General features: G+C 33.1%; 7 protein-coding genes and 1 non-coding gene across 17 annotated transcripts; 6 read left to right on the top strand and 2 right to left on the bottom strand.

Moving 5' to 3' along the window:
• The first annotated feature begins 9729 nt into the window (after nt 1-9729).
• Nucleotides 9730-12488, top strand: LOC18613091 (rho GDP-dissociation inhibitor 1-like). Of its 2 annotated transcripts, XM_088808321.1 has the most exons (6): nt 9730-10058; nt 10764-10827; nt 10950-11171; nt 11599-11723; nt 11933-11985; nt 12306-12488. In XM_088808321.1, the coding sequence occupies exons 1-6, from the start codon at nt 9834-9836 to the stop codon at nt 12358-12360; spliced, it is 744 nt and encodes a 247-aa protein (XP_088664447.1). In that variant the 5' UTR covers nt 9730-9833; the 3' UTR covers nt 12361-12488. The 2 variants fall into 2 exon arrangements, with proteins under 2 accessions (XP_088664447.1, XP_007050212.3); XM_007050150.3 differs by lacking the exon at nt 11933-11985 and having other exon boundaries at nt 9732-10058.
• PSAT1 (phospholipid sterol acyl transferase 1) lies at nt 12380-21368 on the bottom strand. 7 transcript variants are annotated; one of them, XM_088808317.1, is made up of 17 exons: nt 20988-21124; nt 20433-20465; nt 20172-20307; nt 19889-20033; nt 18761-18930; nt 18583-18659; nt 17509-17722; nt 17246-17420; nt 16191-16290; nt 15891-15985; nt 15655-15706; nt 15412-15510; nt 14893-15061; nt 14283-14387; nt 14116-14200; nt 13934-14023; nt 12380-12956 (listed from the first exon to the last, which is right to left on the bottom strand). In XM_088808317.1, exons 3-16 carry the CDS (start codon nt 20272-20274, stop codon nt 13942-13944), a joined length of 1671 nt encoding a protein of 556 aa, XP_088664443.1. In that variant the 5' UTR covers nt 20275-20307; nt 20433-20465; nt 20988-21124; the 3' UTR covers nt 12380-12956; nt 13934-13941. The 7 variants fall into 7 exon arrangements, 6 of the variants coding, with proteins under 6 accessions (XP_088664443.1, XP_088664428.1, XP_088664434.1 ...); XM_088808302.1 differs by lacking the exon at nt 20433-20465 and having other exon boundaries at nt 20988-21368; XM_088808308.1 differs by lacking the exon at nt 20433-20465 and having other exon boundaries at nt 12380-12836; nt 20988-21368.
• Nucleotides 21369-21742: 374 nt separating this feature from the next.
• LOC18613089 (exocyst complex component EXO84B-like) lies at nt 21743-27585 on the top strand. Of its 2 annotated transcripts, XM_007050144.3 has the most exons (8): nt 21743-22054; nt 22135-22232; nt 22331-23378; nt 23951-24442; nt 24980-25165; nt 25955-26079; nt 26679-26860; nt 26987-27585. In XM_007050144.3, exons 1-8 carry the CDS (start codon nt 21959-21961, stop codon nt 27259-27261), a joined length of 2502 nt encoding a protein of 833 aa, XP_007050206.3. In that variant the 5' UTR covers nt 21743-21958; the 3' UTR covers nt 27262-27585. The 2 variants fall into 2 exon arrangements, with proteins under 2 accessions (XP_007050206.3, XP_017971790.2); XM_018116301.2 differs by having other exon boundaries at nt 26679-27585.
• Nucleotides 27586-38529: 10944 nt separating this feature from the next.
• On the top strand, nt 38530-43128 carry BARD1 (breast cancer associated RING 1). Its single transcript, XM_007050140.3, has 12 exons — nt 38530-38713; nt 38815-38868; nt 38962-39032; nt 39344-39705; nt 40058-40375; nt 40532-40632; nt 40825-41011; nt 41132-41274; nt 41525-41615; nt 41970-42135; nt 42282-42400; nt 42632-43128. The coding sequence occupies exons 1-12, from the start codon at nt 38619-38621 to the stop codon at nt 42977-42979; spliced, it is 2055 nt and encodes a 684-aa protein (XP_007050202.3). The 5' UTR covers nt 38530-38618; the 3' UTR covers nt 42980-43128.
• Nucleotides 43129-43387: 259 nt separating this feature from the next.
• On the bottom strand, nt 43388-46924 carry LOC18613087 (protein NRT1/ PTR FAMILY 5.2-like). The gene is made up of 4 exons (XM_018128869.2): nt 46748-46924; nt 46225-46442; nt 44547-45118; nt 43388-44414 (listed from the first exon to the last, which is right to left on the bottom strand). The coding sequence occupies exons 1-4, from the start codon at nt 46878-46880 to the stop codon at nt 43520-43522; spliced, it is 1818 nt and encodes a 605-aa protein (XP_017984358.2). The 5' UTR covers nt 46881-46924; the 3' UTR covers nt 43388-43519.
• Nucleotides 46925-49482: 2558 nt separating this feature from the next.
• Nucleotides 49483-49568, top strand: TRNAM-CAU (transfer RNA methionine (anticodon CAU)). The gene is given in 2 exon segments: nt 49483-49520; nt 49533-49568. It is a non-coding gene; the product is annotated as a tRNA-Met (tRNA).
• A 758-nt stretch (nt 49569-50326) lies between these two features.
• Nucleotides 50327-52376, top strand: LOC18613086 (uncharacterized). The gene is made up of 4 exons (XM_018128861.2): nt 50327-50687; nt 50784-50869; nt 50985-52041; nt 52119-52376. The coding sequence occupies exons 1-4, from the start codon at nt 50604-50606 to the stop codon at nt 52218-52220; spliced, it is 1329 nt and encodes a 442-aa protein (XP_017984350.2). The 5' UTR covers nt 50327-50603; the 3' UTR covers nt 52221-52376.
• Nucleotides 52377-57394: 5018 nt separating this feature from the next.
• LOC18613085 (uncharacterized) lies at nt 57395-61844 on the top strand. Of its 2 annotated transcripts, none has more exons than XM_018114310.2 (3): nt 57395-60929; nt 61055-61444; nt 61565-61844. In XM_018114310.2, the coding sequence occupies exons 1-2, from the start codon at nt 57635-57637 to the stop codon at nt 61423-61425; spliced, it is 3666 nt and encodes a 1221-aa protein (XP_017969799.2). In that variant the 5' UTR covers nt 57395-57634; the 3' UTR covers nt 61426-61444; nt 61565-61844. The 2 variants fall into 2 exon arrangements, with proteins under 2 accessions (XP_017969799.2, XP_017969798.2); XM_018114309.2 differs by having other exon boundaries at nt 57396-60929; nt 61549-61844.
• The last annotated feature ends 8373 nt before the right edge of the window (nt 61845-70217 follow it).

The following is a 70217-nucleotide window of genomic DNA, read 5'->3' as shown; positions in this document are numbered from 1 at the left end:
GTACAAAGAGGGGCAACTGTAGACACCTAAATAAAAAATTTTAATAAAATTAAATAAAATAATTAAAAAAAAAATCCATCCCATCCCCCACCCACTACGCGTGATGGGGGTTCTGGCCACCAACTCCAGGGGGTGCCAGAACCCCCTCGCTGGGTTGTCCAAATTTTTGGACAACCCGGCTCTTTAAAGAACCTGCAAAAAGGAAACAAGGGGAGATCTACCAGCAGTTAGCCACAAAAAAGGAAAAACAAAAGAAAGAAACAAAACAGAAAAAAAACAAAAAATGAGAGGGGGGTGAGATCTGAGAGGAGAGAGAGAGAGGCCGACGAAAGATAAGGATCGGCCGACACCAGGCGAAGAGATTCGTCGGGAGAGAGAGAAGAGAGAGAGAAGTCGACGGGAAGAGAGGGGAAGACGCCGGCGCCGGCAAGGAGAAGGAAGAAAACCTTTTAGAGAGAAGGGAGAGGGTGCGACTAGAGAGAGAAAAAGAAATAAGAAAATGAATAAAAAAGGCTAAAAAAGAGCTTTTATACCCAGGGGAAGGAGGGCAAAACGGCGTCGTTTCAGAGAGGCAAGCAGAAGCTGGAAGGTCCAGGCCAAACGGCGTCGTTTTGAGTGGCTTTGCAGGCATCAAACGGTGCGTTTTGGGTCCTACCTCGTGGGCTTCCAGAAGCAGGCCGGGGTGTTAGACTCGGGCTCCCGCGAGCCACCGAGTTGGGCCAATCGCAGCCCAACAAGGTATAACCCTGTTTTTTGTTTTGCTTGGGTTTCTTAGTGTTGGGTCTAGCCCATTTTAATTAAAATGCATTTTTTTTTTAGGAAAGAAATATTTATATAATATGGACACTTATATTTAATATTAAAAATCAAAAATAAAAAAAAATAATGATAGTAATAAAAAATAATGGTAAAAATGCATAGTCTAAAAGAACATATATATCAAATAAGTAAATAAATAAAAAAATTCATAAAAATAAAAATAAATATATATGTAAATAATAACAATGACAAGTGAATAAAAAATATTTATATTATAAATATATTTAGATAGTTGTAAATATAATATACATACAAAAATACATGATACGAATATAAATATATATATATATATATATATATATATATAAAATGAATGAAAAAATGAAATGATTATTGAAAAAAAATTTTCACTTAAGAAAGGCAAAGAGTTGTTTTTTTTAAGTGAATTTTTTGGGTGCAAAGTTCGAGACGGATTTTTACCGAAGCGTCGGGATAAATCCGAACTCTAAACTCCAATACCCGTTAAGTCAAATAGTTATTGCTAAAAAATAATATAGGTAAGAAAATTTTGTTACATTCGAATTAATTTAAATAAATATTACTAAATAATCCAATCGTTTAAAAATTAATTAATTATTTATTAGATAAGCTTTGTAACCAAGTAAAAAATTGGCCAACAACAAATACGAATTTAAATAGAAAACCAAAAAATAAAATATATATAAAAATAAATAATAAATAATAAATAATCCAAATTTTTTTAAACACCTAAAAACAATAAACGCGTGCATGTAGATATCATCATTTTATACTGTCATTGCATGCCACTCTTATTTTGCAAATGACGCGGGAATCCCGATGATGGGATTTCCCCGAGGAGCTTGTAGAGACGAGTTCTTCCGGTGATATCTCTAGGTGAGGAGGATTTCGAGACTTCACCAAAGCGTTGGGATAGTCTTCGAATAATTTTCCAATAAAAGATTACCGACTCCATCATTTAAAATAAACAAGTCACGACATCATTCTACGCTTGCATCATATGCATACGTAAGACCAAGTGAAAAACTCAGTCTGACAATTCAATAAAAAAATATAATTAATAAAATAGGGATTAAACTAAGAAAAGACTATATTAAGATAACTTAAGATTAAATGGTACCGTTCGTAGAACGGGCGTCACGGAAATGCTAACCCTTCTCCGTGCGTAACCGCACTCCCGAACCTATCTCTAAAAAAAACGTGGACCAGTTCTCGTTCTTTCGACGGACCTAAAATTAATTTAGGACTCCGTCGATTAAGAATCGGGTTAATAGGTGACCAATCACACCTTAGATAAAAAAAAAGATTGGTGGCGACTCCCACACCTTGAGATTTTTTAATTTTGGCCCGCGTTTGGCGGACGGGTTCCCGGACTCGCACGTTACGACAAGTTGCATTTGGTATGTTACTAGGAATATGATTGTTGGGAATGTGATTATTGAGTATATGATTGTTGGGAAGATAATTTTATAGCGTTTGGTATAATATGAAAAAATATGATTGCAGAGAATATGATTACTTGTAATATTTAATTTGAAAACACTTTACTGGGAATGTAGCGTAAATTTACAAAATTATCTTTATATATAAAAATATAAAGTTGAATAAATTTATATTTTTTAATGTAAAATTTTAACATTTCAACTTTATCTATTAAAATAATAAATAATAACATGACAAAAATAATATAATATTTTAATATTAATTATTTAAATATTAGAATATTTAAAATTACTAAATATTTATTTTTACCTTAAACTTATAAAAAACAAAAATAATAATGTTTAGATTTATCACATGAATAATAAAAAACATTATCCAAAGAAAAATTATTGATAGATCATACTATCTATTGATAGATAGATACCATGATAAAAAATTTTAACACAATTTATCGATAGACATACTATTTTAAACATGCTTGATGCTTTCTTTCTCTCATAATTGCGGCAATCAAACACTTTTTTCTCTCAAATCCTCTCAATTCCTGTCAGGTGCTAGCTTTACCTGTTGGAATTATTTTCGAAGAGTAAAAGAAACGTGTCCAGCTAGTAGTTTGATTAGTTCTGAGTTGTTGAGAAATAAGTGGAATAGTTGCAGATTTTTTTTTGATAATTTCATGATTTGTTGCTAGAAATTAAGAAAAGTCAGTTAAAGTCATTTTATAAATTGTTAAGGCATTCTAACAATGAGAGTATCTTTTTTTTACTTAATTACTTGTACTTGGAGGTTTTTTTGGCTCTCTCGAAGTAGCCACCTTTTACCCACTTCGCTAAAAATAGGTAGATGCAAGAAATTATTTACAGTCTCCTTTTCTTCCTATTTCCTGTCCAGCTACAAGGTCTATTAATTCTCCCATCTTGATCTTGCATTCAAAATTTTGAGGACTCACAAGTTGTTTGTCAAAAGGGAGAAATGTAACTTTGCTCAACGGGAGGTGAAATATTTAGGTCATGTAATTTCTTAAAAGAGGGGTAGCTGTAGATCTAGATAAAATTGTAGCCATGCTCGAATGGTCAAAGCCTAATACTGTTAAGGCATTGAGGGGATTTTTGTGACTTACGGGTTACTCTCGTAAATTCATAAAGGATTATGGTAAAATAGCTACACCATTGTCTCAGTTGTTAAAGAAAAGACAATTTTCAACGGACTTCCCGAGCTGAAGGAGCATTTGAGCAGCTCAAGAGGGCTATGACCCAAGCACCGGTGTTAGCTCTTCCTAACTTTGAGCAACCATTCACTGTCGAATGTGATGCATCTGGAATAGGCATTGGGGGAGTTCTTATGCAAAATCAAAGGCCTATTGCTTTCTTTAGCCAAGCATTAGGAGGTAGAAATTTATTTTTGTCTACTTATGAAAAAAAGATGATGGCTTTGATCATTACAATAAAAAAAATGGAGACCACACTTGCTGGGAAGAAATTTTATTGTCCGGACAGATCAGCGACGCCTAAAATATTTATGGGAATAAAAGATTGCCACAAGAGCTCTAGAAAAATGATTAGCTAAATTGATGGGATTTGACTTTCTCATAAAATATAGAAAAAAGAGAGAGAACCTCGTTGTAGATGCGTTGTCTTGAAGGCAAGAGCAAGGGGAGTTGGTTGCAATATCTTTTCCAATTCCATTAGGTCATGTTTGATTAGAGGAATGGCTTATTATGTCTCACAAAATTTTATCTTCTTGTTTGGTTTGCTTTTGAGGAAGGAGGAATGGTTATTCTTCAAAATTTGGTAAAAGCTTGGAATAGCTAATATCACATTCCTTCATGGTATTTAGCTATTCCACACCCATGAAAATAAAATTCAAACATTTTGGATTCAAATGTCTTTATTTATTTTTAAAAATTATAAACTTAAACTTATAAAATTAATATTTTAAATTTAAATTAAAAAATTATTAATATTTTCATATTTTAATTATAATATATTTAAATTATAAAAAATTAATATTTTAAAATTATTAAGTGAAATTTAAATTAAAAAAATGAAAATTGCAGATAGAGAAAATAAATCTTATTATAATAAAAAGGTTAAGTTATTAATTATATATTATAAAATATTTTGAATTTAAAAATTAATTAAAAGTATTAATATTTTAATCATAATAATATTTAAATTATAAATTAAATTACCAATTATTCATATTTTAAATCAATTATAAATTATTAATATTTAGAAAATAAAATAAAAATCAAATAATCGTAATAACATTTAAATTATAAATAAAATAGCAGTATTTTATAATATTAATGATTAAATTATAAATAAAAGATTAATACTTAAATAATCAACTATTAATAATTTAAAAAATATAAATTATTAATATTTAAAAGATAAAATTAAATAAAAATAAATAATCATAATAAATTTAAACTATAATTAAAATATTAATATTTAAAAAATTAATAATTAATTTATAAATAAAATATTAATATTTAAATGATAATTTATTGATATTATAAATAAATTATTAATATTTAAAAAATAAAATAAAATAAAAAATAAATAATCATAATAACATTTAATATTAATGATCAAAGTATAAATAAAATATTAATATTTAAACTATCAATTTTTAATGTTTTAAATAAATTATACTTTATTAATGTTTAAAAATAAATAATCATAATAACATTTAAATTATAAATAAATATTATTATTTTATAATATTAATGATTAGATTATAAATAAAATATTAATATTTCAAAAATAAAATTAAATAAAATAATTATATATATAATAAAGGGTATTTTGTTTTTTTATTTTCTATTCTTTTTTTATTCCAAAGTTATTGTTACCAACCAAATACTATAATAAGTTATAATAATCATTCCTGCCCTATTCCATTCGTTATACAAAACTATATAATACATATTTTATTCTATTCCTATCTTATTCTATTTTCACGTAATAACTATTTTATTCCATTCCTATCTATTTCGCGAACCAAATGTGCTATTATGGTTGGAGAGAATTAAAGAAGAGGTGCAAAATAATCACACTTTGTAACGACCAGTGCAATTAAATCAAGAAGGAGAAGCTGTAGGTCCTTAGGAATACAAGGAAGCTATATTTGACTTTAAAAGTAAAATTTATTTAGATGCTAATTCATCTTTGGTACCTACGATAATGGAAGAAATGCATTCTAGCACTCATGAAGGTTACCATAAGACTCTACAAAGGGCGGAATCAGTTGTTTTCTATTGGCCAGGCATGAGGAGGACTATTTGTGAGTACATAAGGGCCTATGATACTTGTCAAAGGTAAAAGAGTAAAAGTCTTAAGCTTGCTGGATTGTTGCATCCATTCTCAATTATGGTTGAAGTATGGACTAACATATCCATGAACTTTGTGGGAAGCCTTCCTAAATCAAATAGGAAGTCTGCTTTTTGTGGTAGTAGATAGGTTTTCCAAGTTTGCTCACTTTATTCCAATTTCACATCCATATACTACTATTTCCATAGCAAAAGTCTTTTTTGAGCATATATTTCAATTATATGCAATGCCTAAAGGCGTTGTGTGTGATAGGGATGCCACTTTCACTAGTGTATTTTGGAGAGAACTCTTTTAAGTTGCAGAGGACTAGCTTTAATTTCAACTCAGCTTACCATTCGCAAGTGGATGGACAAACTAAAGTCGTTAACCAGACAACTGAAATGCATCTACGTTGCTTCACAAGTCATAGACCTCATGAGTGGGTTCGTTGGATACCTTGGGTGGAGTACTACAATAATACAAGTGTTCCTTCTTCAACAAAAAAGGCACCCTATGAAGTTGTTTATGGCAAACCTCCTCCCACATTATTATCCTGTGTTCCAAGCACCTCAAAGGTGGAAGCTATAAACCAATAGTTACAAAGCAAAGACCGAGTTATTCGAGAGTTAAGACAGTAGATAAATATGGCACAGCGATGTGTGAAAAAAATTCTATGATGACCATAAAATTGAAAGAAGCTTTAATATAGGGGAATTTGTTTATCTCAAGGTCTATTAATTCTGCACCCAACAATTCTTTAGTAAATTTCTTCGATTCTAGACTGTTTAAAGTGTTTCTTTTTCAATATCTGGTATCAAAAACACAAAATTTTCTAAAAAACGAACTCAATTTCTTTTTTTTTTTTTGTTTTTCTTATTCTTTTTCTTTTTTTCTCTCTTTTCTTTTTATTTTCTCAACTTCCTCCTTGCACCCATCTTTTCTAGCAACAATCAATTTAAAGAAACGTAAAATAAGAAGAAAGAAGAAGAAGAAGTTGGGGATAATTTAGGGAAAAAAGTTAACTTTCCCTTAGCTGAGGGAAAACAACATTCCTTCTGTGAGCTAAGGGAATGACATTCCCTTAGCTGATTGCAATCATTTCCCCTTTACAATCAGATTCGTTCTCATTATTACAAACCAAAATCTGCAAAGTTCTTACAGCCATCTAAATTGCAACGAATGTCTACCACTTTTCCTAAACCAAACGCCCCTTATAGTTGTAGGAAAATGATAGATGATGGTGTTCTTGCCATAGAAAAAGACAAATCCAATTTTCAATTATCACCGTTTGTCTCCTTGTTGCCATTGTTGCAGCAAGGCATGGGTTTTGTATTCAACCGGTGGAATTGAATTTTACTGTCAACTAAGTTGGGTGACATAATAATCATCACTAGTTTCGACGCACATGAATATCAATTTTTTTTCTCTTTTCATATAAGAAGCTAGCACATGAATATTCAACTTGTTGCACATGTGGTGTAGCAAGTTCTTGCGGCTGCTACCAACAATGGATACGTGGACATTGTTATAATACTCAAGTGCTTGCATTTAATAGTAAGGCTGTGAAGAATTTAAAGGGCTTGGATAAGATGGTAGGGAACTATGACGATGAATTTTTGAAATTTGATTTAGAATATGAAACAGGTAGTAGTAATTAGGACAAAAGATGGCCAAAGCAATTACTCCAGACATTCTTGTAAGGAGCTCCATCCTATCAACAATGTCTGACGATCTTAAGGCATAAAAACGAGGGACCTAACTAATTGATTTATTGTAGCTTTTCTAAGACTACTGCAAAAAAGGTTATATTAAGTAGAATGGTTCTCGTCAGCTAGTGTTTATAGCTTCTTGGTTGTGGCTTGCCTATTATGAAACAATGATGTCCAATGATACAAAAAAAAAAAGTAAAATATCCTCATCTTCTTAACTTTTAATCATAATTTCACGTGAGGTCTATTACTTATTAAAATGGACAGTTCATTTTAAAAATATTTTTCGTTGGATACATAAGCTCAGTCATTAATCAACCTTTAATATTTTTGTTAGTTTAATGATATGATAATAATAAAAAGATAATTTTACTTTTCATAATTTTAAAAATTATCATATTATATAAATTATAATTTTTAATTTTTAATTTTTTCCCTTATTCAAAAAAAAAAAAAAAAACTCTACCTTATCTCTCCTCGTGGCTAGAGCGCTAGATCCAGCTCTAGTTGAGGAATGCCATATCCAGCTTCGGTCAGATCTCCCCCCTCCAAGGAGCACCAAATTCGGCTCCAATCGAATCTCTCTCCGTCCAGAGGAGGGGAAGGGGGGCACGGCTCTCTTAGGGAGTGTGGGGGTGGCTGGCTGGTGTAAGGGAGCGCCACTAGCTAGCTTGAAGAAAAAGGAAAATGGTGAAAAAGAAGGAAGAAAAAAGAAAGGTAATTTTGAAATTTCACATTTTCCTGTTAACGTTGTTTATACGTTTGGGATGAATTGTCCATTTTAAAAACTAATAGACTCGCATGAAATTATGACTAAAATTTAGGAGGATGAAAATAGTTTACCCAAAAAAAATCCCGTTTGATGGGATTATACGTTTTCTACATTTAGCTATGATAGAAGGTTTGTCCATCTAACGGTGATTGTTAGAACATTTTTTTTTAATTTTTCTTTTAAGGAATTTTGAAGAAATATGTAACGTAATTGTTTCTTTTGATAGCTACTAGAATGTAAATATTTTAAGAAATGAAAGCTTAATTTTCAGAAAAAAATACTCACACAAGAGAATCTATTTCACGTAAAGGTGTATCTGGATTATATTCTTCTTAAATTCTAGTGCAAGAACAAGGTTTAAAATTCAAATGTAAGAAATAAGGTTTTGACATAATAGTAGTAAAACATAAATTTTTTTTTGATAAAAAAAATCTCAAGGTATTATATAAAAAAATGTCTTAGTACAAGGAGCTTAGGTAAGTTTACCCTTTATTTAAAAAAAAAAAAAAGTTTACCCTTTATTTTATTTAGTTTGTGGGATAGAGATTTAATAACTAGTGAAGCCACCAATTAAGTTATTTGGCACTTGGCAGGGTCATGGATATCTCATTACCATAACAACATTTTCTTAACAAAACTCATTAAGACCTAATAACTGTGGTTGCTAGTATTTAATACATTTTAAACATAGTATTTCATTAAATAAAAATTATTCAATTTAGGTTAATAATAACATTCAATGATATTGTAATTTTCTTACAATAGAAAAAAAAGGTGTACTACATTTGTCTCAATTAAGTGCAAGTTATCATGTCATATTCTCTTTTAAAAATAAAAGACAATTACTATCAATTCACTCTACACGTTTTAATATTAATCCACGAGGAGGTGTAAAGTATTTTGTCATATTTTATTATGATATAAAAATTTGAGTATCTTGTTTACACCACCTCAAAATTTTTGTAGGAAAAAAATTACTAATATTATTGGTTTTTTTCCTTTTTATTATAATACTAATTAAGAATGTTAAAGGATACCTTTTTCTTAGGTATTTTATACTACCCGATTTGATTAAATCAAGTTATTACTTGTCCCAAGTTCGGATAGAGATTTTAAGGTAATTATCATTTGAACTTGATTATAAATATATTTTTAATATTAAATTTTAATTTATAAATTCTTTATAATCAATGTAATACTTACTAAAATTCATTAATTGTTTTAAATATAATTTTTATTTTTTTACAAAAAAAAAACTTTAATTTAGTAATTTAATTTTTATTAATAATAAATAAAAATTATTTTAATTAAAAATTTAATGAGTACGAATATTTAAAATGAGTGTTAAGATATTCGAGTACGAATTTAAATAATAGTTTAGAAAATTAATTAAATTTATATTAAAATTCAAATAAATTGAATTAAAATATTTAAAAAATAACAAATATTTTAACCGTTAACGTCTTATATAATAAATTTTAACTATATTTTACGATCTACTGTGTCCACGTTTACACGGACGGAGACAAAGACACATATGATTAGAGACAAGACACGGACAAATAGACAAACAAACTCAGTGTTGCAAGAAATGAACTAAGAAAGTGTTAGACAGAGGGACGTATCTGACTTTTTGCCTGTGTACAAAATACGTTATGGACCCCTTTCCTTTTCCTTTCTCACTCACCCTTTTCAATTTCTAAATAGTCATCTTTGAACATTTTTTGTCTCAAAAACTTGAAAAAGGGTTTTGTTATTGTGTACCCATTTTGCGCATTGTTCACTGTAGAGAGAGAGATGGAGAGTGGGAAGAGAGCAGAAGCAGGGCCATCAACAGGTGCTAGTGAGGAGAAGCAAGAGAGAGAAGAAAGGAAAATGACTGAGAAACCATTAGCTGTTGAGGTTTGTGATGATCATGAAGAAGACGAAGAAGATGAAGATAAGGAAGATGGTGTCGGAGCTGTGGCTGGTTTTGTTCCTGGACCTCTTCTTTCTCTCAAGGAACAGATTGAGAAAGACAAGGTTTTTTTTTTTTATTTCAAAAAAAATGTTTGCTTCGTTTTCAATTCTAAACCTGCTTTCATCTTCTGACTTTTGTTTGAAATTTTGAGTTAAGTTCTTTCTTTACCTTGAATTCCTTGATGTGTTCCTTTGAACTCTTGAGAAAATTATGATTTTCATTTTTTTCCTCCAACGCCATTGCGGTGCTGCTGTTTCGTTGGGCAGGAAAAGTAGGAGAAATTTATACTATATGCTAATCATAATTCTTTGTGAACCTAATGTAGTTTATAGGTTTAGTTATGTGTCCTTGCTCTTAACATATGACTTGGTTCTAGTCATTTGGGTTTGTTACATCTTTTATTCAGGCAAAGTTCATTTACCGGATGTTTTTCCATTGCTGCTTTGTTGGTTTTGGGATTTTAGACTGGGTAGTTGAAATGTTGATCTTCAAAGGGGGAAATGAAGTTACACAGTATTTCTACCAGACTTACCTCTGTTTATGTTTTTTCTATTTCCTTTAGTTTGTTGAGTAATTTGAGTTCAATCTGTTTTCTTGTACTGGTGGAATTTTTTACTTTCTTTCAACAATGCTTATATCAAATTTTCCATGACCTTTGCCAATGGCTTCAGTCTTCAGCGCTCCCTTGAAGGTTTATTTGTGCACTTTAATGCTAATTAAACTTGTGGGTTAGAAATTCATTTTGGCACTTAATTTTGCTCATCCAGGATGATGACAGCTTAAGGAGATGGAAGGAGAAGCTTCTTGGTTGTGTTGAAGGAGACCTAAATGGTATGTATTGAGTGCCTTCTGTTCTCCGCTTTTATGCGGTCATCGCCATTTAACTTGTGCTGCACACATATTTTTACCAAAGTTAATTTTTACATTAATGTTTTAATTGTCCGATTTGCTAGGCCAAATGGAACCTGAAGTCAAATTCCACTCCATAGGAATTATTTCTGATGACCTTGGGGAAGTTAATTACCCCTTGCCAATTGATAGGAATCAGAATGGTCTTCTCCTGTTTACTCTCAAGGAAGGATCTCAATATCAGCTGAAGTTATCATTTAGTGTTCTGCACAACATTGTTTCTGGTTTAACGTACTCCAACACAGTGTGGAAGGCAGGGCTTCAAGGTGAAGTATCTTTTCTTTTCTGTTTTTATTTAAGGTGCATTAATTATGTTCTAACATGGTAATTGCAGCTGACATCGTGGATTACTGAGTGGTTGAGTGGTATATATTCCGCTTTGATTAATGGTGGAATATACATTTTGAAGTCTACATGTGTTCTTCATACCACAGAAGCAATCAAGAATCCAAAGCTCTTGATACTAGCAGGCATAGGCACTTTCTAAATGTGCTTTATTTGTAGGTCAAGTTGGTGAAGGTTTAGTGTGATTTTGCTTAAATAGCTACTACACATTTATTTATTTATATTTATCTTATATTATCTAGATTATTAGTCTATGGCTTTTAATAAAATCTTATAAATCATTCTTTCTTAATAACTGGTATGTTAGCGAATGAGGGTTTTCATTTTAATTTATTTTTTTCTTGTCAGTTGATCAAAACAAAGGAATGTTGGGTACTTTTGCTCCTCAGCGAGAACCATATGTGTACATCTTGGATGAAGAGACTACGCCATCTGGGGTGCTGGCAAGGGGAATTTACTCCGCAAAGCTTAAGGTATGTATGGATGCATGCACCCTGAAAAATTAATGCCTAACTACGCGTATTAAGCAAGATTACAATGTTTGGCTACAGATTTGATATTCGTGACATGTTTTCTTTTATTCTGTCATACGATTACCTTCATTAAGGTCAAATGTGTATAATATGAATAGTTAATCCCTTTGATTGGCTGTAAACTGAAAAAGTTCATCTTGGTGGAAAAGGAAGCCAGAATTGGAATCAGACAAGACCAAGGAATTAGTAATACGTTCATGGGGTATGAATTTTGGTAACTTAAACAGTTTTGTTGAAGGTTTCCTATTCAGGGCATGTAATTTGTTGTTTTGTCTTTGTAATCTACAATATCCCTTTTTGTTACTGTTGTTAGGAGGGATTTGTTGGATTTCCCTTTTGTAATTTTACTTGTAGGGATTTTAACGTATGTGTTTACATCTGAACATTTGTTCATTGGTTAAACAGGGTTCGAATTCCCCTTCTTTCAATTATAAAAAAAAAAAAAAAAAAACTTTAATATATGTGCAAATTCATCCATCCTTTTTCTCCCTGATTTTCATTATTGATTTTGCTTCGTTGCAGTTTGAAGATGATGACAGAAGATGCCACATGGAGCTCAACTACTCCTTCGAGATAAAGAAGAGCAGCTAGCCAAGTTGTTTTCAAATAGTTTTGTTTCTCGTTTTCTCCCAATTCTTTTTCTGTTTCATGAACTTCATACATGTTTGTGGAGTTATCAATTAGACAATACAATCTTTGCAGGCAGAGTTAAACTTTTAATGTTTTTGTGTGTGTGACTTGTAACTAGAGCACTCTCCATGCAATTTCCCTTGTTGCTATGACTCGGTAAGAAGAATCAAACTGAAAGTTGCAGTGCCAGCAATCCATTTTATAGGCTAAACCTTTCTTCGTTTAGTTGTCTGCCAGGGACAGGGAGAATCTCAATTCGTTTAGTGTTAGTGTCTGGGAGACCTTTGAAATGAGGCTGATGTCCAATGTAGAATTTCAATCCAGCAAGACTCAGGATGAGACCACCTCTCTCCTTCATTAGAATCTAAATCTAGACCATGTTTAGGCCTTGAACACAGGTAACTAAGTGCCATGGACGTTGACCTGTAATTGGAAGAAACTGTGCATCATGATATACAAAAAGAATGAAAGGATGCAACAGCTGCACAACTATACATGCCAGAAACACAGCGCCTTCATTTGCCTGGTACGGTGTCTTTTCACCTAAAAGATAAGGTTCAGAAGAAGCACAGAATGAGACTAACTCATATTTAATACAAACCTATGCTATGCGCCCTGACATTATCAATTTAAATTTTTTCATCACCGTCTTCAAAAAAATCATGAAAAAAATGTTTCAAATCTAATAACAAATATATATATATATATATATATATAGATATATATTGTGTTCTTTTAACTTTTAAAATACGAATATATTCATCCAAATGTTGAAATTGAGCCTCTTTTTTTTTTGTTCTTTTTAGTTCTTGCATATTTTGTTGATAGATTTTGTATTATATTTTGAGATTATATTAAATAATTTATTTATTTTATTCTATTTCTTTTACTATATGTTTATTCCTTAGACTTTGAGCTTGAGTCAAAAGAGAGAAAGTAAATATGGGCCGGACCGAATGGGGCTGAAGCAGCAGCAGCCCACTCCTTTGAACCCCTCAAATCTCCCCTCTCCTCATTGTGCCAAAAAGTTTTGAAGAAAACACTATCATGTGGTGGGTAAATAACCTTCACCCTTTAGGAGCCATTCTCATATATGTATAATCAATAAGGTTCATGAGTATTACAAAGTTCAAAACTCAACAAGTTCGGTTGGCTTGACAGTGAACAAATCAAATTTGAGTGGAATCCACGAGTAGCTTGATTCCCTATGCAGATACCATGATCACTTTATCTATTCCATGATTTCTATTTGTACATTGCTTCTTTTATAACTTTAATAAATAAACAAAATTAGAAAACAGAGTAACCAACCATTTTTCCCCAATAAAGAAATCAAAATTTCAAAGCAAAAATAATTAAGTAAATCATTTAAGCATGGCGACTCTAAATGTTAAAAAAATTTATCAAACAGCAGGAAAACTCAAGTGATACATCTCATACTACCATTTTTCAAATTATTAGTAATCTCTTTGCCCAATTTAAATTTTAGTTAGATGAAGAAGAAACAAGAGGTTAGGTACCTTCCAATCTATACATAATGCAGGAGTGTATCAGCTGAAGAATTCCTTAACCTACAGCTCTGTCCCAAATGAACATCACCGAATACATACCTACATCACCATACATCAAGTAATACAAATCAAAATATAACTTGGGAAGAGGAGAATGATACAGAAATAATTTTTTTTTTTTAAATGTAAACCTGTATTCACAGTATTCAGGCCACGCACACCGAGCTTTTCCATAATCCCAGTAGCAGTCCTCATTCCTCAAGGGCCCACGCTTAGCTATCAGCATCATCGTAAGTCAGCAAAACTCAATTTAACCTTTTGGAAAGAATAAGTAAAATAATAGTACACCAAGTTTCACCTTTTGTAACAAAATTGGACTTTGTATCAAGATGAATATCATGCCAAATCTGGAGCCATAACTCTCGCATTAGAACCGGTGATCTAACTATGTTCCTGTGATTTGCTACATGAAGATGACATCAGTTTAATCCACTTGTAGTGATAAGGAATATGATTTAACATGTTGACTCAATTTTCCAGTAAAAGGAATTGCATACAAGTTGAAAGAGAGCACCTTAACTCATCTACACAGCATAGCACAAAAACTACCTCTATATGAATCTCCTCAACTTAATTCATGCTAAGTAGCTAACATGAGTGGAAGACAAGCTCTTCAGTTAAATGATCTTGAATATTTAATTAATTGTGTTTTAGCAACAATCCAAGAAATTTATATATTGTGCTGAAAGTAAATTAGTTGAAAGAAATTTATCCCAAACCAGTGAGAGCCACTTATTATAAGATGTCTAATTTGATGTCAGCATAGAGCCATGAGAACCATATTGCTGTGCTATTTAAGATTCTCCAACAGCACAGTACGAATACAATTAAGTTCAACATAATTTGAAGTCAAAGTTCTATAAAAGCCATGCTTCATTGAGAAAAGCATTCAAGGTCATGTCACGCACCTTTATCTAGCTCCCAAACTGCTGTCCTCTGTCCTGGAATGCTTTCAGAGTCTTCATAGTAGGTTATGTATTTGACTCTAGGTGACCTTGTCATATTGGGAACTATATCTTGTTCATAATGATGCTCAACATTCAATTCCACTTGTACATCAGACCCATCATGCTCCGACTGCATTATGCAGGATAATATGGTTACTATTTCAAACTCTCATAAAATAGGCCATATTTCAAATATAGGATATAAAAACCATAGCAAACGTACCCAAGGCCCTAGCAATATCAGATAAATAGAGCTTCTTATGTTTTAACCTATTCACTGCACGTATGAACTACTCATTTTATTATATAAATGGACTGAGAGAAACATGCAACAAAATATGTTATACAGCTATCCTCAGCTAGCTCATCAAACTAACCACAAAAACTAGCAATTGGATATGTATGATGCATTAAAAATCCAAAAGCTAAAAACATTTATAAATTATCATCAAAATGACACATCAAGGCACTTGTATCTACAAGATTTACTAAATTGACTAGTGGAACCTGTGGAGCCCTTGTTATATTCACTCTTTGCCCAAGCCAGTTCTTGCACCAAGATAGGGAATGATACGGTACCTGTCACAAATATGGGTCTGTTACTTATATGTAAGTCTTAGACCTGAAACTATAAAATGTAGATCAGCAACAGCAATCAAGAAGCATATATTCTTGATGCATGTGAAAATTGAAACAGAATGATGTAATGGTCACTGAGCTCACTGTCTCATCTCCACTTGCAGGTCCTGGATTCCCTTCAACCTGATTCCCTGACCTACAAGAATAAGTGCAATGCCATTCAAAGGTTAAATCTAGAAATCAAATCAATTTCCCCATATTTATTACTGGCATTGCTTTACTTCATTTACAAAAAATAACAATTATTGGAGGAGCTGTTTTAAAAATAATTATCAGGGAAAGAGAAATACAGTAATTGATCCAGTGTGGATGATGCATACCGTGAGATAAGTGATCCTTCAATTTCATAGATGACATCTGTTATTATCCAATTGTCAGGGTAAGGTTTGCCACTTGGTGCAAAATAGTAACCAACCTGCTAGAATCATCATTAAACACAATATAGTCATAAAATAAGCACAATAAGTAATAAAAAAGCAATCATAATGTGCAACAGTTATTGTCCTTTTCTCTATTTTCAAAGTTTTCATTCATACAGCATTTAAGGGATTCTCAATGCATAGCAATGGGTTCAAAAATGAACACTATAATTAGAATTTGTATTCAAAATGTTACTTTACCTCAGTCTTTGAATCTATTCCATAGATACAGAAAACATTTTTTATAGGTGGTCTATCCCACGGTGTAAAAGGATTCAGAACAGGATCGTCATGATATGACCTGAAAAATATAGCATTGAAACACATACCTGTCAAAATCTTTAAGTATATATATTACATAATTCATATTAATTAACTTCTAGGAAATTCATTATTCAAACTAATAGATGAAAGTACTATGATAAGCTACAACTAAAATAGAATTTCTTTTTGTCAAAGTATCAGCCAACAATGAGAAACAACCACAGATAGTGAAAGAAAACATTTGGAAAGCATCTGTGATTGGTCTTCAGTGGAAACAGATAGGTCAAGGTAACTTGGGTAATGTCCATTTAATGTCACCATTCCATTGCAGCACAGCATAATTTTAAGAAGTAGAATGTGACTCATGACTCTCAATAATGAAAGTACTTTGCTATGTACTAGTTTGTCAAGAATAGGCCAACATTAAGAAACTATAATAGATTGTTTAAAGTATTTGAAGTATCATAGCTTGCGGAAAAAATGAAAACTATCATAGATTGTGAAAATTATTTGGAAAGTGTCTGTGACGGTCAGTCTTCTGTGCGCATGAATAGATCAAACAAAACTTTGTAAATGACTATTTATATGTTGTGAGAAACCTGAGCATGTGATAGTTCCATGCCTAACCACCTTTCTGCAGCTCCACATAATTTTATGAGGCAAAATGCTGCTCAAGACTCTCAAAATGAGTTTTTGATGGAAAACCACATCATACATCAGAAATTGCACCTATAACATAGGACAGCATGCATGATACTTTAGATGCCATTTAAGCAAATTTATGCTCAAAGAAGATTTAGAGTCCACAACTGGAATGTCAAGGCTTCAATTATTAAAGTCCACCACTGACAATAAATTTGACAAAAACCCTTCTTAGAATCAATTATGTCTATACCATCCACCAGTGACACAGATATAGACATCTGACATAATGACCTAAAAAAGGTAAACATAACTCTCTCAAATGGCTTAAAGGTTGTGATAATACCCACTTTTTCAGTTGGTACAAGATCCTCTTGCTATCTGAATCATAATCCTCTATAGCTTTGAAAAAGGTCCCATCTGATACTTCACGAGCTGAAAATGATAACTGTGTGGGGAGTCCACATTCCATGCTAGACAAGTTGGTCTCGGCAAATTCTGAAACTGATGGATAGGCATCAAACCCTGTTGATAGAAGACATTGATGTGAGCTTTATAGCAATTACCTACACTGTCCCAAAATAAATAAAAAGACGTGATTCCAAAGCTTTACCACGGATTGAAGGAATTTCAATGTTGATTATATTTGTGGGCCATCCAGAGTAGTTTGAATGAAATTCCTCTTGCTCACACTGATAGGTATGATGATCCTTCCTGATTCCACCAGAAAAATGCTTCAAATATTTGCCATCTGCCCTACAATACTTTGAAAATGGCATCATCCATAATGAAGAACCAAATGAATTGAACATCAATCGAGCTGTTCCCTGACACCTTGCCATAATATACAATAAACATTTGTTAAAAGATGTACCGACAACTAACAATATTGTTGATTCCCACAATTTCTTACAAGCCAATGAAAGTCAGTGACTATAGTTGATTGATATAGATTTCATCTTGGTAGCACAAGTTATTTAGGTTCATTCAAGACACATTAATGTCAAACTGAGGAGCTTTTTATATGGCCATAAAAGAAACACTAGGGAATTCCATTGCCAATTTCTATTCTTATATAGGTCGTAAAGAACATCAATAGCTTATCTGCTATGCATAAATGTTTTAAATATCTCCAGATTTTGTTCCAGTACTATTGTATTAATGTTTTCCATTATTGCAATTCTTTACCAGTTTTGTGGATATCACTGGTAATCCTTCAGGTGGTTTTAAGGTTTTCAACAGCCTGTATTGCATTTGAAATCTCTAAGAGCTTAACATTTGTTCCTATCAGAGCAGCCTACAATTACCTTTCATCAACTCCTCCATGTTCATTGAATTTGTTACAAGGCTCTACCATAAGATTCATCCTCATATGCTATTTCCCTTCCTTCAAGGGGGCTAGTTGCAAATAGTCATATGATACAATCAAGAGCAAAAAATAAAGAGTAGATGCAGGAAAAAACAGCTTCAGTATTACGTCTTATGATATACTCCAGAGTAAACAGATCTATAATCCATATTCAATATCCATTACTAATTCCATATGCATGCATGTTTATCAATTGTCTAATTGAAAAGGAATCATGATTAGTTAAGCTGTTTTCCACTGCAACATATAAAGCAAAGCTGCTAGAGAAGTTTAGGCAGGAAGTGTTGCTCTAAGAGAGAGAGAAAATAGAAAGGTAACCTCAGAAACAGGAAGGCCAAATGTGTTTCCAGAAAGTGCTGCTTTGACCGTCTCAATTGCACCAAGAAGAGGAGCTCCTAGAAGAAAAGGAAAAACAAAATGAGGCCAAAGAAATGGTAGACATGACTTTCCCGGGTACAACACCTTATGTAAAGGATTGGAATTCAAAGGATCATACCAACAGCAAAATAGGCATAAATATGCTCATCCAACCATTGGATGTACTGTTTTGGTGCAATTTCTAGCTTTAACCACTCCAAAAAATAACGGAAAACATGATTACCCAATGAATGAGCAAACACAACTGATGGCCCCCCACGAAGTTTAAGAGCAGTTTCAAATGTCAGCCTGCAATCCGAGTAGCACCACTGATTTAATAAGCAAACTCCATTGTCACAATAATACAATAAATTTGCACAATTGGATATCCAAGTTATGGTTAGGATTAATTTAGTTTACCATCAACGATAAATCCTGAAAATTCAACTTAGAACAAGTCTAAAACAGTGCACTTCCAACTTATCCTGTAGTTAAAGTGGCTGAGTAGCATCTCAGCCCAATGGATCGATCAGGGTTCAAGTCTTGGGAAACATAGGAATTGGATTCTTATGTTTGGTTGCGTAGAGAAACCAACAATCAGAGCACAGTCCAATAGGTATTTTATACCTCATAGATAAGCACTTAGAGAATCACAATTATTTTCTGTCAGACTCAAATTCAGAAAAACAAGTAATGGCGACTACATTATACACCAGAATCAACTTCCCAAGCAAAACTGTAAAAGTAGAGTGCTCTAGCAAGTTCCTGAAATAGAAAGTTTGAACTTCAAATTTGCAAAACAATAAACTTTAGGTATCTTTAGTTTAACAGAACAAAGAACAGGACATAGAAGAATCCAAACAGTTTAGTAGTAAGAACCATAATAAACAAATACAAGCAGAACATAATTTCCGTTACTCAATTCCAGAATCATAACTTCAGTCACCAAGAGGAGATAGACAATCCTTTATTCAAATTCAACGTCATCTTAAGGCCTTCTATGGTGCCCAATCAATCATAATGAACAAAGCCTACTATTTGGCATTAGACATTGGTGAAGATCAAAATTCTTTTGAAAAAAAATTGTATAAAGCAAAATCTTGTCAAGAATAGAAATGTCATGAGGAACATATTTACTTTCATTTTGGAAGCAAACATCCAAGACGCACTAAACAGTTAGTTACTACAAATAAAAAATTTACTCAGGTACATGAAACATAACTAGTAAGAACAGAATGCACCAGAGATAGGTAGAAAATATACATACTTTAACTTGTGAAAATAAAGATCTCTCTCCTCAAGCAACGACGGTGGCAATCTCCAATCATATGGAACAGCTATGATTGCATTAGCCTCAATACCAAATTCAATGCACCACTTAACCCATTCTTTCCACACTGAAGAAAGAGGGCCTGTTACCACAAAGAAATATTAGTTAAGCATGCCAGGTTATTACAACTAAAAGCATTCTGGACACTCTTGAACTACATTTTGAAGCATAGGTTGCGGAAATAAGAAAAAGCAAAACAGGAAAAAGAAAAAGAGAGTACCTGTAATGTAACCTGGATCAAGTTCTGTAATAGCAGAAAGACCACTATCAGGCCGCGACTTGCATTCTGGGTGATCTGTTTGGTTGTAAGGATCAAGTAACATGCACTTAAGCCAACAATTTACAGCTGAGAGGAGCTGCAGATCAAAGGAGAATGATAACCTTAGGATGTAAAAAGAACAAACCATTCCCCGCACCAGACATTTACTAAACACTTATTCAATAAAATCCTACATTGTTAGCAAAGGCCAGGAATACATACGCTTTAAAGAAGAACATCAAAGTCACTTAGAACCTACAATACATCATAAAATTTCACTTAACCAAAAATTCAAGTGAAAATAAATGATGCAATAAGAAACAATTTTCTTTTTTTTTTTTTTTTTAAAGAAAACCCAACTTAATGTAAACCTTGTAATTTAATCCAAGTGTAGCATTGCTAAAATAGTATTCCACAAAACTAGGATGTGGGATTACCAAACTAACTCTAGAATAAAGAAATAAATTTATATTTACATAAAGAAACTCAAAGAAAAGACTCAATTTCTAGATTCTGTCCAGCTTAGATGTAAAGCCATGTCTATAAACCAACCACACTTTTACTTTTTCCAACATTTAGGTTGGGTATTTTCTTTTCTTGCCATGTGTTTCATTTTCAAGAATATTCCACAAAGAGGTCCCAAGAATCACACAGATTCTACGCATAACAGAAACATAAAAGCAACTGTAGAATCCAAAAAGGAAAAGAAAAGCTTTACGAAACGACAAAGAAGATTCAGTAAAACGACAACAAGGGAGCCAAAGGAGGGTTCATTACTTTAGTAGTATCCAGCCAAACCAAGTCGAGGGGATTGAAATCGAGAGGAGAGTACGGGCAGTCGAGAATGGACCATGCTCTTAACTGAGTTGATGCGAATCCTGGTATTATTATCCCTGACAGCTTTGAATAGTCTCCATTGAACTCTCCTTCGCTGAGTTCAAACGTTCCCAGGAGAAGAACCGCCGCCAGGGCGACCGCTAAACGACGGCGTTGTTGTTCTTCTCCGCCCATGATTGCTCTTTATCTCTCTCTCATTTCCTAGCACCCGCAGCCCAAAACATCATACTATTCGTGTTTGATGACTGACTATCGGTTGGGGAAAGTTGGAATTTTTGGTGCCGTTCGCCTTTGTTTTGTTTTTTCCGTTGTGCCACCTCGGTTTCTGTTACTTTTCCAAACAACGTCCAATTTCGCGTATAAGACTTCAATTAGGCCTGGGCCGGTTTGGATTTTAACCTGGGCCGAATTCGGGCTCATTAGAGGAACTTGTCCAAATTGGAGTTTTTCTTAAATTTGGTGATATTTTAAAAAAATAATTATATAATTAATATTTTTATAAAAATAGTGTATTAAAATATATAAATACATATATATATATTATTAGGTGGTATGAAATATTTTAGTTTCAAATGTGTGGTCTAATTACAGCAACCCGACCCGAATTACCCTTTAGTAAAAACGGCAGCGTTGAGGTGTGACTAACAACATCCCCGTGGCGCCAAAAACAAGAACCAAAACGGAAATAGAAACGCAGCGAAGAAATCGAAGCTGACTCTGTCTTTCGACGGCAATGGCACAAGACAACGTCACAAAGCTCCAAACGGCACACTTGCACGAATCTATAAAGTCAGCTTTCATTTTCTTCACACAATTTGAATCACGTTCGTTTGACGGCAAAACAATATCCCATCGAATCTTCTTCTACGTCTACCACCAGATTCCAGTTCCGAGACCACAACCACCAGGAGATGGAGGACGCCGCCCATTCCGATACCAGCTCCGGCATGTCCTCCGTCTCCAGCGACCTCGACGCTGAGACCGAGCTCGAGTCCATGGCTGGAAAGGTAAATTAAGTTTTGAATTTTTTTTTCTTTGTTTTCTTTAAGAAAAAAGAAAATTGAGGTGAATGTTGTTTTGGTTTTAGGGAATTAAGCATCTTTGTTCGGAGCTTCTCGAGCTAAAGGCGGAATCAGATGAAGATTTCCACAGAAATATTTTCTCTAATTATTCTTCCTTTGTCAGGTAATTTCTTTTCTTTTTTCTTTTTTTTTTCTGTTTTAATTGAGTTCGTTCGAAGTTGCAATTTGTTTTTTAAAATTCATTATACTTTTTGCATGCAGAATATTTGATGAAGTAAAAGGAATGGAAAATGAACTGATGCAATTAAAGAGCCAAGTTTTTACTCAAAAGAGGCTTGTAAAAGACCTTATAGATGGAATTCATTTAAAACTTTTATCAGAGGAAACAATTGACTCAATTCTTCAAGAATCTGAATCTGCTGAACTATCTTCTCCAAGCGAGTTGGAAGTTCATATCGATAACATTTCAGAAACATTGGATATTCTCATGTTAGAAAACAGGGTGGATGAAGCAATAGATATTTTAGAAATGCAGGATGAAAATTTACAAAGGATGCAATATGAAGATAATTCTTCAGCGGACTTGTTACTGTTGTATAATTCAGCATTTTCTGAGAAAAAGGCCATGCTTACTTTACAGTTGACATTATCTGCTGAAAATCCTAGAATATCTGCTGCTGAACTTCAAAAAGTGTTAGTTGGAATTTGCAGACTTGGTGACAGTCATCTTTCAACTCAATTGTTGCTTAAGTATTACCATTCACGTATAGCAACTGGAATGCATAATCTGCAGTGTTCACAATCTTTTTTAGATGGTTTATATGTTAAAGAACTTGCAAAGTTTGTGTTTTCTATGATTTCTCAAGCAGCAAGGAGCTTTATGATGTTATATGGAGAAACTTCTCCTCATGCTTCAGAACTTATTCAATGGGCCCGGGAAGAAACCAAACTGTTTGTTGCTTCATTTAATACATATGTGAAGTCCAATTCTGACATAAGCAAAGGGTTATCGACGGCAGTAGAATCCATGCAGTTTGCAATGTCCTATTGCTCCTTGTTAAAATCTCAGAGACTATTCCTAAGACCATACTTGATCAAGCATATTCGTCCTTGCGTGGAAGAGGTTCTACAGATACACATAGACCATTTTAAGAAAGTTATCAGTATGTTTACAGCAACTGACACCTGGGTTTTGGGTAGATATCTTATCTCAGAAATTTTAAGTGAAGGGAATTATATGGTTTTTGGGCAACAGCCAGAATATTGCCATCTCACTAACAGTGGCTGGAAGTTTGTAACTCTGTTGCAGGTTTGCTTCATCTCTTTCCTATATTAATTTTGTGAGTAACTCAGCCTTCTATGCATATGTTTATACCAATTTCTTCACAGGTAAACTGAATTTGTCTGTAAAATATAGGATATAACAGCCAACTAAATATACAATTGTTCCCCTATCTCTTACCTAAGGCCTAAACAACCATCGCTTTCAAAACTAGCTCTTTTAACGTATTATGTTATTGCTATCAACTTCATTGCCTAAACAACTAGATATCTGTAAATATATCTACCTAATTTCTTTCCTTTTTAGAGTTAGGAAGAGGTAGCTACCTATTTTTTTCCTTAATAAAACCAGTAAAAGGATGAAACCCTGAAACCAGTACACTATAATTTGTTCCCTCATATAGTTTGTTGGATTCCCTTTATAAAAGTGCCAGAGCTTTTTGGGAAGTGATCAAATCGTGTTTTCCTGAAGTGTCAAATTAAGGATAATTCACCAGGGATAAAAATGTCTCATATGTTCAATTTGAGTCACACTAATATTGTGCTATATGTACCTGTAGGTGCAACTGAATTTTACGCATACCATTTTCCTCTTTTCAGGCTATCATAGCAGATGTCACCCCTTTACTTGCCATTCAAATTGAAGGTTCTATCCTTAAAGGACTCATGAATCTCTTCACAGAGTACATAGATATCCTTGAGAAAGCTATTACCTTTGAAACACATGGTTCCGAGAGAGGTTCAAGAAGAACTTCAGCAGAGTCGTTGCCACAACAGATTTCCATGCTTGCTAATTTATCAACATTACAAAATTTCTTCTTCAAGATCATTAGAAGTTTCTTCAGGGGTACTGGTTACATGAATTCTGAACTAAGGAAGAAAAAATCCATTGATTTACAACAGAAGGAACTTGATGGATGTATACTTTTCATTCAAGAGGCTGCTGCTCAGCTCAGATCTCATTTCTGCCAGCAATTTATAAATGGAATGATGTCCCTTGAAACTGGCTCTAAACTTATTAAAGAAACCTGCACTGATAACCAGGAAGAGCTAACCACGTTTCATGATGCAATGCCCTCTATTGCATTTCAGGTAACCTTTGCTTCTGTTATTATGTGACAAACATGCTTTTAAATGTTGTAATAAACTGGTATAATTCCTTTCACAATTATCATAAAATCCTTTTCGTCTCCCCAAATAAGATATATGTTGGTATAAATGTCTTGTTCACGTGGTAAAGAATTGAAAGGGGTAGGAAACATTACACTGTAAAGCATGAATGAAAGTGCATAGCCACACCATGCCATAAGTTTTCATGGTACCTGTTTCAGGTTATAAAGATATATGTTAGTGTTTTAGCTTTGTTCTGAATTTCTGATGGCACTATATCTAATTGTGTTAACATAGTTATTTGATTTGTTGGATTTGGGCCCTTTTTTTTGTTTATAGGTCCTTTTTTTCCCCTCACTTTCCGAAGAAAAATGGCATCTTTGATACAAAATCTTGTGAAAAAGAAAAGTAGCTACATATATTTGGATACATTAGATGTGACATTTATCCAATGAGACCAATTAGGGTTTAGTTTCTAGCTTATTTCATATGGTTTTCATTTTGGTTTGCAACAAGCAGGTACTGTTTTTAGAGCTAAGAAAAGTTGATAAACTTGCTGAAGAAAATGTCTTTGAAGAGGATTGGTTGATGGAGCTGTTAAGGGAGTTGATAGAGGCTATATTTTCTTGGATAGTCAACAACAAGGAGATTTGGAGATATACAAAAGAGAATACACCTGTCCAACTTTCTGACATTTTCAGTCAGGTATATTTATTCTAATGCCAGAAAATTGCTGGAAATAAATTTTGTTACACCACTATCCACATCAGTTTCTGTATTTTTTTTATTAATATTGTTTTAGATTTGAAGTCTAGAAACTCAACTTTTTTGGCACATTTACCTAGTGAATAGCTTTATTATTAACATAGTATTTGGATACCTAAAACCTTTGGTTCATTTATCCAGACAAATCTGCAGGAAGCAAATAATGGTTAACCTTCAAATTATACATGTTTCCTTTTCCAAAGTGTTGGCTGTGATAAAACATATCTTTTTCTGCCATTTGGACATGTTGAAAGTCTGTTCCCTCTTGAAACCTCAAGTTTCAAACCTCTATAGTTTTATGTCCCACCTTAAACAACACCATATTGTATGACTCCGTGTTTCACTGTACCTGCAGTTTAAAGTTCTTAAATTAATTTTCTGCACTGTACCTGCATTGTCGGTATTTGGCAGAATTATAATTTCAAAGTTATGGATCAGCCATAGAATCCTAAATTAGCAGATATTCATTGAGAGTTTGAGACTTATTGTGAGCATATGTTTCTTCAGTGAATGTATTATTCAAAATCAACAACTAATAGCATACAATCTGGTAAACATGGTTTAATTTGTTGAATTTTTTATTTTCTTCCTTTCCTTCAGACCATTAAATGTAAGGAGAAATATATCGAAGAGGCTCAGATAGCTTTCATCTAGACAGCTACATTGTATTTCCAATATGTGCAGTATTATATATGCTGATTGATGTGCTAACTCTTGTTGCTAAAACAGTTTGTCTTGGACATGCATTTTCTGGTGGAAATTGTGAAATATGGAGGATACTTCTCCAAAATACCCTTGGTTCTACTAAGTCTTGTGGATTCAGCCTTTACTTCAGCTGGACTTGATCCTAAAAGGTGATATTTCAAGTCATTGTAGAGTGATCGATGCTAGGAAGCTTTAATGATTTATCCCATGCTTAAAAGAATCTCCAATATGCTTTTCGAAAAAAAAAAAAAGAATCTCCAATATTCTAGTGTTTCTCTCATCTAATTCTAGTGTATTATCATACTAAGGTCTGGATATCAGATGGCCTACGAACTGCTTGGGATTCTCATAGTCATTTAAGCATGTAAAATTACTGGAGATTCTATTTGTGAAGGAACATCTCCAGTTTATGAACAAGTCCCAATCCATCAGGAACCTTGGGACTTAATTGCCATGTGGCATGATGTTTGTAAGCCAATAAAGCAAACTGCTTTGCTTGAGGGATTTTGAGTTCAGGTTTTCCTTTTCTTTTTACTTTTGTAAATAGTTCTCTCGTCTTCTTCATTTAATATCTTCTATTGCTTGTGTTGTATGTAAGGATGAGCTTTTTCGCCACTTCTTTTGATAGATATGATTGTCCAGCATATAATGTATTATACAGTATTTAGAAGCCTTTACACTAATTGTTTGCAACTTTGTCATTCTCTGAGTGAAGTTGTAATCCCTTCAACACATGTCCTTTTTTCAGTGATATTGACTGTGATGGATGCGCTAAAAATGCTGCAACTGAAGCAATTCAAAAGTTACTGGAGATCGAGAAAATGCAACTGTTTTCTAAAGATGATTCTGTTGATATTTTGGAGGAATCACATGAAAATGAACCTGTTCAGAATGAAAGTAGAAGAACTATGAAGGATTCTCTACTGTTGGGTAAGGATCCATCAACCACGGACGCAGTTGAAGTTTCCATTACAACAAAAAGCCCTTGTGAAGGGTCATTATCTCCTGCTGATGTTGAGGATTTTTCTGTTGATAAAAGTGTTGTGGTTTTGGCAGATAACTATGGGGGAATAGAGGACGTGGAATCTGAAAATGGCATTAGCCAAGCATGTGATGAACATGAGAAAACTGATTTGCCAGATCCATCATCATTTGATGGTTATGGTGACGCTTCTGAGCTAAGGGTTCCTAACAAGGAGGACTCTGGCAATGAAGCTGATGCCACTGATTCTGTCGTTAACGAGCTAGAAGATGATGGAAAGAAAGTCGTCAGGGACTATACTTGCTTCTGCAATAGTGGAAAGCCAACCTGGAGATATCTGGCCCCATAATCGGACCGGTAACAAGGGAAATGAAAAATGTAAAACTCACCATGGGTAGTTGAAAATAGTGAGAAGCCAGATGAAGGGAATTCCAGGATCATTGATGGTATTGACAGAGATGAGATACGGGCGAAAACCTTTTCGTTTAATCATATGAAATAAGAGATGGAGGGTTTCACTTGTTGAGGGAAATATTTGATTCAAGGAATGAGAATTGGGGCAGCGGATTGCACTCGCAAGCTTAAATGACTTCTGTTGATTGACGAAATAAAATAGAGTAGAAATTGTTTTTATGATTTATTGTCATATTTCGCTAGTAAAAATAATTTTGAAATAACAACGGAACAAGCTAAAAAGATAAAAATATTTTTCATTATGATATATAATTTTTTTATTTTCATTTTTAAATATTAATAATTGATTATTTAAATACTAATTTTTTATAATTTAATTATTAATATATTAAAATATTAATATTTTTATTTATAATTTAAATATTATTGTAATTAAAAATTAATAATTTTAATTAAATTTTTATCTTTAAAAATATATTTTTTGTATAATATGTAATTAGAAACTTAAAAAATTTTATTTTAAATTCTTTTTTTCTTATTTTCCTTTCTTCTCTTTTGGTTGGCCATTGGAAATGTGGTCTGCGTAACAGTGCATCACTAAGCACCAGATCTGGCAGTGGATGCCAAATCTGGAGTTTTCTTAGTCGGATCTTGACGAAGAGCTCCAAATCCAGCTCTAAAATAGCCTCCGTCGCCACCTCTGCTACCTCCACTGCCATTGGTACTGCCCTCTTTTGTGGTGGGTGAAAGATTAAGGGTTAATTTGTTTTGCAGTAAAATATTTTTTGAAAAATATTTTCAAGATTTATATTTATTTGAAAAATAAAATATTAATTTTAGATATAAAACAGTTTATGAGTCAGTAAGATTAATCACGAAAAATGTCTTACATCTTTGAAAGATGTAGAAAATTTTTAAAAAATAACAAAAACACTTTTATATTAAATTTATGAGTATAAATTTGATTAATATTAATATTTAACTTAAAATATTAAAAAATAAAAATATTAATATTTAACTTTAAAAAGTAATTTAAAATATTAATATTTAAATTATACAATACTATTAAAATTTAAAAAAATATTTTTTAATGAAATCATTCAATACAATTAATTTTTTATTTATAAAAAGAATAAATCTTACTAATAATTATAATAAAAAATATTTCAATGATCATCATTTAATGAACACACATTTATAATAGGTTTAAATCTTACTAATAATTATAATAAAAAATATTTCAATAATCGTCATTTAATGAATACATATTTATAAATATAGTTTTTAGATATCTTACACAATTGATGAATATTTATATTTTTATAATTATGATAAAAAAGTGATAAGATTGAAACTTTTGTTGAAGATTGGAAATTATTTTCATTACCGATATGTGGTTAAATGTTTTGAAAAATATCATTATTGATTTTGTCCATTTTCATTTTTATTTTTAATTTTGATTCCAAATACGTGAAAATCAAATATCAATATTGTTTTGTAATTAACTTCTATTTATTATTTTAACACCTAAATAACTCCATCATGATAAAAAATATTTTTCATAAAATGATCCAAACAATAAAAAATATTTTCGATAGTTTATTCAAACAACAAAAAAATTAAATTTTCATATAAAACATTTTATATAGAAAAATTTTTCCGATGATAAGTCATTTTTTATTACCAAACAAGCCCTAAGGAGAAAGGCATAACTTGGAATGGGAAGGGAGGAGGAAAAGCGAGAAAAAAATATTTTTATATAAATAGAGTTATAATTTTTCAAACTTATAAAGGATATTTTGGTCTTATCATTTTTAAAAATTATTCTTCAATCATGAAATAGTAAGTATCATGGAGGTTTGTATTAATTATTTCTTGATATTAAGTGATTTTGGGAAATAGAAGTTCTAGGGAAATGACATTTAGTAACCAAACAAAGGAACAAATGTTCTTTGGGAATAGAGGAGAAATGGCTTACAGCCAAAACATGTCGTTACTTTCTTAATTTCACTACCGGGTAGGGTTTGCGTAGTAATTTCACTACCCGTATCTGGTTCAGGTAGGATTTGGGTATCACCCCTTGGGTACCCGATACCCGAACCTGATTATGTTTTTTTTTTAATTTTATGTAATTAAAGACAAACTTATATTGTTAATTAAATTAATTCATGATTATCAATTAACTTGTAATATCTTTTAATACATATACTTTATATATAATGTTAATTTATAAAAAATATAATTACTATTATATATATTTTAGGTAAATATACTTTAAATATATAAAGATATTTACTTTCTCTTTTGTATTAACGTTATAAAAATTATAACTTATAAAATTATTAATTATAATATATATACCTTTGTTTATATAAACTTATAAAATATATACTTAAAAAGAAGTTGTAAGATTATAATACTTTGAAACCTAACTTTTTGTTTTTAATTTCATGCAATTAGTAACAAACTTATATAGTTAATTAAACTTGTAATGTTGTTTAAGTTGTTATTTGGATATTTATTTTTAGTTATTTAAGTTGATATTTGAGATATTTATTTTTGATTATTTAAATTTAAATTATATTATTTGTGTGTTTTATAGATTTAATTATTAGTGAATTATATGGAATATGGATGAAATATTACTGTATATAAATACAATAACAAATTTGGATTCGAGTAATTAAGTACCCGTTTAGAGCATTTTTAAATTTTTTTTACATAATCAGGTTTTTAAATGGATTCAGGTAATTATCGAGTAGTGGGTATATATCAAAGTTCAAATTAAGGCAGTAAATTTCAAAACTATTCAAGTAATTATAAGGTTCGAGTATCCCATTTACTAATCAGATTCGGATATTTCAGAATTAGCAGGTACCTTACCCGTTGACATCCCTAAGCATGACAATGACAGAGAGAGTGTTTATACTCTACATAGAGAGATTTTGGTTTTTAGTTTAATTATTTTGTAATTGTTATTTGGGGAAGACCTCATCCATATCTATAGACAAGTTGGATAACTTCAAAACATTAACAAGACATTTAGTTCAAGCAAATGAAATAAAAAAAATAAAAAAATATTTTGTATGAATAATAATTAGGTAATTTGACTTGTGTACTGAAATAAAAGAGAAACACAACTAAGATGTTGGCAAAATTATAATCAAGGAATGAGTAAAGAATAAAATAAAAATATAATTTTACCTTTTTTCTTGGAAATTTATAATTTTACCCTTTAATAATAATTGTTTATGTTTTATTTCATTTATTTTTTTTACTTTTTTTTGAAATAATGTTTGAAAAAGTCTCTAAATTATTTTAGAAAAATTAAATAAGCTTTTATTTTTCTATTACGTTTAATTAAATTTATGTACTTTTATTTTAGATCAAACAAACTCTTATGACTAATTATTGAATTATTGTTTTAGTCAACATGCCACTTATCGTTTCATACTCATATGGATCCAAGTAGAGGGTGAAATAAGTCATCTGATCATACCATCATATCATATCAATATGTAACGTTATTATCAATTATGACATATTAACATGTAATATTCATGAGCAGACCTAGCTTTATAAGGGTGGTGTCATCTGACACCACTCAATCGTTAAAAATTTATACAAATGTACTATTTATTTAGAGTTTTATATAGTTAATGATACTAATGAACCCATTAATTTCTTTGTAATTTTGTAAAGAGTGGGGTCAAAGACTCTAAATAAATTTATCAAAAAGTAATTTATATACTAATATTTAAATACTAAAGAATAAAAAAAATTCTTTCTATAATTTAAGATTTATTAAAAAAGTTAAAATTTAAACTACTCTCCCTCCCAAAAATTTAAGTCCTACATTTGAGACTTGTAGTGAGGCTTTTCTTTTCAATTATTGGCTGTGTTTTTCACTCCCTCAAAATAACTCATCTAGTAATTTTCAACTCAAATTAAGTTTTTAAATACTTAATGTTTAAATATATTTTGACTAATTTGATAATTTGAGACTGAAACATAATCTAGCTAATAGAAAATAGTATTACTTGTCAAATAATATCTTAAAATTGTGAGTCTTTCTTTTTATGATTTATTTTATAAATATATTATTTGATTATTTGATTTTTGTATTTAATTTTGGTTTGTGGATGCTTATAATTAGTTTTGATCAATGGATAAAAACTTGTCAAATTGTTAGTTGTTGAAACCACTCAAAAAAAATTTCTGGATTCGCCTTTGGTGATATTAGTGTCACGTAATATAGAATAACAAGTGACATTTTGATTAAGTTAAATATTAATTATAAAAGTTTATTTATCTCAAAATAAAAATATTACGACTTCTTTAATTCAAAATAAAGTCATTCTTGGATCTTTACCTCACAATGGATATTTGATAACTTTATAATATATAGTTATTTGGGTTTAATTTTGATATTAATTTATCTTAGTTCTTGTAGTAATGTATAGAAATTAGTAAGTTTTATTTAATTATTTTAAATTAGTTATTTTATGTGAGTTAATCTAATTTGAGTTAATTTTATGCTTAATTTGATGCTAATATAGTTAAGATAAGTTGTTATTTATTTATTTGTGTTTTTATAGATATTTGATGAAAGAAGAATTTTAGCGGAAAAAAAAGAGCTATTTCAAATTGCAAACTTGCTACAGAGCTCCAAATAAAGTGATTCTTAGACCATTGAAAAGATAAGAGAAAAAGCTACAACTTTCATGTTACCACTTTGCCTAGTTCGGCTTGGAAGGTAGTTAAAAATCTTATCGAAGTTGATACACTGTAACAATCCTAGAGCAATAACGATTTCTAATTGGGAAAAGCTATGAAGAGGAAATCTCAACTGAAATTAACTTCTTCCTTCACCTAACTTGGCCTAACTTTAAAGTCCTATAAAAACAACATTTCGGATGACTTAAAAAAAAAAAAACGAAATACCAGATTGACAGCTGAAAGTTAAGTCACAAAGTTATCGAAGCTAAGAAAGAATTTGAAGAATTCAATGATATTTGGAGATCAATAATACAATTCTTGGGTTTTTCTATCTTTTTGTTATTTTCTTATTTTTCTTAGTTTGATTTGAATGTTTAAACTTTATTCAATGAAGATATGCAACGTGATGGGGAACTAAGTTTTTAATTTAAGATTATGATTGAACTCAATATGTAGTCTGAATTATTTATCTCTCTTTTACTTATGTTTGATAGATTTAAGTTATTTATTTTATTATGTTTTTAATGCTTATAGTTGATTGGCCATCAATTAAACTGAATTGGAAACTTAGGTTAAATCTTGATGAAGAAGATTTAGGTAGACCTAGAATAGAATAGCATATGATTGAATACACTTAGTTGATTAGATTGTTTGATTTGCATATAAGGTAGACATACACCTGTAAGCTATACGTAGTCAAAATTAAAGCACAAACTGAATGAATCTTTTTACAATCTAATTTGTATAGACATATAGTAAATTAATTGAGAGATGCATTTTTATGAGAAACTCGACAGAGACTTGTAAATAATTTAAGACTCTAGGCTAACAACTTAATCCATTAACTGAGTTAAGAGAGAGAAATAATATTCAGATGAAGTATTGAGGGATATCATAATCTTCGGTCTGGTAATCACTAGAAGTTAATAATTCTATTGATATATTAGTTTTAGCTTTTAGTTTATTAGTTTTAAATTTTAATTTTAATTATTTGGATAAAATTAATATGTGTTAATTTTAGTAGTTAACAGTAAATATTTATTCAATTCTATATGGGATCGACACTCTAATCATTTCTATATTATCTTGGTGATACATTCACTTGTGTAGGTAGAAAATTGAACAACAACATTATTGAGTAATAAGAGGGTAATGGGTATTTAATGGAATTGTCATTCCATGAACCAAACTTATGCGTTATATTTATTATGAAATAAAGGGGGAAATGGAATAACCATTTCTCCTAATCAAACTTATCACTTTTTGCATAAACTAATGTTAGTCATTTTATGCAATAAAATTTAAAATTAAAAGTTTTTTTTTTCAAACACACATTGTGAATATTATTTTGTTTTCACAACGTCATTTTGTCTAATTTTTTGCACCCAAGCCTTGAGAGATAATGTCTACATTGTGAAACTGAAAGAAAACAAGTAGAAATTTAATAAAATCATTCATGAAATTGTCTCTTAATTTTCATTCTCAAAATCTTTCGTCACCTGTGATTTCAATGCTTTAACATCACTAGGGCACCATTCAACAGATGATTGAAAATGTTTTGTTTTTCATAGTTTTTAAAATCTCAAGAAATCATTTTAAAATGAACTATTTTCCATGATCATCTCATTATTTGATTCCTCATGAAGATCGATTTCCTTAATGTTCTTTGATAGGGATGTCAACGGGTAGGGTACCCTATAATTTCGAGATACTCGAACCTTAATCTTATAAAAAATCAACTACCCTAACTCTATTAACTACCCGAATAATTGTAAAATTACTACCCTAACCCTAACCTTATTACATTTTTACTACCCCATAATTACCCTAACCCATTTAAAAACCCGATTAAATTAAAAAATTATTAAAATTTTCTTCTTGGGTAATCTAATAATTTTTTTATTTATATACATTAATGTCAGCACATTAATAATTTAACTAACTATTTTTTTAATATTTTGATCAATATTTAACAAAAGAAATTGTTGGTCAAGATGGTATAGACTTTGGTTGTTTTCTTTCCTTACTTGGGTTCGAATCCAATCAGTATCAATTTTATTCAACTACCTGAACCCTACTCGAATCCATTTATTGGGTACCCTAATCGGATTTAACCAGGTCGGATACCTGCGGGTACCTCATAATAGGGTACCTACCCCGTTAACATCCCTATTCTTTGATTCCTCATTAAGATCAATTTCTTTTGATAATATCACAAGCATTTTCATAATATCAAGTTATTAATAATGATTGACTTATACCTATTTTATTTTCATAATATCAAGTTGTTAGTAGCGTGTGAGAAGTGGCATCACAATTCTACCAACATAAGTTTTTTATATTTTTATCAAGGTCACACATTAAAATTATAACCACAATCAAGATCCACATAACCAAAAATTCACTAATACAATATGGAAACTTACACTAAATTAACACATATTTTGATATCAATTATAATAATTTGGATCAAGCACCACTAGTCCTATAACTTTTCAAACTTAAACTACATTGTTCTCAAACTTAAATTACATTGTTCTCAAAAACTTAAACTTAATAACTTTAAAGTAATGCCATGCAAATTTCTTGTTTTTTTGGCAAGTAGCATAAGGCAAGCTCTTTCAATAGAAAGGATCAACCACAACATTAATTTTCTATGGATAAAATGGACAATAATGGATAGTTAAAAGCATGCTAGAAATACACATACATTTTTCTTCTTTATTTTTAGAGAATTGTAAATGTGTTTCTCTTTATTCAACATGTTTCATGAGTTTTTACTAGTTTTTGAAAAGTCTACCAAAACGATTGTCTTATCAATGGAATCTCACATCGGTGAAGAGGAGATTAGATGTCAAATGTAGCATCCCACTCCTTAGGATGTTAGAACCACTCAAGACCTACAACTAGATATGGGATATAAGGTAAAGATAAGATGAGTTAGAAGAGTTACAACTAGATAAGAGAAATTATGAGAAAGAAGCTGTTGGGGATACAAGAAAATTGTTGAAAGGTTAAAATAAAATGATAAGGATAGTGAACAAAATATATATTATTATATAAATTCAAGTTATTAATTCAAAGGTTGGGTTAATTCTAAAGTGGGAGAGAAAATTAACACTTAAAATGAATTTTATAAGAGTTAAATTTGAATTTCTTGGAGTCAATTTCACCTTTAGTACATTAAATGGAAAGAAAAAGTATGCCTGAGGATTAAAATGCAAGAAAAAGAAAGTAGAAAACTGAAAATAATGAAAAGTTTGAAGGAATAAATTGAAAGAAAAGTTTTAAAAATAATTATTATTGCAAATAGAGATTATATTTGTTTGACTATGCTCTTTATCATTTGGCCAGCCAAGTGAGCCCAACCTTTCTTACTTTTTCTTTCTAAGCCCAATAGATTCTAGAAGCTTTCTTTTTCTCATAAACTTTGCTTCCCATTTCTTTCATTTTTTTTTTCATGCCTCACCGGAGCTTCCCTTCCTTTAATTCTTCTTAGCATAGTCGAGGGTAGAGCAAGGACAAGACCAGAAAATTTTGTAATTCCCTGATTACATCTCATGGTGCCACAGGTAGCACGTTATCACACCATTTCCGAACATTCTGCACGAGAGTGAGCCAAATTGCTCTGACAAACTTAGTATGTCTCGAGTAAGGTTTGAATTTAAAAAGCTTTGACAAAATTGATAATTTGTGTATGGATGGCATGGTTTTAAAAAATTGATAAATTTGGCAAGGAATTAGCTTGTTTAATATGAGATGTGTTTTAAATTGTATATTACCTCAGGTTAGGTTCTGTAGTTACGATAGTAGGCGTAACCTATGTGCACATAAATTGTATTCTAGCTAGAGATTGGTTATTTACGTGTGGAGATGTCCACTGCCTGCTTATTCCTATGGAAATGTCCACAAATGTACTGATCTTTCCTATGGAGATGTCCATGGATGCCTGTGGAGGTGTCCACAGATGTATTAACCTTCCCGAGACTTGGTATGCTTATTACTGATATTTGAATAAGAATGAGTACATGCTGTCTTGGTTTTAACTTGGTACATCATGGTTGATATATGTTGTATGTACCATATTTGACTTTATTGCATTGGAAACAATTTACCTTAAAGCATGACCCAATCTCGACCTGTGCAATGGTTTTAGTTAGTGAACATGTTTTAGCCTAGTCTATAAAGTGCATATATTTTCTGTCGAGAGGTATTTTTCATAATATGTATACTTATTTATTTAAAATCTTCAGCCTTTATTGCTTGCTTTTCTTCTTTGCTCACTCACTAAGTCCTGAAAGACTTAACCCCAATCATTTGGCAAATGGCAGATAAGTGATTAATTGGGAGCATTCTTGGTGAGGAGTTTTCAGTTTGCTGCGTAAGATCTTTTAGCAGTAGACCTGACAATTCGTGTTTTCGTGTCTTTAACGTGTCAGACACGAAGCACGTTAAGGTTAAACACGAACACGACACGTTTAATATTCGTATCTTAAATTTGAAATACGAACACGTATACGTTTAATACACGCGTAACACGACACGACACGATTAACACGTTTATTAAACGTGTCAATATACAACACGATACGATTAATAACACGTTTAACACAATTAACACGATTAAATAAAAATATTTATAATTAAATATAATTTTATTATTTAAATTTAAAATCTATAATTATAAAAATAATTATAACAAAAAAAACAATAATAACATCAAATATAATAAAATTTAATATAAATAACATACATAAAATTAATTATCATATATAAGGTTAAAATACACATTAAATAATTATTAAAAATTATTTATATAAGGTTAAAATAGTTTTTAACTATTAATGTTTAATAGGTTAATAAACGTATCATGTATACACGTTTAAATATGTATACACCTTTAAATACGATAACACGATTAAGTAAACGTGTTTAAATGTGTTTATCGTGTCTAACACGTTAACACACGAAAATTAGACACGAAACATGTTAAGGGTAAACAAAAAATTTGTTTAATCCGTGTCTTCTCGTGTCGTGTCCAAAATTATTAGGTCTATTTTAGCACTCCATTTTAAGTCAAATCCCGCTGTCCTAGAGGTTACGTTTAATTTAATGATGTTTTTTTTGAAAACAATGTGTATTGGGACACATTTTTGATTTTAGCCCTATTTTTGGTTATGAGTAGTATTAAAAGCGGGAAGTTTCAGCATGCGTGGCTAATTCAAGCCGGTTATGTAGGGTCGAGGCGCATTGTGTTAGACAATGCATGACACCTGTTGATTTTTGTGTTAAGTACTTGCATTAGGATCGTTAAAAGAAATTAACATTGGAGCACACATAGTGCTGTGTTGAACATAGGCTATGTTAAGGATAGATATAAAATGTAAATTTACGTTTGATGACTTTATATACGTTGATGTTGTGGATTGAAGTTTAAAGAATTGGTATTCTGGAAGAGGGAATGTTTAAGGCTTGCTAGGTCTTGTGGCCTATGTGCGGGTAGCGACCATAGTGGTGGGTCAGTACCCTGAAGAAGTCGAAAGCACTAGGTAGCGGAGGAAGACTTTGACAGAAAGGAAAAGAAAATGGTTTTGCAAAAAATCAAATGGATCAAATGAAAGGAAGAGAGAAAAGAAGCGAGAAAGGTGGTAAGATCAGTAGAGGAGGACGATAGCAATGGAGCTACGATTTGCTTAGAGAGAGGCGAGTGAGGAAGAGAGAGACGAGGAAAAAAACAAAAGAACGTTTTTATATCATAAAGTTAGTCATTTCATAAAATGAGCAAGAATATTTCTGTTTCAAAATATTTTGACTCTATTCTTCTTTTTCCAAAATAGATAATATCAAAAAAAATCTCGTAATTAAAAAATGAACAAAACATATGAACTAGTATACATCTAAAAAACATATCTTAAATTCATGAAATTATAAATAATATAGAAATATATGCGTATTTCATCTGTTATGTCTTTTTTCTTAATGTATACATATATATATATATATATATATGTATATTTGCAAGTTTTGGATATTTTATAGTATATAAAATGTTCACAATTTTTAAAATTTGATCTTTTGAAACTAATAAGTAATATTTAAATATTTTTGTAATACATTTTAAAGATGCCCACATACTAAGTTTTAGAAATCGAGTAATTTTTTGCTCTGATTTATTTAATATACTATAAACGAAATTACTACTTAGGTAGTGTAGACAATATTGAATTATTGATTGATTTCTCAAACCCTCAAAAAAAATTGTAAATACGCGGGCAAATTTTGTGGCGGGAGTTCCTTAAAAACGAACGTACCCCGCGCCATTCAGTTCCGCCAACTCAAAACCTCAATGGCGCGCCTATTCTAAATCGAAATCTCCGCCGTCCACGTGTGTCCAATCCTCCCACGTCAATTAAATCGAAACACCTTTCTCGCTTGTCTTGTCAACCTCTTATAAACCTCTAAAGCGGCCCCAGTCTCTGAAAAGAACCGCTTCTAGTCTCATTTCGGAGCTCCGTTTAAGGAAACAAAAAAAAAAACACACTCTCGAAAGGAGGAATTTTGGGTTCTCAAGAAATGAGCGATTTTGCTAAGCAGAATAGTAATCGAGCCATGAACCCTTGGGTTCTTCATCTCCAAAAGCTGGGTCTCGAGCTTAAATGTCCTCTCTGGTTCGTTTTCTTTTACTGCTTTTTTTTTTTTTGAATTTACTTCTTTTGGGTTTTGTAATTGATTATTGTTATTTTTGTTCTTTTATTTGTTGATGTTGCAGTTTGAACTTGTTTAAACAGCCGTCATTACTCCCATGTGACCATTTGTTCTGCGAGTTAGTGCCCTTTTCTTTTTTTTTCTTCTTTTAAGTTTTTCAGTTTCATTATTTTATTGCTTAGTCTTTAGTATTTGTTTTTGAAATTTGCAGTTCATGCATAGTCAGATCAGCTGAGTTTGGTCCAGAGTGCCCTATCTGCAAAGCCCAATATGCAAATCGAGGTACATTTCATTTATTTGCTTCTCTTTTATGTACATATTTTTCCAGAAGTTATTGGAAACTAAATTTTGAGAAAAATAGTTATTGTGTCATCTTACTGCCATGCTTAATGATTGACGTTTACATTAAAAAAAGTCAAAACATGTGTGAAGGTAATCAAATTAGTAATATTTTCCAAAAAAGTGTTTTTTTTTTGTTTAAATGGGTTTTAATTTATATGATACATTTTTGTGTCCTTTTTAAAAATTTTTGGAAGCCTTTATTGTTTGCTTCTTTGAAATTTATATGGATGAAAAGGCTATGTTTGTTGCAGATTTAAGGCCAGTCACCTTCATGGAGAATATAGTGGGAATCTATAGAAGTTTGGATGCTGCGTTTTCTGCCAATCTTTCTCAGTGTGTTGTAGATGGGGTTGGCAAAAATGATATATCTTTTAAGTGCAGCATGCAAAGGCATGTTGAAGATAAAAGATATAAGACTCCTAACAAAGGAGGGGTTGAATATAGTAGTGCTGGGAAAGTTGATCTGCTTGGACCAATTTCCCAAAAGCCAGTTGGGGCATCTCAAGAGTCTGGGAATGGGCATATAGGCATGAGTCGAGGGGATCAAACATCCCTGGGAAGTCCTCCTTCCTCTGGTGATACAAAGGACTCGGACAATGATAGTAGTGATCAGGTTAGTGATCACGGAAGAGATTGCCTTGCTTCTGGTGATATGTTAGGTTGTAGCAAGCGGGCCTAACTGCTTTAATGTTTTTAGTTGAATGATTGCATATCACTGCTATTTTCCCTAGTTACTTCAGTTTCCTTTTAACCTGTTGCATTGTTCTGTGCTTCCTCTAGTTTCCCTGATATATAGCTCTTCTTTTGGTCTTATGGTGCTGATATTTATGCAATTGCTTGTGTAAGATGTTATCCTTTACAGCAATTATTCTTGCTCATTAGAGTGCATGTTGTTATATTTAACTATTATATTAAAGCAAAGTTACAGTACAATCTCACTCGTTGGCATGGATTTGATTTTTCAGAGTCGTGGTAATTATCCAGCCTTGGGATTGGGCAAGAGAAATTTTGAGGAGAAACTGGATGATTCTGTTTTAGGAGTTGCTCATTTATGGGATTCCAAGAGACAAAAGGGGTTGAACTATGGGCCATTAGAAATGGGTGTAAAAAATATTGGTCATTGCCGTCCAGTTCTGCCAGCCCAAAACTTAGTGACTTCCAATTTTCAATTAGGATCTCAAAATGGAACACCTCTTGCTGGTGCAGATCTGCCTGTGATATCAGATGACTTCTATGGAAATAGAGCTATTTGTGGATTTTGCCAGTCTTCTAGAATCTCAGAAGTAAATTTCTGTTGACCATTGCTTGATTCTTCCTTTGATCATTATCTGTTAGTGAAATTTATCTGTATAATTAGGGTTGAGATAATATTGTTGAATTGTTTTGTTTTGCTCTTACGACTTTGTTACTGATTGCTTGTGTTCTAAAAATTTTTACAGGCCACTGGACCAATGCTGCATTATGCCAATGGAAAGCCAGTTACAGGAGATGCAGCATTCTGCTCAAATGTTATACATGTCCACAGCTCATGTATTGAGTGGTATTTCTCCTGGAAATTTTAAATTAGTATAATATTTAAGTGAAAGAGGCATTATGGATTTTTGACTGGGAAGAGGGGAGTTTCAGTGAAATCTGTTTATATTTGGGCTAGTCATGTTTTGATTTAACACATTAACTTCCTTTTGTTACTTTCTTGCCACTAAAGATATGCTGATATTGTCTATAATTGCAGGGCACCCCAAGTGTATTATGTTGGTGAATCTGTTAAGAATCTTAAGGCAGAATTGGCAAGAGGTGCAAAGCTAAAGTGCAGCAGATGTGGACTAAAGGGGGCTGCCCTAGGATGTTATATGAAGTCTTGCCGCAGAAGTTATCATTTTCCTTGTGCAAAGGAGGTTCCAAAATGTCGATGGGACCATGTAATTGCAGTGCACCTTATATTACATAGCATATGCTTTTATTGCTGTGAATGTTCTGTTTTTGCTCCAACATGCTTTATGTGTCAATTTCTGCTCATGGTTCTTTCTTTTCTCTTACAGGATAGCTTTCTTGTGCTTTGTCCAGCCCATTCTTCTGTCAAGTTTCCGAATGAGAAGTCTGGAAATGCCCATTCTTCAGTCAAGTTTCCAAATGAAAAGTCTGGACGTTGCATAACAACTGATCATTGCGAGCCAACTGAAATGTATATTCTCAATTTCTTAGATCTTGTGGTGTGTTATTAATCGATCAAAATATCTTAGATATCTTTTGCAGGCCTATACCTTCTTTACATACTATTTTAAGTAGTTACTATTTTATATTTTGTTTTGATTCACTTGAGAAGGAACCAAATCATTTGGAAAGTCCCTTTAGTCTTTTTTAATTAATGGATAAGGCCATAAACTGATTATTGAATTGTCTGGAAAGTGAACTGATTGTGGTTCTGCATGCAGTGACCCATCGAAATTCAGATTATTTTGGGGCCAGCCAGCTGAAAAACAAGAATGGGTTTTTTGTGGATCTGCTTTGTCCTCTGAAGAGAAGGTCAGATGAGACGAAACTCATTTTTTTGTATTTGAATTTGAATCATTTTTAAGTTGTGAGTGGTTATCTTTTCTGTGTCTTTGAATTGTTTATGTGTTTTACTGTGTGTGTGTTGAAAGGTCAAAAACTCAAAATGTTGTTATTGTTGGAGTGTTGAATTTTTAAATTGATTCCTTTTTGGTGTTAAAGTTTCATGATGGATGAAATTGTAGGATATTCAAAATATGATTTGAAAATTCTTTATTAATAGAATATCGTTAATGGGTTTTTTCTTTTCACTACAGCAATTGACTGTCATGTGGTAGTAAAGTTACCAATGATGCTGATATCTAATCTTTTTTGACCTTGTTGCAGTTTCTTTTGGTCAAGTTTGCAAAAAATATTGGTGTAACTGTATCCAAGTTTTGGAAGCCAGATGTCACACATGTGATTGCTTCTACAGATGAGAATGGTGCGTGCACTAGGACACTTAAAGTTCTCATGGCCATTTCAAATGGGAAGTGGGTTCTTAAAATGGATTGTAAGTTCAATTGTTGCTTTCCACTCTATGGGCCTCGTGTTTCTTTTGTTACATTGCATGTGTGCTGGTTAAAAATTTAACCCTGTACCCAATACTAATAATTTGTATTGTTACTGCTGATACAATTGAAAACTTTGACTTTACAGGGATAAAGGCTTGCATGAAAGCTATACATCCTGTGAATGAAGAACCTTATGAAGTTATTCTTGACAACCATGGGTGCTCTGATGGCCCCAAAACTGGCAGACTCAGGGCATTGGATAATGTAAGTCTTTCTCATGTATAAAAGTGCATTAGTTTTAGAAGTTGGTAATGCTTTTACTTTTGCTAGTATCTTTTTCTTGTATCATTTTAGTAATTAGATATTTGAAAGCATCAAGTTAACTTTCTTTGTATCAAAAACTGCTTGTGTTTATAGATATGCTTGGATTGGATGCTAATTTCTAGTAAGTTGTTTTTGCAATTGAAATAAATTTTTTAATCGTTTCACTTGTAGGGACTGAAGCTCTTTGATGGCTTCAGATTTTATTTTGTGGGTGACTTTGTGTCTGGTTACAAGGAAGATCTTCAAAATTTGGTTGTTGCAGCAGGAGGTACTGTTTTGAGAATAATGGAGGAACTGCTGGAACAGAATAATGGTGATCAGGCAGTTCAAACGAGGATGATTGTTGTGTATAACCTGGATGCACCCAAAGGATCTGAGTTAGGAGAGGAAGTTTCAATAATTTGGCAGAGAGTGAATGAAGCACAGGATTTAGCTACAAAAATAGGTGGACTAGTTATTGGCCACACATGGCTTTTGGAATCAGTTGCAGCATATAAATTGCAGCCTTTTGTCAGTTAAGTAAAGAATGAGTAGATAGCTTTTTTAGTTCTGACAACAATTAACTTGTTAGCTGTGTCTGTGTTCAGAGCGTGCCATAAATCTTTTCTTGTATGTGGTTATGAAAACTTCGTAGTTTAGTTTCTAATATTGATCGGAATGTTATATCATGCTTCTTTTGATCTGGGCTGCATTGTTCTTCTATGATAATGAAATTAACCTATATTTTTCAAATGACTAAATATCAATCGGCATTTCATGGTTTTATCTCAGAGACCGAGTCTAAGACTTTTTCCTCTGAAAAGCATGGAAAGGAACATTTGTCCAAGCAGGGCAGCTGTTTAAGGTTGATTTGTGAGTTTGGTTATGATCAAGAAGAACAATGGCAAGCTTTGAAAGTCTAATGTTTCCATTTTTTATCAAAACTAATTGGGCTTATATGGGGCTTTTTCATCATTATATGATATTATATATTTTTGACTTTTACAACAGTAGCCATGAAGGGGTTACATTGAAATTTGGATTTTACATCACTGTAAGAGGAAATTGCATGGCGAACTATCAACTCCGACCAGTCTTCGAGGCTTGACGTTTAGGTGAAGCTTTGTCGAGCGAAGTTTCCATGGCTTCCTGCAATTCCCTTTCAGAATGTATCACGTCTGCATTATAAACAAAATGTTTGGCCACAATTAAGAAGAAGAGGAAATTGAAGAAACCCAGGGCAGCCAAGAAAGCATAATAATAGTCTAGGTGAGAGACGTTAAGGTTGTCCAAGATCCAGCCTCCATGGCCGTGCCTCCTGGTCATATTAGAAACTGTGGTAAGAATAAAACTACCGAGGAAATGCCCAATTCCTATGCTGCTAGTGAAATACGAGGTCCCAAGGCTTTTCATTCCATCTGGTGCTTGGTCATAGAAAAACTCTAGCTTTGCAACTTCCACGAATGCATCGGCAATCCCCATCAAAGCAAACTGCGGTAGGAGTATGAAAATACTGAGGGGAACTGTATCGTTTTTGCCAAATTTTTGGTGCTCTCGTACAACGCTAAGTCTCTTTCTTTCAGCAAAACAAGCAGTGGTCATGATGATGATCTGCAACGTAAGACCAATTCCCATTCTTTGAATCAATGTGATCCCTCGGGGATTTTTGGTGTAACGCCTCACTGTCGGAACGAAGTAACGGTCGTATATGGCTATGGTGATCAACATGAAGATGGTAACGAATGCTGTGAGACAAGCCGGAGGGATTTCAAAGTGGGGACCCATCCTACAATCAAGAGTGGTTCCTTGTTTGACAAACAATGTTCCCACCTGAGCTAACAGGGTGCTTGGTATGAATGTTACCATCAAAACCGGGATCATTTTCCCCATCTGCTTGGTTTCTTCTACTTGGGTCACTGTACACAGCATCCATGGCGAGTTTTGCCCGCTCTTTACTGCAGCTTTGTCAAGGAATCTTTAGAGCAATGCAGTTATAATTAGTGGGGGTGGAAGGTTATATATATATATATATAGCTACTCAGGGAAGCATTCTGGTTAAAGAAAAATAGAAGAAATTAAGAAATTGTTGAAAATAGAGAGAATCAACCTTAATGAAGGGGTGTAATCAATTCTGGATTTCGTAGATTTTGAGTAATCTTCCAAGCTAAGCTCATGTAGCTCTTTCGGGTCGCTTGGAACAGGCACATTCCACTTCCTGACAGCAGCCACCAGCACTTGGAAAATCCTGGTAAAAGGACTACCCAAAGGCAATTTGTGCCTGTAGAATGGAGTCCCCACCAAGAACACCAAGACAGAGACCAAGAGACCAATTGTTGGAAGGCCATAACCAAGACTCCAGCCCACATTGTCTTGTATGTAGATCAAGAAAGTGTTTGAGAAGAGGGTGCCAAAGAAAATGCTAAACATCCACCAGTTAAAGAAGGATAGCTTTTGAACCCTTTCCTTAGGCTCAAAATCATCAAACTGGTCAGCCCCCATAGTGGAAATGTTAGGCTTGGTTCCACCAGTACCTATTGCGATAATGTACAGTGCACAATAGAATATGCCTTCTTGGAAATCTGAGGCTCTTTTATGGCAGTTTTCTTCTTTGATCCCTTGACCACATGATGGAGGCCTCAAGGCAGGCACAGAAACTGCTAAGGTTAAGAGGGACATTCCCTGTTTATTTCCATAGGTGTTAAAAAGAAAGTTATGATCATCATTCATCTACAATTTTTTGGGAGAGTACATGCAAAGAATTTTTTATGTCATTAAACCAAAATTTATCAAATACAGCAAATCAGTGCAAGAATGGCATTGGAATCTCTATACTTTGTCTTTGGAGATCATCATGAGGTCTATATTCTTTATAAATATTTTCATCATAATGTTATGATACTTTGAGTAATTTCAAGCATCCATAATAGTTTTACATGAAACTAATGAATCTACTGCTCACATGGAATTTACATTTATGGATGTACAAGTATTATATTTGTATAGAATTATTATAGGTGACAATTTAAACCCAGATCTTATTTTCCAAAGCCTTAAGCCTTGGATTTCCGAAGATGCCATTTTCTGAAGTAAACAGTTCTTAGAGGCTTTTGTTACACAAGTGAAGCAACAGAGAAGACAAGGCCAATCACAACCTTTTTGTGCGTATGCATGCACGTGGATATTCGTCTGCTCAACCACTTGAATTATTCTTTATAGCTGGCTGAGGATTAAGCAAATAAAGCCAACAGGCCGACAAATGAAGCTGGAATATGCAATGGAGCTATTCGGTTAAGAGATATGAGAGCAATTTCAACTTAAGAACTGCAAAATACTTTGTTGGTGATAAGTGGGGATATATACTTTCTAATCTCACGGTCTCGATTAACTTATCAATTACTTGGGTTAGAGGTAACTGAAATTACTTAAGATTCATCTATGGAATTACTAATTTTCTTCTGAGAACAAAGAAGGAAAAATGGAAATTAAAGACTCCCAGAGTGCGTGTGGTACATCTCCAGGAAGCTAAGTCCACCACCTGCATTGATCTCGTCAAACTGCAGTCGGGTTTTCACAATTAAGGCCATGTCTCAGTATCGTGAAACACTTCTTCCCCACAAGCAAAAATATCAGGTACTCATGTGGCTTAGACTGATGAGATATACGTGTCCAATTATGCATGGTGCATGGCGTACACGAGTTCCATATGAATTATGGCATATAGAAAAGAAAGGGCATGGATAGTATATGGTATTTAAGGAAATTTAAGGTTTAAAAGTGTAGAATACCGTGAGATAAATGGTTGATGCGATGACAAAAGTCCAGTAGCGACCCAGATGAGCATCTGCAATGTAAGCGCCTAAAATTGGTGTCATCCACACTGTTCCAACCCAGTTGTTGACGTTGTTCGCAGATTTTACTGTTCCTTCATGGAGTTTCTTGGTCAAATACAGCACTAGGTTTGACGCTATCCCGTAATATGCCATCCTCTCGAACACTTCATAGCCTGCAAAAAACATTTAAAAGAAAGAAAGAAAGAAAGAATTTAGAGCAATCCAGTGTAAAGCTAATGATGTAAATCCTTTGGGGTCGGGACAGATTAATACATGCACTGGCACAATGCACAAGCGAAATGGAACACTCTTTTCATTCTCCTCCTCTTCCAACACTAGGCTACCTCTCCTATTCATGAATTTTTATTTTTAGCAACTAAGAAATTTTGACTTCAGCTATGAGAATTGTTTTCCAGGGAGAAACTGCTATCTTACGTATGGCTTTGTGAAATTTTGACATAGCATGATCTATACTTACCAACAATGAAAGAACAAGCTTTCCATCTTCCAGTCTCTGATCTCAAAACAGGCCTGCCCTTGAGATCCACACTTCCATCTTCAGTATAGTCATCCCTTCCATCTACCGAGCCTTTTTCTTCTACCTTTGCCATTATGAAAGCAGGAGAGGAATAAGGCCTTGGGGTTTAATAAAGATCATGTGACAATATAGCACTTTATATAAAGTTTTGGGACACCTAACCAACTAGGGGCTGGGGGGGGGGGGGTGGCGGTGAGGTGGGGTTCAACAACCTCAAAGTTGCGAGTACTTGGCTACTTATCAGTGAAGAGTTAGCAATTATTGGCCCTCTTCTTTTACCTTGGGTGACATTTTTCTCTAACTTATCGACCAGCTTAGCAGGGCACAGTGGCAGCGACACGGACATGGCCAAAAGAAGTCATGCACTAGGTATTTAGGGAAACAATTTCTTATTACAGTTACTTCCAATAAGAAAAGAGAGACAAAGAAATGATATTTGTTAATTTTATTTTTTGTTAATCACTTCGTCAATACATTTTCATTTTCATTAGTTTTCAAATCAGAATTGAAATTGTCTAAGTTAACATTATTATTTATTAGTTGTAATATATCTTTAATCTGTCATAATTTCTATTGATGTGCAATGTGACATCACGTGGATGAATATAGATGGATTTTCCTAATATTACAACATGCAAATGCTGTTATATATATATATATATATATATATATATATCACATTTACATGGTTTTTTCCTGTTGATTTCTCCTCCTTGTCCTTGTTAACTTGATGGATCTCTATGCAGCTCAGCTAAACAACAAGCTTATAAATTCTCATCGAAGCTTGGGAATCATTATTATTATTATTTTTTTCTGTAAAGATTCTTCTTGAAGAGCATCTAGGGAGACTAATTAGGCATATGAAAATGTACCAGTTGTTTGATGCAGAAAGTTCAAGTGGAGACAAAGGTGGCTACTAGAATACGAAAGAACAAAATGAAAGGGCAGTGACAAAGACAATGCTTAAGGATTGAGGCAAGTATCACAAAAGACGAGTTCCCCTCATGAAATACATCTATGGGATCAAAGAAGGAAAGACAATTCTAAATAATGGGCTCTGAAAATGAACTTAAGCTTGAATTCCACCGTTGACTACTTCAACCCAATTAGGGGACATACCATATAAGCCACATGTATTGTTGTTTGGATTATATTAGGGTTGGCATATACTCTGCCTGCCCTGCAGCAGACCATCTATCCAGGTCCAAAGAGACTATCCGGAGCCGTTGCCGATGATTTTCTCAAGTGGGACGCTGGGTAATACTAAAACCACATAAAAACACAATCGTCAATGGTGGGGCTTCCGCTCATTAAGGAAGACTTGTGGCCTAACTAGTTACAGGTACTAAAACCGATGACCATTTATTTTGATCTTCACTGAATGATGAAGTAGGGTTCCCATTTCCACCACACATTTAACCATCCTAGTTATCTTTTGAGGTTAAAAAAATATATTAAAAGTTTGCATAAAATTAATTGATTTTTACTTACTACTCTTATGATGTAACATCAAAGTAAAAGAATAATCATTAAGTTTATATAAAACCTTTTACTTAAAAGTTTGGTTACCTGTCATTGTAATTAGCCCTTAATTTGTAATGGCAATGAAAATCTATACTTAAAACAAAAGTTACCCACCAGTTGTGGTGGTGACAAGCGTCCAGACAGAAGATAGAGAAAATTTGTTCAATTTTTAAGGATAGTTTTGACCTTTTGTAAGAAAGATTGAGAGTTGAATTTTGCTAAATTTAATAATAATATAATTATTAATTTTAAATCTCAACATACCGTATTTCGTAAGATTTATAAGAAAAGTAAGCATTGTTAAGTTTTTATTGTAATGAAATGTAACACATGAATGCCTTTTGGTTTATGAATGAGACCTAGAAAAAATGAAATATATAATTCACAAAATTATTGATCAAGTTTATAAATTGTATGCATTGAGATTTCTTATTGTGAAGTATAATTTTCATCAATCATGATTTTTGTTGTTCAATGCAGTTTTCTTTATGCCCTGGATTCGAGAGTGTTGTAGAGATTCTGTCATGATAAAGACATTCTTGATTGTACCACAGAAATAAGAAAGCATCTGAAATTGTAAGTTGGTATGGTAGAGAAAGCACAATTTATAAGTTGGTATACTTTATTGTACTTTACTCAGATGCTTTCTTATTATTGTCCAATTATTTTTTTACAAAGCTATGAAAAAAAAAAAAATGAGACATAAAATTGGTAGAGAAAGAAGAAAGACGGAAATTTTGTGGATAGAAATGACGCCATTGGATAATGGAAGAAACCCAAAAGCAATATATTTTCAACTTTCTGCTTTATTTATGAAGCACTTTAAAACGAATATAAACCAGTTGAGATGGCTTACCTAGGCCCAGGCCGAGTTTCATATGGGCCTTATTTTTTGTGATGGCTGTCCAATAATTGGACGGATATAACAGCCCACATGCCTTTTCTGGATCTCCCCTGATTTGTTGTACAAAATTTGGGTTTCTAATGTACTCAAAATATTGGATGATGGGTTTTTAGGTTAGTGGCTTCGTTTTTTTTATTTTGGTAAATTATTAACAGAAAAGTGTGACCGTCTATCATCAAATTGAAGGTATCATAGTGATAGCTGAAAATACAATTTATCTTAAAGAATAAGTGTCCTCAGTCGACGAGGGGTGGTGGCGCAGTTGGCTAGCGCGTAGGTCTCATAGCTCTCTGTGTTATCCTGAGGTCGAGAGTTCAAGCCTCTCTCACCCCATTGATTTTATTTAATGATAAAAAGTTTTATTTTTCTAAGCACTAAATGATAAGTTAGTATTTTTTCTAAGTAATATAAATGATAAAATTTTTATTTTTCTAAGCAATAAATGATAAAATTACAGTTAAATTTTTCTAAGCAATAAATGATAAGATTAGAGTTAAATTTATTAATGATAAAATTAGAGTTAAATCTTTCTAAGTAAAAATGATAAGATTAGAAATAAGCTGTGGGTTTTGCGTTTTTTGTAAGCAATAAATGATAAGATTAGCGTTTGTCTGACTTGCCATGTACCATTCATATTCCACGAAAAAAAAAATATGATAAGATTAGCGTCAAATTAAAGAAATGAGCTGTGGGTTTTGTGTTTTTTGTAAGCAATAAATGATAAGATTAGAGTCAAATTAAAGAAATAAGCTGTGGGTTCTGTTTTGGGTTTAAATTTAAATAGAGAGATCAATCAAGTGACGATCAGATTTATGAAAAGATCTCATCCATTAATTTATAGCATCTTTGATCAATCAAAAAGATCGGCTTTATATTACAAAGTTCCAAATTTCCTCTTCTCTCTGCACTGCTCGTGTATTTAACAGTTAAACACCGCCTAAACAAGAAACACGAGAGATGTGGGACCTATCACTGGCCTGGGAAATTAACGGTCGACACAACCTTCTTATTATTATTTTAATAAACAAACATGAAAAATAGAACACAAAATAAGAAAAAAAAGGTACAGGCTGTAACTCACACTCATAGATTCGTAACGGTCACTTCCCTTTTCCCTCTCCCACAAAGCCAATAAAATAATAAAACCATAACCCAACCCTTCAAACTTGTTGACCGTTTTGTCCCTACCGCTTTTTCTTTCTTTCTTTTCCTCGCTTTCCTCAGGGCGCTCCTCTTCTTCCCTCAAACCATGAAGACCCGTTAAGCCAAACATAAAATTTTTTACTCTTTCTCTACAAAGAAAGAAACCCCATAAAAAGGAAGGAGAAAGTTTAGAATCAAGGAAAAGGAAGGAGATAGATTCTTGCAATGGGTTGTTTTCTTGCATGTTTTGGTTCTTCCAAAGATCGTAAGACTCGAAAACAGAGACACAAGGTTCAGCCTCGATTTCAAGTGAGTTTTCTTTCTTTCTGGGAAGTTATGGATTTTTAGTTCAGTTTGGTATTTTTAATTTACATGAAATTTATCTTTTTCTATTATTTTTTGCAGAGAAATGCTAGCTATAATGCTCAATCTACAGTTTCTTTGGAACAGAGCAACTTGGAGAAGCCTATCGGTCCGGTTAAAGAAGTCCGGTGAGTAAAATTCAAGGGGGGGTTTTTATTTTTATTTTTCCTGTTCTTCAAGAATGATGCATTAGATTTTAATACACTCTTTTTTTTTTTTTGGTTTTGGGGTGGGGTGGTTTAGGGATGATGATGCTGAGGAGCAGCTCGGTTCAGGTTCAAGTAATCGAAAGAAAGTAACTTTTGATACTAATGTTAAGACCTATGAGCATGTTTTGATTGATGAAAGTACTGATTTTGAATTACATAATGAAGAAGAAGAAGAAGAAGAAGGGGAAAACAAAGGGAAGGTGAACGAAGATAATTTGACAAAACGAAGGGAGTCTGAAAATTCCTCTGAGCATAGTACGATGACGTCTAGCTCAACTTTTTACCCTCCTAATCATAGGTATCAGAATTGTAGAGAAAGTGATAACGAAGACGAAGACGGTGAATTAGACTATGAGGAAAGTGACCTAGATGATGATGAGGATGATGATTACGAGGATTTTGATGATGGAGCCGTGGAATCAAGGGATATGATTCGTGGCGTTCGAGGGGTCACTGAGAAGGTTGATGGTTTGGTGCAAGAGGAAGTGAAACCTATTGGTTTAATTCGGGGTGTTCGCGATAGGAGTGGTAATGTGCCTCCTGTGCTGAATCCTGTTGAAAATCTAACTCAATGGAAAGCTGTAAAAGCAAAAGGGGCACCTCCACCTAAGCTGCGAAAGGAGAACCTAAGCTTGGAGCAAGAAGAGCCCCGGCTTTCCTTTAGTTCGGACCCTAGTTTCAAGGAACTGTCATTCAGTTTCAAATCAAAATCTGATCATGAACCTATGAAGTTGGACCAAGAAGTATCAGTTGATGCCAGCCTTTCGAATTGGCTATCTTCATCGGAAACTACACCTGTCAAAAAGAAAAGCAATTTCGATGCCAGTACACCGGAGAGAAGCATGTCACAAGGATCAAATTCACTGAGAAGCCCTGAAGATAGACCTATTTTAGGTGCATTAACTCTTGAAGAGATCAATAAGTTTTCAGCATCTTCTTCACCTAGGAAGTCTCCAAGTAGAAGTCCAGATGAGATGCCCATAATTGGGACTGTTGGGACCTATTGGAGTCATCATGTGAGCACCACCAAGGACTCTGGCTCAGCTACTTCCTTCAAAGGAATACCAAACACTACCAGCAAGTATAGAGAGGTATATGTGAAGTGAGAGCTGAGGGGAGTTTTACATTAGGTGATGATGGGTTCTGATTGAGTTTCTATCATTTGCAGGATAAGAATGTGAGTTGGCATTCTACACCATTCGAGACAAGGTTGGAGAGAGCTTTGAATAGATGTTCTGCTGAAGCAAGCTCCAATCGAAATATATGCTAGGCAAGCTCGTTTGTGTCGAGTGTTGTTTCTGAGTGTCCATAATCTATAAATATGGTTCCTTTATTGTTTTCAACATTTTCTTGCTTGTTGTATGTGTTTTTTTTTTTTTTTGTACTTTTGGTAATGGTTAATATAATATGATTGGTTTATTGCATACCTCCCTTTGGTGCTGATTACTTTTGTTCCCAGAACTAGAGAACAATATCTCATCCATATCCCCACGAGGAAATTCAGTGATTCTAGCACACTATTGATAAGGTGACATTCTATAGGCATTAAAAAAATCAGAAAAATTTTCATTTTCTGTTGTTCACTCGTTGTAGTTTTACTTGAAATAAAAGATCAAATACTTGTTCAATGTTCAATGATTCTGCTTCAATTTATTCTTCCCAGATGCTTGCCGCCTAATTGGTAAAGTAATATCATGGGAGTCAAAGATGCCATCTTAAGAAATATATATGGACTTCCCTGCCTAAATTATTATTTGGATTGCAGGTTATTTGCAAAAAGGTTGACTGTTTAATTGCAAAACCCTTTTAAAGCATTGACTTATTAACACTTTGCATAAATGATAATTTTGAATAAGAAAAGGCATATATTAAGTGAAGCATGTCTTGTCCGTAAAGCAAGGTCTTTGAGGAGGTTTTTTTGGTAAGAGATATAAATGTTTGTCTTGAGGACTGAGGAGATTGTCTTCGTTACTGAAGAAGATCTGATCAACACCAATCAATTGGATTGGTGATTGAATCCACACAATGGGACATTCAAGTCAATATGGACCCTCATTCATAGGCATTGGTTTGTCACTCAAACACCAATTGGATGCTCGAGCCAGAGTTTCCATCATGAGAGATGAAACTCAATATGAATATTAGCCAGTAGCTAGCAACTTCTTTTAATTAGCAAGAAAGTAAACTGATATTTCCACGGTCTTTTAAACTGATATTTGCTTTTATCACTCATCACGTAGCCATCGGCCATCGGTTTATTACGTGTATGGTTTCAAACAGTTCATCAAAAGCAACAGAACAAAGTTCATCAAGCTCATTAATCAAGACGATTGGGGTGGGAGATGGTAAACGATGGCTTTTCCAATTCCAGCAGTGATTTTTCTGACAAGATTGTTGTTATCTATACTGAGGGAATTAAGGTTAGAAAATAAAGAGTTGTCAGACCTATCAAGTTCCATCCAGGCCAGAATTTGCCCGATTTGTCTCAATGGTGTTGCCCATTTCACTGCAAAGGATTCCAGCCCATTTGCATGGGCTACTAATTCTGTTAAGATTGGATTAAGGCAGAGACGAAATTTCAACTGTTTTGCAAGTTTAGCAAAAGCTTTGTTGAAAGAGTGATTCAAATCTAGGTGAAGAATCGACTATTGAAGAAAAGCGGGAGTCGACTACTGAAAATTGTTATTGTTATTGTTGTAAAGCACAAGAACCTATGCTTGCTATCTGTGATATTTGGCAAGTGCTTGCATGATTCTTTCATTGACAAAAAATTGTTCGGTTTGCATGTTGATTTCAATTTTCCTTAGGCGTTTGGAATCCTCCATGCATCTTTTCATTGTGGATCCAGTGGAAAACAAATCAGTAATGTCATATTTTTTTTCCCGCTGTTTGCAGTAGGATAGTATAAAATTGTTGTTCTTTGTACTCTCAATTCATCGGCTTGACTGTTACTAGTTAAAATTCAGAGTTAGATACACGAAAGCACTTGTAGAAACTTTGATCCGTGAACCAAGAGAGGAACTGAGGAAGTTTTCCGGAGTGTTTGTTGTATGCTTTTCATCAGTGAAATGATATCATTCATTTGCCAATTAACTCTACGAACATTGATCATAATTCTAATGAAAAAGATCTGAGGTATTAAAGTACACCCGACTTCTTTCCTAATGGCAAAATGACGGAGTGTTAGATTATGTTGAACCATGGTGAAACAAGTTAATTTACTTGTAATAGAATGCATATTAACTCCCTGGACTGGAGCTAATTTTCCAGGATGGTTTGACTCCTGAAATCTCTGTTATCCAGTAGTGATGTCAGCTGCTGATCAGCATTTCTTGTTGACTTCATATCGCACAGTTTGGTCTATGTCAATCGTCAATAGAGTGTGAACAACAGAGTAGTTCTGGATCTCATATGCCTGTCTTTGTTCTCAACATTAATTTTTTCTTGGGGGCACACAAAAAGTCAAGTTTTGAACATTAATTTAGGTAGACTATTATTTTGTTTAAATATATATGATGTAATTGTTTCTATTATTTTATTATTATTATTTATGTGCATACGAGTCATAATTCATAACCAGTTCATATATTATTATTATTGTGCTTGGAATAGTTGATTATTACCCTGTAAAGTGTAAACAACATATTTAAGAGATTAGATTTTGGATGACAACAAGGATAAGAGTAGATATACCCTGAGAAATCAAGGCTTGGTCAGTCTGTGAAGGGCTCAATTTGTTCTGCTTCTGCTCAATTACTCCCTAGCTTAAATTTTTTTTTTTTAAATTTACTTTGTGCATGGACTGATTTTTGTGTATCCAAGCCGTGCTTCATGGGGAGAAAAGTTGCAATCAGGTTTCAAAGGCCCTTTGGCAGGATGTATGAACTATGAACACCAAAGTTGCCATTCTCATTGAATATTCTGACCTATGATTTTCTGGTCTTACCTTCGTACTATAAAATGCAGAAAAGTCTCTTTCATCGCGTCTATTTGCAATTAAAATGTGATGTGCCCTCGGAAGAAAATCTGCCTTTGAAAATTCAAAAGTTGACCTTGACTGTGTTGTTTCCTATCCTATCCTATGGACTACGTGAATCCAGTTTCCAGATCAACAGTCAATCAAACATGTGAGTTAGCGGGCAGAGAAAATAAAAGAAAGAGAGAAAGTGACTAGAAAAAATGGATTATTGGTATTAGTATTTTTCATCTGCATAGCACCGCGTTATCAAGTTTAAGTACCCAAAAAGGCTACAAAAAGTGGGTTTAGATCGATCGATCCATACTACTCTTGGAACTTGAAGACGTTTAATCTGAGTAATCATTTACAAAGAGTTAGGTTGGTTAAACTGATCAAATTTTCAAAGTAGGAGGATCCCCGAGTAACCATTTCAACGATGTTCCGAGTTATAATGGGATGTGGGGATTACTGAACCTTTTCAACTTTCATTAATATATATGGTTTCCAAGTTCATCATTAAACAAATATCATTACTCTTTACTTCTTGACTGAATAAGAGGGGTGGGCATTGCAATTTGAGGTGGTCCAAAGTAGTACTCTGAAAAAACAGATGCTCAAATTTCCATTCTATGATTAATTAATTTCATGTTACATATACGTTTAGGATAGTTTTTTTTGGCCACTAGTTGGCATCCTCTGCAGCAACAAAAAAGGTTATAATGATGTCTGATGACACTCACAACAGATTTGTGTGGTTCAAAGAATTAACGACATGCTTCTGTTGATATCCTAAATTTCAAATCTTAAATTATAAACTCTAAATGATTAATAGTTAAAAAGTATATTACCAATTATTACATAAAAATATGACATAATAGTTTCTTACATACGTACAACAAAAGTTGTACCTTCTTGTACCCAACAAAATTAAATTTAAGTTCTTTTTTTCTCATTTAAATATAATTTTTGTTTTCACATTTGAAAAACTTTATGCACTATTGATATTTTCTTAATTAATTTCCTTTTTTTTCCCGTGAAAAGAAAAAGTAATCATTAATTAATATAACCAATGCGAGGAAAAATGAGGCATCATCTAGAACGTCTGTGGAGAAAAACTTTTTGTATATTTTTTAAAATTAAAAATTAAATTGACTTTGACCGGATAAAAATGAAAGGTGGTTGTTGGTTAAAAAAACAAAAGAGACCAAAAACTTCGATTTTAGAGAGAAAAGAGCTGAAATAAGAAAAACCATTCTTTTTGGAGTTGAAATCTTTACCTTTTGGTTCTTAGAATTCAAGGTTTGATCATGAAACTTTGAGGATCTTGAGAGGAGGAGATTTTGAGAGAAAATGAGAAGAAGAGAGAATCAATGGAAGGTGGCTCGGGTTGGGGGAGTTTTAGGGTTTTATTGTTTTGTCAAAGTGCTGTAGGATCGACGCTTTAAAGGTGGAGGTCGATCCTGACCTAAAAACAGAATGCATTTTCTGTCTTGGGGTTTAGGGATTGATCCTTGGAAGGGTGGGTGTCGATACTAGCAACCTCCGGAATACATTTTGCCCCATTTTGCTTCTTGAGATCGACTCTTCTAGTTCAAACTTGTAAAAATTGGCCCTTTCAAGCCTAATTCCATTCCAACTTCCTCCACTGACCTTCAAGTCCTAAATTTATGTATTTTTAAGGGTAAAATCAAGGTTTTTGAGTTATTGGAAAGGTTTCCTAAGCTCACCAAGTCTACCATCCGATTTATCCAACTTAGAATTTAGGGGTTTCACAATATTTAATGCCACATTAGCAAGAATATACCATGTTAGGACATTCAAAAACCATATTAGCATAGCAAATGAAAAAATTTTAACATCGTTAATAATTGGATTGACATTGTTAATTTTAAAAAGTAAAGAAATTCAATTTTTACAATTTATTATACAGAAATTAAATCCAACTTTGACAGAGTATATACACCAATTACATAATTTGAACTTAGAAAAACTATATCATAAAAGAATCACAAAATGAATACTTCACTTTAATATTTAAAATATTAAATATTAATATATTAAAATGTTAAAGTACGTATATTAATGCACTCCTTCCATTCCCATATGCATAATGCTTTATATATGATTATTCCTGTTAGAAAGTCAAACAATTGTTGTAAATTAGCCGTCATTCACCGTTAAATATAGTTTCCCTGTAAAATTCATGTGAGGCATTTCCATTGAATGGATAATATTAATATATACTCTGATCCCTTTCGGCAGTTTAGTAAAACGAATATGGACATGCACAAAGATAGGATACCTTCAAGTAGTTGAACATGGTAACAATTAATACTTACTAAAAAGAAAATTACAAAAAAGGACATGCTAATCCATGTTCAAAATCACAACTTGAAAGTCAGCTGGTCCAATCTTATATTTACATTTTAAGTGCTGTGGCCTACACGCTTATATTTGGTTGCTAATGGCAACTTCGAATCACCTTCCCAAGTCAAATGCATGGCTGTTTCTATATTCTCCAGTGAACCATCGTAATCTTAGTTGGAGTGCTGGGTTCGTTCCACTATTCCATGTTCAGATGATAAGTACAGAGCCAGAACAAAGACTTGGAAATTGAATGTTTACGGCGTGGAAATATTTGCCTTTCTCCCAGCTATAAGAGAGTTCATCTAAACTTCCAAACCAAGCCCAACTTACATTACTCGAAATTCGTAGCAGCTATAAGCATGTCAAATCACCGTAATCCCTGTCTTGTTCTCTTCCATGCTGTTTTGCTTTCTCTACTTCCATTGAAGATCACGTGTTCAGCAAGAACGCAAGCAGAAGCACTCGTCCAATGGAAGAACAGCTTGTCTTTTTCGCCACCTTCTCTCAACTCTTGGTCCTTGTCCAATCTCAACAACCTCTGCAACTGGACTTCCATTACCTGCGATGGTACTGGAACAGTCTCCGAAATCAACCTCTCCAATGCAAACATGTCTGGTTCCATCGCCCAACTCAACTTCACTCCATTTGCCAATCTCACGCGCCTTGACCTCATCAATAGCGGTATGGAAGGGCCAATACCGTCCGCAATTGGTACTCTGTCCAAACTCCTCGTCTTGGACTTGAGCAACAATTCTTTTGAAGGAAACATACCATCGGAGATAGGTCGTCTAACGGAGCTTCAATATCTGAGTCTATTCAACAACAATCTCAACGGTACCATCCCATCTCAAGTTAGCAATCTCCAAAAACTAAGGTACCTCGACCTTGGATTCAACTATTTTGTTTCTATTGACTGGTCGGATTTCTCGGTCATGCCTTTGTTGACACATCTAAGCTTAGATTACAATGACTTTGATCAATTGGAATTCCCTCAATTTATACTCAACTACCGTAATCTTACATCCCTAGACTTGTCACTGAATAAGTTGACTGGTCCAATACCGGAATCATTGTACACCAATCTGAGCAAGCTTGAGTATCTTAATCTCACAAGCAATGTCTTTGAGGGACCATTGTCATCGAACATTTCCAAGCTTTCCCAACTCATAGATCTCCGACTAGGAACCAATCAGTTAACCGGTTCAATTCCTGAGAGTATAGGAACCATGTCTAATCTTGAAACTGTTGAGTTGTTTGAAAATTCGTTTGAAGGGAAAATTCCATCTTCTTTTAGCCAACTAAGAAAGCTCAAGAAACTTGATCTCCACTCGAGTGGCTTAAATTCTACAATCCCATCCGAGCTTGGTTCCTGTACTAATCTGACCTTTTTGGCTTTAGCTGGGAATCAAATGAGTGGGAAGTTGCCTATGTCCTTGTCAAAACTCACAAAAATAATTGAGTTGGGTTTATCTGATAATTCTTTTGACGGTGAGATCCCGCCATCTCTCATTTCTAATTGGACCAACTTGATCTCTTTGCAACTTCAAAACAATTTATTCACGGGAAGGATTCCACCAGAAATAGGCCTATTGACAAAGCTCCACCTCCTCTTTCTCTATGGTAATAAACTCTCTGGCTCAATTCCTTCAGAGATTGGAAACTTGAAGTCCATGATTACTCTCGACCTTTCAGGAAATCAGCTTTCGGGTCCAATTCCTCGTACTGTATGGAGTCTTTCAAACCTTACACGTTTACAACTTTTCTATAATGAGCTTAGTGGCACAATTCCACCAGAGGTTGGAAACATGACCTCTTTGGAGTCTCTTGATCTCAACACAAATCTCTTGCATGGGGAATTACCAGACTCAATTTCTAGCCTCACTAACCTGAAATCCATCTCCCTGTTCACCAATAGCTTCTCAGGTAGCATTCCTCGGGATTTTGGAAAATATAGCCCTCATTTGGTTTATGTTAGCTTTTCGAACAATAGTTTCTCTGGAGAATTGCCCCCTGAATTATGCAGTGGCTTTAATCTTCAAAATCTCACGGTAAATGGGAACAACTTCACTGGGTCATTGCCAGCTTGCTTGAGGAGCTGTAGACAGCTATTAAGAGTCCGGTTTGATGGGAATCAATTTACGGGTAACATCACCAATGCATTTGGGGTTCATCCTTCTCTTGACTTTATTACTCTTAGTGACAATCAATTTACTGGTGAAATCTCTCCAAATTGGGGAGAGTGCCAAAATCTCACCAATCTAGAAATGGACAACAACAAAATTTCAGCTGAAATCCCTACTGAGCTTGGGAAGTTGAGTCGGTTGGGTGTCCTAAACTTGGCGGCCAATGAGTTGACAGGGGATATTCCTTTCGAATTGCGAAATTTGAGCATGTTGTTCAACCTCAATTTGAGCCAGAATAATCTCATAGGTGAGATCCCTTATATTGTTGGCAACTTAGAAAGGTTAGAGTACCTTGATTTGTCGAGGAACAAATTGACAGGAGTAATACCACAAGATCTTGAGAAGTGTGAAAAATTACTGAGCTTGAACTTGAGTCATAACAATTTATCTGGTGAAATTCCACGTGAGCTAGGTAGCTTGTCGGGTTTGCAGTACTTATTAGATCTTAGTAGCAATTCACTCTCAGGCACAATCCCTCGAGACCTAGGGAAGCTTGCGTCATTGGAGATTCTTAATGTTTCACATAACCATCTCTCAGGAAGAATCCCAACTTTGTCCAACATGATTAGTCTTCGTTCATTTGATTTTTCCTACAATGAGTTAACTGGCCCTATCCCAAATGATAGAGTATTCCAAAATGCTTCTGGAAATGCTTTTGTTGGAAACTCAGGTTTGTGCGGAGATGTTGAAGGATTGACTTCTTGCACTTTTAATCTTCCAAAGAGCAAGTCCAATAACAAGAAGATTCTTATTGCTATCATTGTTCCTATCTGTGGCATATTAATTCTAGCAACTATTGCTGCTGGAGTGTTAAAATATCACCAGCAAAGCAAATTGCTTGATGAGGAGACTAAAGGTAGTAAAAGGACTGATGTTTTTGAGTCAACCATTTGGGAAAGAGAAGGAAAATTTACATTTGGTGACATTGCCAAAGCCACAGAATGCTTTAATGACAAGTACTGCATTGGAAGAGGAGGATTTGGGACCGTTTACAGAGCGGTGTTGCCCACAGGTCAAGTAGTTGCAGTTAAAAAACTCAATTTGTCAGATTCTAGTGACATTCAAGCAACAAATCGCAAGAGTTTTGAGAATGAGATTCAAATGTTGACAGAAATTAGGCATCGAAATATCATAAAGTTGTACGGGTATTGTTCTAGAGAAGGGTGCATGTACTTGGTCTATGAATATGTGGAAAGAGGTAGTTTGGGAAATGTATTGTATGGAGCACAAAGGGGAGTGGGGCTAGGATGGGCTACAAGGGTGAGAATTGTGCAAGGATTGGCTCATGCAATTTCTTACTTGCATCATGATTGCTCTCCACCTATTATACACCGAGACATATCTTTGAATAACGTTCTTCTTGAGGAAGAATTTGAGCCAAGACTCTCGGATTTTGGCACTGCAAGGTTGTTGAATCCGGATTCATTGAACTGGACCACGGTTGCGGGGTCTTATGGGTACATGGCACCAGGTTAGCAAAGAATTTACTTAATTATGTTTCATTAGATGTTGTTGTCACAGTGGCTTTCTTTTCTCTTTTCCTTAATTTTCCATTGCAATGTGATTGTTGACTTTGTTAAATTTCTTTGTCTTCAGAGCTTGCACTCACAATGCAGATCACAGCTAAATGTGATGTTTACAGCTTTGGAGTAGTGGCATTAGAGATTATGATGGGAAAACACCCAGGCGAGCTCTTGAATTCCTTGTCATCGGTGACATTGTTATCCAACAATAAGGAATTGCTTTTGAAGGATCTGTTAGACCAACGGCTTCCACCTCCTATGGACCAAATAGCAGAGGAGGTTGTATTTGTTGTCACCATGGGCCTAGCATGCACACGCTCCAAACCGGAGGCACGACCGACCATGCGTTTTGTGGCACAAGAATTATCAGCAAGAACGCAGGCATGCTTGGTCGAGCCACTGGGAACAATAACCATTAGCAAGCTAACTAGCTTTCAGAAATAGAACAAAATTGAAATGATAGGTAGGTTTTAACCTGGAGAGGTAAAGAATAAGTTTTTATTACATTTTTGTTACATAGAAAGCAAATGTGCTTATGCCTTGTATCATATTTTCATTGTCTTACAGAGTGTTAGTATTGCAGCCCACATAACCGATAAGAAGATCGGATTTCAAATGATCAAAAGGTAATTGGTTGTAGAACAATCCGGACCGAGGATCAATGTTCTCTAACTATACATTTTCAACATACTTCATCTACCAATAACGAAATTGCAAAAGCAATATTCAACATTTTTGTACATAACCCCCTTTCTTTTTCTATTGTGGAAACTTTCGTCCTTGTAGCTTTCTTCGTGGAATACATACTAAAGAATAGATGGTGATTGGTGGGGTAAGAGTCAGTATCACCTTTATTATTATTATTTTATTTCTGTAGTATGAAATTGACTTTTGACTGAATGGGAACATTGGTTCCTACAATATATCGTCCACTGGCCTTCTGGGTGTGCTATGCCTATGATTGACCAACCAAAATGACGATACCAGGAAGGTGCAAACATCTTTGTTAAAGCAACTATTTATGGGGATGGGGGCCAAAGGAAGAGAATTTCATCCATCAATGCCTAAACTAAAACCCAGTCAGGCTCATCAATGCCTGGTTTCATCATTTTGATATGAAATAATTAATCTAATAGCTAAGAAACGTAATATGAAAAATTTATTAATGATCAGTTGTCAGAGGAAGGGGAGCTTCTTGCCTAGCCTACTCTTTTTATCTCATTATTTTGATTTTTTTTTTCTTTATGAAACATCTCATAATTACACTCTATTTTTATTTAGGAGACTTGATAAATTTTTTATTGTTTCACGTTAATTTTTGTTATTATGTTTTTTCTTATTGGCAATAAAAACCCTTAACTCAAACTTTATGGAGAGTCAAGATATTTGCAATGAATTTAATTTTAATACTTGTGTAAACTTATATTGTGTATTGTTTAATTAAAATTCAACTAAATTATCAGTAATCATCATTATTATCAAAACATCAAATTATGCATTTTAGTTTTCTAGTACTAAAGAAATTCGTAACAAAACTAGCCAATATCATTCTTCAGTGCGCTATCAACAAATTAGATCTTATGCTTCTTCAAAATTATCCAGGAAACAAATAGGGCTTGCAACACATCATCTAGCGCTATATTCGCAGTTGACAACTAATTCACAATATCTTGAAACATATTCAAGTGCAGGGGCGGAGGTTCATACCACCCCCCACCCCAAGTTTTGAAAATTTTTACTTAGTATATATATTTTTAATTGTTATGAGAAATAGTATATTTCTGAAGTTGTGGCCTTCCCAAATTTTTGAAAATCTGTATTTATTATATGCTTTTTATACCCCTCAAAATAATTTTTTTATATAATAATCTATACAAATAAAACATAATAAAATAACTCCGTAGACTCTTCTCAACTTCACCTTAATTCTTAATTAAGTTTCTTTACATCTTTTTTTCTCTAATTCTTTTTGTCTCCCTTCTCTTTTGTCTTTTCACTTTTACTTTACTCTTTTCTCACTATTGAAACACACTTCATTATTTAAAAGAGATTTATGAGTTTGGACAATAACCACTCACTACTATTGTGTGAAAGTAAAAAGAGGTAAATTTTTTTTTTTATCTTTTTCTTTCTATTTATATTAGTTAACTATTTATATATTTAACTATTGTGTGAAATCTTGTATATCGTATTTATGTATTATAGTTTTATATTTAGTATTTTAATTTTAAATATAAATAAAAAAAAATATTAGATGTTGGCTACATTAATTTTTTTAAAGTTTGATTAAAGTATGAGTAAGTTAAAAAACAATTGACAAATTCTTTTAAAAAAAAAATACAAATCGTTCAAATGATTGTCCTACATTTGAGTCACCAAGCCTAATGAAAATTATGAAAAGAAGACTTTGGCACTAAATGGATGATAAGTTTTTTGTAGATAATTTAGTTGTTTATATTGAAAAATACATTGCTAGCATTTTTAGTACAAAGTCAATATTAATGAATTTGAATTTATAAAACATCGTTGAATACAACTTTCGTAAAAGAGTATTGTAAGTTTTTCTTTTTTAATTCTTTTTGATTTACATGTTTTATAAAATTATCTGTTATGAATCATTTGATCATTGATTAAATTTAACATATTAATTTTAATAATTTTTAGTCTTTATACTTCATTTTTTGACCCCTAACAAAATTGACTAGCTCCATCTTTGTTCAAGTGCATAGCAACCAAATGAATGGCTTTATGCTTCAAATTTTGCAAGTTTCTTTGACGTGAACACTTTGTTCTGTGCAGTTTCCCTCTCACAAATAGTGGCTAACTTTTTCCAAAGTTGAATGGCAGTAGTCTCTTTAGCAACATAAGGAAACATACTAATAGCAATCCACTGTCTAAGGGTGCCAATAGTTTTCCAGTTCAGTATCTCCCATTCTCCCATTCTTTATCTATCTTGTCCCTAAGCTTAACTAAAGCACTCTCTATTGGATCACAAGTCTACAAAATAAAGGAGATCCTCCACCATTGACTTTCAAATTAAGTAATTCAACGAAATCAATTTAACCGTGAACCTGTAGCCTTTTCAAGAGCTTGATACCATTTGATAGGACTCAAGTCCTAATTTTTCTTTTTCTTCCCCTTAGCCGTCTACCGCACTTGCCAAAAAAATAAAAAGAAAAATTTGCAATTTGGCAGCTAACAAGAGAAAAGAAAGAAACCCTTGCGTCCGTAAACGTTGGCCTTTTGATCTTGCTCATGAACAAATGACTAATGATTAAAAAGGACATTACTCATTATTATATAAAAATTGACATAATGGTTTCACATGTAAATAAATTCGTACTTTAATGTATCCAGAAAAAGTGATTTTTAAATGTTTTTTAATCCATTTAAGAATATTTTTTGTTTTTACATTTGAAAAACTTTTGTACTTTTGATATTTTTTTAATTAATTTCTTAGTCTTTTTTCCTGTACAAAGACAAAGGAAAAGGGAAATTAATTAAGATTTATGGAAGACTAGATTAATATAAAATAAACAGAGCAAGATCTCTTTAATTAGTATAATAAATGCAAGGAAAAATGGGACATCATCTAGGCAGTATGGGAGGAAGACCTTATATACATACACTGAAAGTAAAAATAATAACTGAACTTCGATTGGACAAAAATGAAATGTGATAATTGGCCAAAAGGAGAAGTTTGAGCAATTGAGCTTGATTCCCTCTCGGCAAAATCCCCATAGTCAAGTTCGAAATCTAGTTTATTGGACTGACCAAAGAAAAAGGAAGTTTGAACTCTAAAAATTGATTGGCTTTTGATTATATAAATTCAAACTCAATTGTAGAAGCAGATTACTTATTTGAAGAATAGAGTAAAAACGCTACCGTTACAAACACTGTCGTGACAACTCACGTGTGTTGAAAATCAGATGCACAAGCAGCAGCCCAAAATAATAGCCGATATGTGCTAAAAATTAGCACAAAATCATGTACAAATAGTAGTCAAAATCATAGTTTACATGTGCTAAAATTCAGCACAAATTATCTCTGTATTGTTGAAAGCTTTCCATACAAACAACTCATGTATTCTATAAAAGTAGAGACTTTCTCTACACCAGAAATCAAGAGAAATAAACAAATAAATTCATCATCTGCACTTTTTATCTTCTTCTTTTCTTATTTTTCTTCACTTCCTATCTTCTTATCTTCTCTGTTGAGTTTTCCTTCATGGTATCAGAGTGATTAAGCACAGATTCATAGCCCACACTCTTCCTCTGTCACAACTCCTCTGTTTTCTGACTTAACTCCTTTTTTTTTTTTGACTCAACCCCTTTCTTCTCTTTATCGACCTTCTTAATATTTCTTTTTGATATCTCTCTTTCTAATACATATAGTTTCCAATAAAAGGAAATCTCTCTTTCTGATATCTTTTTCTTATCTTTCTTTTTATTTTAAAATCTTCCATTTCTGTCTATCTCTCCCACTTATCCCTCCTGCTTATCTTTCTGTTTATTTCTTATTCTCTCACACTGATATCTCCTATATTTTTTTTAAACAAATCTTTTTCTTTAACAAAAAAAAAAAAAAAAACTAATTGCCCAAATAGTTTCTTATATTCTTTTTTTTTCTTTCCATTAAATTTTCTTTAGTTGTCATCATTCTTCTATTAAGCTTCTTCAAATTTTCTTTCTATTAAATTTCTTCAAATCTTTTATTTTTCAATTTAAAACTCTTCAAGTCCTTTTCTAATCTGTTGAATTTCTTAAAGTTTTTTTTCTTCTTGAGTTCTTTTCTTACTTTTATTTAAAAAAAATCTATTGTTGTCTTTCTCCTATCTCTTATTTATGGCATCATCAAAATACCTATATCCTTTAGCTCTCAATATAGGCAATTTTGTCTCTATATGTCTCAATCAAACCAATTTTCTCCTTTGGAAAACCCAAATCATGGGACTAATTGAAAGTCAAGATATGTTGGAGTTTCTTGACGGAAAAAATCATGTTCCAGCAGATAATCCTGAATATTTGCATTAGAAGAAGTCTGATGCTCTTTTCCAAGGGTGGATTATTGGGACATTATCTGAAGAAGTCCTTGGCTTGGTTGTTGGGCTCGAAACCTCTTTTGATGCATGGATGCACTAGTAGAAGCATTTGCACAAGAATCACAAGAACGAGAATTTTATTTGTTGCAAAAATTGCAAACTCACAAGAAAGACAATCTCCAAATATCTGATTATATCAGGACATTCAAGGGGATATGTGATGATCTAGCAGCCATCGGGAAACCTGTTAGTGATCATACCAAGGTATTTCAATTACTTAAAGGTCTTGGCCTGGGATTTGAGCCTTTTTGTTACAACCATTAAGTAATCTATGGCTTTTGATAACTCTCTAAGAGTTCCAATAATGTTTAAGTTACTGACATAAACAGCAATTATTACAAATTCAGATCTGAATCCTTTTATAAAATACATGGGCATATAAGATTATTTTTATAGCCTTTTTTCAACAAATATTTGCTAAAGCGATTACACCACGTGTGTCTATATTGCTTTAATCCATATACATATTTATTTAATTTAATCGAATAAATTTTTTGAGAATTCAAATTTTGTGTTTTAGGCAACTTAAATCCTTTAGGGATTTTCATATAGATACTGTTATCAAGTGAGTTGTATAAATAAGTTGTAGTTACATTCATTAGACAAATTTTAATCTTTTCATTTAGAGTCAAACTTGTTAATATAGAATCGTTGCATCCACCACAAAGAACATATCTCTTCATACTAAATACTAGGTTTTTGGGTAAAACCTTGGGTGACAAGCCGTGCTTTATATCTCATAATTTCATTTTTTTCATTTCATATTCACACAAATACCTATTTATATCTCACTGGTTTTACATCATTTGATGTTATAGACACCTATTCGTCAAATAAAAATTAACCAAAAATATATAAACTAATTAAATAATATAATAAAAATAAAAATTAAAAAAAAAGAGGAACAGAGAAGGGAAAAAACTGAAAGTTTGTTCATCATCCTTTTCTAATCACCTCCAGTTGCTTGCCCCGGCCTTGCTTGTGTGAGGAGCTCTATGAAATCACATGATTGTACTCCTGAGATTGTCCAAAATTTTGGACAATTCGGATCTTTTAAAATAAAGGCAGATTCAACAAAAGGGGAGATTGAAGGGGGGGGGGGGGGGGGGGGGGGGCGGAGATTTTGGAAAACCAGAAAACGTTTCCCAAAAAAAACCCAACTTTTCAGAAACCAAAAAACCAGATTCAAACAAAATAAAAAAAATCAGATCTTTTAAAAACCAAAAAATCACAAAAACCAAAATGTCTTAGTTTTCTACTAACAGACTACCTTAGCCACAATAAAACAAAAATAAAAAATTACAACCAAAAAGAAACCAAAAAATACAAAAAAAAGGAAGAGCCAGATCTGAAATTTGCCATAGGAATCGGTGGTAGGGAAGGAGAGTTAGAGGTGAGACTTTTGGGAGTTTGAGAGAGAGAGAGAGAGAGAGAGAGAGAGAGAGAGAGAGAGAGAGAGAGAGAGAGAGAGAGAGAGAGAGAGAGAGCGTGGATCGGTGGTTGGAGGTTTGAGAAAGGGAAAGAGAGAAGAAAAAGAACCAACACCCAATCTTTCAGAAACAAAAAACCAGATTCAAACCAAAAACACAAATCTTCCAAACAAAAAAAAAAAGAAAAAGAATTGAAAAATCCTAAACTACTAACAGACTACTTTAGCCACAATCAAAGAAAGATAAAAAATCACAACCAAAAAATACAAAAAATATACAAAAAGAAAAAAAAATGGGAGAGATGGCGACGACCTAGGATTTTGGGTTCGAATTTGTTTGGGATAGGGAGATTTGTGATTTTTTGGGAGGGTTTGAAAGTGGGATAACAAGCACCTAAAAAGGAGGGAGAAATCAGAGCTCTTTGGACAGATCAAGAGTTAGCCGACAAAGGGAAGATATATTCAAGGTTTTGGGGTGACCGGGCTTCAAGCTACTAGTGGAGGGGAAGGTGAGAGAGAAGGAGAAAGAGGCAGCTGAAAAGGTTAGAGAGAAGTGAGAGGGTGGCTACGACTAGAGAGAGAAAAGGAAAGAAGAAAATGAAAGGAGAGGAGAAAAATAGAGTTTTTATACCTAGGGTTGGTAGCTATTAAACGACGTAGTTTTGAGAGATAGAGAAATTGCCGCATAAGCATCAAATGGTATGTTTGGTGTGAAGCACACTGGGCTGAAGAGACAGGCTTGGGACCTTCCTGCGTGGATCAATTTTCTTAGGTCATTACTTAAGCCCAAGTCAGGTGAAGGCTTTATTTTTTTATATAGATCTGTTGTGGCTTGGGCTGGTCCATTTTGTTTGTTCTTAGGATTATTGTGTAATTGTGTAGGATTGAGTTCAAATTATTTTAGCATAATATTCTAAAAAATAGCTAGGTAATATTTTTAGAGTTAGGAAATTAATACAAATAGAAAAGTATGTAAATAATAATAACAAAAAGATAATAAAGTAAAAATATATATTTTTTAGAAAAATGTTTAGTTATGGAAAGGATTTGAATTAAGGAGAATATTTATTAAAAATATATAAACCTTGGCAAATGAAACATACATATAAAACAAAAATAAATGTCTAAATAAAGTATAGTTATAGTAATGGATTTAGTTAAGTTAAAGAAATAAATAATAAAAAAGAAAGAAGGATAGGATAAAAAAGAAAAGAAGAAATATTTATATTATAAATATATTTAGATACTCTTAAATATAATAAATAAAAATGCATGATTTAAATATAATTATTATAAAAAATGAAATAATCATTTTGAATGATCTGACGATAGAATTCCACTTAAAAAGGGCAAAGAGTTGCCTCTTTCGGGTGGATTTCTTTGGTGCGGAGTTCGAAATGGATTTTCACCAAAGCGTTGGGATAAATCCGAATTCTATACTCCAATATCCATTAACTCAAATAATCGTTGTTAAAAGATAATATATACAAGAAAAAATAAATTTACATAATGTTCGAGACGGATTTTCACCTAAGCATCGGGTTAAATCCGAATTCTATACTCCAATATCCATTAACTCAAATAATCATTGTAAAAAATAATATATATTAGAAAAAATAAATTTACATAATGTTACATTTAAATCTAAATTAATGTAGTTAGTTAATTAGCTTAAACAAACATCACTAAATAAAGTTAATTCAACCCTTAAAAATTAATTAATTGTTTATTTGATAAAATATATAGTTAAGTAAAAAATATTAATCCATAATATTAATTAAGGAATATAGATTTAAATAGAAAACTCTAAAAAAAAAATACAAATAATAATAAATAATAATAAATATATGAACAAGGTAATAAAACACCCTAAATTATTAAACATATTATCAAATGAATAACAAACAAACTAAATTAATAAACATGTTCATGTAGATATAATCATTTTATCCTGTCATAGCATGCCACGCTTGTTTTGTTAATGGGGCGAGAATTCTGATGATGGGATTTCCTCAAAGAGCTCGTAGAGACGAGTCTTTCTTGGGATATCCCTAGGTGAGAAAAACTTCTAGACTTCACCAAAGCGTTGGGATGATCTACAAATAATTTTTTGATAAAAGATTGCCAACCTCTTCATTTAAAATTGAACAAATCATAACATCATTTTACGACTGTATGATGTGCATCCATGAAATCGAATAAAAGACTCAATCAACTAATATAACAAAGAATTAATTAATAAGTAAAGATTAAGGAAATATAGGAATAAAACCAACGGTAGGCTACAATAGGATAACTTAAGATTAAATGGTATCGTTTGTGGAACGAGCGTTAAGGAGGTGCTAACCCTTCTCCGTGCGTAGCCGCACTCCTGAACCCATCTGAAAAAAATCGTAGTTCAGTTCTCGTTCTTTCGACGGACTTAAAATTAATTTAGAATTTCGTCGATTAGAACCAAGTTAATAAGTGACCAATCGCACCTAAGTAAAAAAAAGATTGATGGCGATTCCTCAATTACCCCACATCTAGCGGTCGGGTTCCTAGACCTGCACGTTACGACAGATGGTGACTTCGTTGGGGACAAAAGAGAGTCTAGCCATAATTAATCATAGGTTATCTTGAAACCCTAAATAATGTAGTGTTTCCTTTAAATTTGAGCATATGTTTTATGCATTTTGGTTTTGCGTATTAATTGTTTTATGATCA

This window comes from Theobroma cacao, chromosome 1 (assembly GCF_053813885.1).
Source record: "Theobroma cacao isolate CCN51 chromosome 1, ASM5381388v1, whole genome shotgun sequence".
In the NCBI taxonomy this organism is placed as follows: domain Eukaryota; kingdom Viridiplantae; phylum Streptophyta; class Magnoliopsida; order Malvales; family Malvaceae; genus Theobroma; species Theobroma cacao.
This window is presented reverse-complemented; position numbering and strand designations above follow the sequence as displayed.

Coding starts and splice junctions, on each gene's coding strand:
- LOC18613091 (XM_088808321.1), top strand. CDS start 9,834: ATGGAGAGTGGGAAGAGAGCAGAAGCAGGGCCATCAACAGGTGCTAGT. Junction 10,828..10,949: donor TGTTGAAGGAGACCTAAATG/GTATGTATTGAG, acceptor CCGATTTGCTAG/GCCAAATGGAACCTGAAGTC. Junction 11,986..12,305: donor ATTAGTAATACGTTCATGGG/GTATGAATTTTG, acceptor GCTTCGTTGCAG/TTTGAAGATGATGACAGAAG.
- PSAT1 (XM_088808302.1), bottom strand. CDS start 21,221: ATGGGCGGAGAAGAACAACAACGCCGTCGTTTAGCGGTCGCCCTGGCG. Junction 18,660..18,760: donor TTATGCCTATTTTGCTGTTG/GTATGATCCTTT, acceptor CTTTTCTTCTAG/GAGCTCCTCTTCTTGGTGCA. Junction 15,062..15,411: donor TAGTCAATTTAGTAAATCTT/GTAGATACAAGT, acceptor TGCATAATGCAG/TCGGAGCATGATGGGTCTGA.
- LOC18613089 (XM_018116301.2), top strand. CDS start 21,959: ATGGAGGACGCCGCCCATTCCGATACCAGCTCCGGCATGTCCTCCGTC. Junction 22,055..22,134: donor TCGAGTCCATGGCTGGAAAG/GTAAATTAAGTT, acceptor TTTTGGTTTTAG/GGAATTAAGCATCTTTGTTC. Junction 25,166..25,954: donor TTTCTGACATTTTCAGTCAG/GTATATTTATTC, acceptor TTGCTAAAACAG/TTTGTCTTGGACATGCATTT.
- BARD1 (XM_007050140.3), top strand. CDS start 38,619: ATGAGCGATTTTGCTAAGCAGAATAGTAATCGAGCCATGAACCCTTGG. Junction 39,706..40,057: donor ACAATGATAGTAGTGATCAG/GTTAGTGATCAC, acceptor TTGATTTTTCAG/AGTCGTGGTAATTATCCAGC. Junction 42,401..42,631: donor GACTCAGGGCATTGGATAAT/GTAAGTCTTTCT, acceptor TTTCACTTGTAG/GGACTGAAGCTCTTTGATGG.
- LOC18613087 (XM_018128869.2), bottom strand. CDS start 46,880: ATGGCAAAGGTAGAAGAAAAAGGCTCGGTAGATGGAAGGGATGACTAT. Junction 46,443..46,747: donor AGCTTGTTCTTTCATTGTTG/GTAAGTATAGAT, acceptor TGTTTTTTGCAG/GCTATGAAGTGTTCGAGAGG. Junction 45,119..46,224: donor CATCAACCATTTATCTCACG/GTATTCTACACT, acceptor GGAAATAAACAG/GGAATGTCCCTCTTAACCTT.
- LOC18613086 (XM_018128861.2), top strand. CDS start 50,604: ATGGGTTGTTTTCTTGCATGTTTTGGTTCTTCCAAAGATCGTAAGACT. Junction 50,870..50,984: donor GGTCCGGTTAAAGAAGTCCG/GTGAGTAAAATT, acceptor GGGGTGGTTTAG/GGATGATGATGCTGAGGAGC. Junction 52,042..52,118: donor CTACCAGCAAGTATAGAGAG/GTATATGTGAAG, acceptor TATCATTTGCAG/GATAAGAATGTGAGTTGGCA.
- LOC18613085 (XM_018114310.2), top strand. CDS start 57,635: ATGTCAAATCACCGTAATCCCTGTCTTGTTCTCTTCCATGCTGTTTTG. Junction 60,930..61,054: donor TTATGGGTACATGGCACCAG/GTTAGCAAAGAA, acceptor CTTTGTCTTCAG/AGCTTGCACTCACAATGCAG.